Below are 72089 nucleotides of genomic sequence, written 5' to 3'. Positions count from 1 at the left end.
AGCCCTTAAGATATGGCAGCGTCAACACAATGCTGACCAAGGCATTGTACGTCCCATCGTTTCCCCAAGACATCTTCTCAGTCAAGGCAGCGACCGCCCGAGGAGTAACTGTCATCTTCAAGGAGGGACAGGATGAGCTCATTCATAAAGACGGTACGAAATTTGACATTCAGGTATATGATAGACTGTACTATTTAAGCACCGTAACAGATGAAAGTAATGATGTTGATGAATGTCATGGGTGTTACGATCTTCAAACATGGCACGAGATTCTAGGTCACTGCAACTATGATGATGTGTTAAAGTTGGAAAGTGTCACAGAGGGGATGAAAATTAAAGGTAAAACTGATGTGTCTAATCTGAAATGTGAAGTCTGCATGAAAGGTAAATTTGCCCAGAGCAGAAACCGAGAACCAGATGAAAGGGCAAAGGTAGCACTTGCACTTGTACATACAGATTTGTCAGGACCTATAGAGCCAGCAGCAAAATATGGCTTCAGGTACACATTGGCATTTACTGATGACTATTCAGGAGCAGTTTTTGTGTATTTCTTAAAAGTAAAGAGTGACACAGTTAAAGCTACAGAGAAATTCATTGCTGATGTTGCACCTCATGGGAAAATCAGATGTGTGAGATCTGATAATGGTACAGAATTTACATCTAAAGAGTTTCAGTCCTTATTGAGTAAAAACGCCATTCGGCATGAGACTTCAGCTCCTTATTGTCCCCATCAAAATGGGACAGCTGAAAGAAATTGGAGAACACTCTTTGAGATGGCAAGATGCATGTTAATTGAGAGTAATCTTCCAAAAGAGTTGTGGACATATGCAGTTCAGACTGCTGCAGCTATTCGCAACAGGTGTTATACCAGACGAACAGGACAGACTCCGTATTACATGTTGACGGGGAAAAAGCCTGATCTTTCAAGGATGACAACATTTGGGTCAGTGTGCTATGCATACAAACAAAACAAGAAAAAGCTAGACTTACGATGTGAAGAAGGGATTTTTGTGGGGTATGACAAAAATAGCCCTGCATATCTAGTCTTTTACAGAGACACTGGGAGAGCACTCAAACACAGGTTGGTGAAGTTCATCTCAAAAAGTGTGAAGGAAGGTGAGACTCAGACAGATTCTGACATGAGTGAAGATATTCTTTACAGGGAGAGGGCTAAAACCAACCTGCCAAAGGTAGAAATAACAAAACAGTTCAAACAGGAGCCTAATGCAGAGATCTGTGACTCTAATGCCACTACAGATGAGGATGAGAGTAGTCACAATTCACGCTATCCAAGAAGGCAGAGGAGAGCTCCTAAGTACTATCAAGACTGTGACTATAGAGTAAAATGTGATGATGATCATGAAATACCCAGTATTGATTATTGTTACAGAGTTATATCTGATGTACCTCAAACTCTGAAGGAAGCTATGAGCTCACCAAGTTCAGATTTATGGGCTAAAGCTATGAACGAGGAAATGGATTCTCTGAGTGAGAATGATACCTTTACTCTGACCACATTGCCAAAAGGTAAACATGCAGTGGGGGGCAGATGGGTTTACACAGTAAAATAAAATCTAGATGAAACAGGAAATGAGACAAAAACATGCAAAGCCAGATATGTGGCAAAAGGTTTTAGTCAAGTTGCAGGCATTGATTATAATGAAACCTTTTCTCCAACTGCTAATTTGACATCTGTGCGTAGTCTAATGCAGCTTGCAGCACAACATGATTTAGACTTGCATCAGATGGATGTTAAAACTGCATATCTACATGCACCTATTGACTGTGAGGTGTATATGGAACAGCCTGAAGGATTTAAAGTTAAGTCAGAGACAGGTGAGGAACTAGTCTGTAAACTTAACAAATCCCTGTATGGTCTGAAACAGTCAGGACGGAATTGGAATAAAATGTTGCATGATTTTCTAACTGAAAATGGTTTTATTCAAAATCCAGCCGACCACTGTGTGTACAGTAAACAAATTGAAAGTGAGAGGGTAATATTACTAATCTGGGTCGATGATCTTATCATTGCAGCAAGTGACAATCAAACAGTCAAAAATGTGAAAGAGATGTTGGGAGCTAAGTTTAAAATGAAAGATCTTGGTAAACTTAAACACTTCCTAGGCATTGACTTCACACAGAGAGAAGGTGAAGTAAAGATGAGTCAGAAAAGGTACATTACAAAGATATTGGAGAGGTTTGATATGACCGACTGCAAACCAAGATCAACCCCATGTGAAAACAAACTGAAATTTGACAATGAAGGTGAACCTGTCAATCCAAAGATGTATTGAGAAGTTGTTGGCAGTTTGATTTATCTCATGACATGTACTCGACCAGATCTGAGTTGGGTGGTCAGTAAGTTATCACAACACTTATCTGAACCAAAAGAACCACACTGGATAACAGCAAAACACGTGTTGAGGTATTTAAAGGGAACTGTAAACCAGGAATTGTGTTACAAAAGAAGTGACGTAAATCTCAAACTTGTAGGATATAGTGATGCTGACTGGGCAGCGGATCATATTGATAGGAGAAGTACTACTGGATACTGTTTTAGTTTGTCTGAGACAGGGCCTGTTATTTCCTGGAAATCTAAGAAACAACGTACAGTTGCTTTATCCACATGTGAAGCAGAGTATATGGCACTGTCAGCTACAGTCCAGGAAAGCATGTATCTTGTACAGTTATTGAGTGCAATGGACAATGGATGTGACTATGTACCAGTGATGATTTTTGAGGACAATCAAAGCGCTATTGTATTGTCAAAGAATCCTGTATGTCGACAAAGATGCAAACATATTGATATCAAGTATCATTTTCTTCGATCGGCAATCAGTGATGGGAAAGTCTCCATTGAATATTGTTCAACAGTAGACATGGTGGCAGATATTCTAACTAAGCCTGTAACTAAAGCCAGGATTGAGAAATTTCTGTGTTTTATGTTTGGTGCAATCACATCAAGAGTATAAGAGAAAGTGGGGGTGTTATACTGTTGCATAACATTTGTGTTCTCGAATGTGCCCTGTTACAGTTAGGCTAGTTATAGTAGCTTATTATGCATGTAAATATTGCACAAAGGCTTTAAAATTGTCTAAAACATTGCATTGATTCTGTCACTGCCCATTATTTTCTAGGCTAATCAGAAGGAGACAGAAGATCCCCAGCCAAGTAGTTCAACCTCAGACCCAACAGAATCAGGAATACAGGTACATTTGACAGAATTGAATGTTATTAATGTAGGCTATATTTGACTGTTAATGCATATGGCGAATACATCATAGGCTAGGCCTAGGCTTACATGTTATTTCAAAGCCAGACACCATGTGTTATTTCAATAGGATGAAACTACAGCAGGTCGGATGAGCGGTAGTTCAGGGAGAGACCAGCTGGAATCACAGGTGAGACAGTCTGCTCCGGTTGAAATGAGGGAATGATGAAACTTTGCACGGCTGTGATTACACAAAATAAAGAAATCCTGAATTGGAATGCCCACATCATGTGTGGATAAATGGCATCATTGGACAGGGGATCCAGTCTGTTATATATTATATATTTCTGATAGGCTATGCTTATGTTATGCCACAACTATGACTATATACTGTACTTGAGAATCATTTGTTGTAAGAAATATCTTGGTAGTTCACCTGTGTTATAACCCAATCTGATACAAATACTTTGCCATGTGTTTTATTTCTGTTTTGAATGGAGTGATATTTTTGTTCAATAAACTAATTGTAATTGCAACCAAGAGATTAAACATGAGTATTTATGAGTAATTATGTACAATATAATAAGTGTTGAGAATAAAATCTCTCATTGGAGACTTTAACAAGCATCCCAGGGTCTCAGACTTTTCTCTTTTGTCTATTCCTTTTCAACCTCTGGTTGGCATAAGTCAAAGGAGCCCTTTCAAGTCAACCGACCCATTTCCTACCATAGGGTAACACAACCTGTTGGTAAGTGAACTCAAAGTCAAAGTCTGCTTTGTGGTCAATTGTTCACATGTACTAGCCTGGAAATCCAGACCCTGATATCTTGAACGATAGAAGGTCTGGCCACGATCAATAGTAATTTCCAACTCAAGGGGCGGCTCCTACTCGTGCATTTCAAATGCCACTGCACACAGTTGGATAGCACTACAACCAATCAGAGCGATGCACAAGGTGACGTATCAAGCCCCGTTCGTTTAGCGAACAGCTGTTAAACTGTTAAATTAAACTTTTGCGTGGTCGGTCGGCAAAACAGAACATTCCACTTACTGGCTAATGAAAGATTTGAGTGCCGTCTTCCAAATCGTAAAGGGTCGAGGCCAAAGCAGTCTCAAACTCACACAACAAATCCGCAGCCATCTTTGATGTTTACTATCACGGCTTCGACGTCGCATGCACGTCACTGTCGTCATCCGGTTACATATTTGAAATTACGTTTCTCGCTATCCCATGCATAGACTGGACAAGACCAACACAACACACAATTAGTAAAGTACTGGTAAGACACAAATGGTAAGTAACACAACATAAATGATCTAACTACCATTAGTAACAACAAAACAATACAATAGCAACAAATAATAATAAAAGTGCAGATGGTGGCATAATACTCAGGTCTTGAAAGAATAATATAATGTAAACAATTGATGTTTCAACAAAAAAGTAGGCTAGTGTCTGTGAAATAGGGCTGCCCCCTGAAAGTCGATGATTCGAATCATCGGTCGAGAACCCCCGCAGTCGACACAGATTCTTCAAGTCGAACCATAGGTTTTTTTAGTTTTTTTTTCAGTCATTGTACATTATGATAAAAGAGAAAATAAGAGCAAAACACTGACGTTATCATGCCAGGGCAATAGGTGGCGGTAATGTGTCACGTCACGTCAAACGCCATAGAAGAAGAGTGGTCAAAACTAAAGAGGAAATGGCAAAAGAAAAAACCAAAGCAGATGTACATTTGCGCTGTGCAAATTGCGCACGATATATGCCTATTGATTCTGCTCTGCTATGTGCTGACAGGTCGCCTTGGAAACAATTAAGCCCCCGTAGGCAGCGAGCATCTTGTCTTTTTTACTCGCGCGAATCACCATTCTCTGCAGCCGTCACCGGCTCGCCACGCTCGCGCTTCAGCTGCGCTCCAACTCCCCGGTTCACTCGCAAACTGAAATTCCGAATCGGGGACAGCCCTACTGTGAAACATAAGCAGCCAAGGATGTATGAATATAATAAGTTTTTTAGTGCAAAACGATTGATAGCCGCTCAACTCGACTAAACTGTACATAGATACATGATAAAACTGGTTTGGTTAATAAACTAGTGAGCGGTTGGATGCTGGGTCTGGGGCGAGGGAGTTTCGCCAAATTGTGTGACGTTTCGCCAAAATGTGTCCCCACCAATATGAACATCAAAGTTACGCCACTGAGTCTTTCCATACCAATATTGCTCGACAGTTCCTTAGTCCCCACAATGGCTCTCCTTGCCTGTAGAAGGCCAAAGTCCAGCAGTCTGGTCTTTTTTGAATAGCTGTTAAGTTTTTCGGATACACTCCAAGCACACACAGTTTGGGTCCAAGGGGACCCCGTTTTAAACATCAACGACAAACACTTTATAACTTCCTTCCAGAAATCTTGTATCCTTGAACACTCCCACAAGCAATGGAACAGAGTTCCCTTTTCATCTATACATTTAGAACACACATCTGGGATATTAGCAGACATATAGTATAGCTTGACAGGAGTAATGTTCTCATCAGCCATTTATATCGAAGAAGCTTAAATCGAGTATTTATAGTTTGTTTTTGTGCCTTTAAACAAGCATTATCCCATTCTATCTCATCTATCCTCGGAGCACCTTTAAGTAATGGAGACACAGGTGCATAATGTAACTGAATGGCTTGGCTTGTTTTTGTATCCTACAACACCTATACTCCTTGTCCTACACATACACAAACATCTTTGTTTCATGCTACAAATGAGTAAAGGCAAAGACCATTAACATTTCTTGGGGTCTTTTTTCAGATTTTTCTGAGCTCCCGCACCAGTGTCAGGGGGTGACCCCAGTTTATACATGTTGTTTACTGACATGCCTTCTTTTTAATCCAAAAATAAAACAACATATCTAGGTATATAACCTGCGTACATACAGGGGCATAGGTTTTGTTTAAAAAAGTTGGGGGGCAAATTATAGGTGGGGGGTATGGGGGTGTTCCCCCAAAACATTTTGAGCGTCAAACACTTAATTTCCTGCATTCTGGTGGATTTTTAACATTAAGGTTCCTGGTCAAACAATTATAAGGAATATAATGCAGTAGGGCTCTCAGGCATTCTGGATTGAGTCACAATATCTCCTGGATTTTTCAAAAACGTTCTGCACAATGAAAACACATCACGTTTTGGGTATTTTTTTTTATAGGAATCATGACCCAGCACCAGTGTTAAAGGTGAAGTAAGCGATTTATTTATGTTAATATAAGTGTTAAATGGCTCTTTATTCATACAGTGATCACTTACTGTACACAGTGTGCGCATTTAATAAAGCCGATCTCTCAGTCAGCTGCTCTGCATGTAATCGGCAAATAAACTTTTCGGGGATCCCAAAATTAATATCCAATCACAAGAGAGAACGCTACAAACCGACACCCGTCTCACTGCCGGTGCACGTGCAGAGCAACAGACGGGTGAACATGTATGCGCCTACAATGGCGGAGCAGGTAAAAATCCTTCCCAATGTCTGTTTTGATGGTTTTTAGCATGTTTTATCACACTTACTTATCTGAGATGGTGCTAGATAACTCACTGTTTGAAGACCGCAGTGAATTAATGTGGTGACGTGGGGACGAGGGAGGGGACTGCTAACTGCAGTCAGTGACAGGAAGTTAGCTAAACTGACCATTCCGCTTACTGAACTTAACTATTTATGACACTTTACGAAATGCCAAGCCACCATTGGAAACGAAAGGGGTGGGCTATAGTGTTGTTTTTGTCAACGAAATGTATGACAAAATATCGTCGTCAATGAACCTTTATCACGTGACAGAAACGAGACGTGACGCAACGGAAATGGTGGTCATGTGACGAAGACTATAATCAAATATATAATGCTTTATTGTTGACGAATAAAAACGGGACTAAATGTAGTTTACAAAAACGAAAACTCTGCTAAAATATCTTTTCATGTTCATTGACAAAAACGAGAGGACACGAAATGTTATAAGGCTATTTTGTCTCGCCATTATTATTTTGGAATATTTCTGTTTCCTGAGTCTCGGGGCTGCAAACAGGCTACGGCTTCAGATTAAAAGCATTTCACTGGTTTAACATGAGCATTTAACTAGACAAATGTGAGTTGGCTTTTATTTTGAAATAGCAGGAAGTTAGCAGGTGACGTTACTTCCTCAATCCCCACTCGCGGCAATATAGAAGCTAACAAAGCATTATCCCCCAAAATCAATAACACGGAGAAAATGACTGCTGAACATTTACATTGCGGGCTGCAGCCTGAAGTTAGGCTAACTGTCAATATGCGGCCAAACGTACTCACGTCGTTTTGACTGGATTCCTGTCGGACATTAACCATGACTCCTGTGTTCCCTGCTCTCCTGATACATGCAAAGTCATGTTGAAAAAGTATTCCATTGTTTTCTGAAGGAGTAGTAGCCCTGTTTGTGGACGTCTATCCATCAAAACTATGACGTAGGTCCTTAGCAACGGTCATTATACCCTTGACAGCGGTCTTGCTGGAGATAACAGACCTGTAGAATGCCGTGATTTACATAGGATTTTCAAAGTGCCATGTATTAAGTTCTGTCAACAAATTCCACTGTATGCCGTCTGTGCTACCAATCGCATGGTTCAAACCATTTGTGTTATATCTTGTAATACAAAATCTGACTTCAGTTTACAAGCAATACAAGTCATACACAAACATTTTATTTGCACTTTGTTATTATGTTATTGTATCTCTAGCATTCAAGCACCTCGTTTCTCTTAATTAAACTTGAATGTAATGTAAATTTTTTGCTGGCATTGTCATTTGAAGCTATTTTATTTAGGCCTATTTATTTTATATAAATGTACGTCATTAGACAGGAGATTTTGAAACACAAAGAGAAGCTGTCCGAGCTCCACCAGACTGCTGTTCAGGTTGAGGAATCCGGCATTTTTTCATGTTTGGTAGCTCAAATAAATATGATGTAAATTAAATCAGAGCGTCTTCCGTGTCTGGAATAGCATGTATTCTTGAGTCTATAAGGTAAAAATAATATAATAAGATAAGATAACCTTGTTTGACTTGTGAAATGGGGGACTTAAAGAACATTTTGATTTTGTCTGTACTATACTAGGTCATTGTACTATATTAACTGGGTATAATTGCATTACTAAAAAGACTAAAATACAAATGTCATTGACTAAGACTAGACTTAAATGTCATCAGCTTTTGTTGACTAAGACTAGACGAAAATAGTCCCAGATAATTCTGACTAAGAGAAGACTAAAATGCTCAGACTTTTAGTCAATTGAAACTTGACTAGACTAAAAAGAGTTTAAACGTGACTAAGACTAATAAAAACTAAAATGACAATTTGACACAAAGACTGGACTAAAACTAAACTTAAAACAGGCCGCCAAAAACAACACTAGTGGGCTATCAGCGGTGTACAATTCATATTCATTATTTTAACTACAATAATATGTAAATGCCTTTAATTACACGTGAAAATAATTACAAGAAATTTGAGTGAAACCTCAACCAAGATTAAATAAATTTAAACAGTGATTAACCAGCTCTTTAAAAGATAGGAAGCTTTAGTTATTATAAGAGTTATAGAGTTATTGTTAGTCACATTTCTAGATAAGAAGGGTTTAATATCTCTGGGTTCTAGAAAAAAATGGTTATTGATAGTCTTTCAGTTGGCTGTTTGAAAAGCTTTTTTCTTTTCTTTTCAATGTTTTACTGAATAAGAAGACCGAAGTAATGTTTTGGTGTGATTTATTCACAGATATGCTTTGCTGCGTGATAATACCTTAAGGTTTCTGTTGGCAGTGTGGAAAAGTTATTTTTCTACGTGAACTAGTTCAAAGTTCATAATTCAAAATTATTAACTAAATTCACAGTTCAAAATTGAACTAGTTCATAGTTATTTTTTTTTATATATGTTGCTGCAGGCTATTATTTTTCTAAATAATTGCCACATACCATATAGAACCACAGACAGAAATTATTTCAATAACATTCAGTCCACCACTAGAAACCAGCTGCAGCTTTTCCCCTACAGTATATATTCTCAAAAACATGAGGAAAAAGTTGCTGTTTGAATGAAGAATTATTCTAACAAAAATGGTTAGGGTGCAAATGTTTTTCCATTTTTATAATTTTCCAAACCTGGAAACAATTCACATGGAATTTCATTCAAATAAAGCAATACTGAAAAATATACCAGGCAGGTTCTACAAACAAATTAGCCTACAACTTAAAGTAGTAAAACCCTCAAGACCATTCTAAACTGCAGAGTAGGGCCTACTATTAACAACAAAGTCCAGAAGATGTGTTGACATAATTATTAACACAAACACAATCAGAGGTAGGTAACAATCATACGAAGGAGAGGTAGAGCCTGAGGCTAGGTCCATGGTCTGAGTAAGTGCTGCTGCATTCATTAGGGGGCCAAGCCCGAGCAGGAGCTTGGACCGCGTTTTGCAGAGCAACACGGTTCCCAAGCCCTGCTGGGCAGGGAACCCTATTGTTTTTATAAGGATTATTAGGGGGCCAAGCCCGAGCAGGAGCTGGGACCGCATTTTGCAGAGCAACGCGGTTCCCAAGCCCTGCTGGGCAGGGAACCCTATTGTTTTTGTAAGGATTATTATTAGGGGGCCAAGCCCGAGCAGGAGCTGGGACCGCGTTTTGCAGAGCAACGCGGTTCCCAAGCCCTGCTGGGCAGGGAACCCTATTGTTTTTGTTCCGATTATTATTAGGGGGCCAAGCCCTGCAGGGAACCCTATTGTCTTTGTAAGGATTATTATTATTTGTACCCCCCCTAAAAGTGTGTTCACAGCCCAAACCGTAAAGGGTGCAGACATGCCAATTGAATGACTAGATCCAGGTCCATCCAGTGTACGCAGACAATAAAATTCAGACATGCCGGCCACTAGGTGGCGCTACAACAAACCGTACGCGTTTTGGGCCATAACTCCCAAACCGAACATCCCACAGTCAAAAACTTTATATTCACAGATTCACTGGAGTCAGCTGCATCTTTTGATATAGGCATATGGAACGATTTTTCGCAAAAATCGCAAAAACTGCAAAACTGACTTTTCGCTACTCCTCCCACAATTTTTGCACAATTGACACCAAACTTTGCACAGAACATCTACCAACCCACACGGAAAAAAAATATTCGAAAGAATTTTGATATGACCTTCGATGACGAAACGGTAGCACTTTGAATATTTGTTGATTAGCTAACTTGTACTTCCTTGTACGTAAATATTCATAAATCCAAAACTATACATCGTATCGAGTCGAAATTGTAGACATATGTTGATGCTACCCTTAGTGGCTTTCAAAAAAAGAATCGGAAAATGTTCCCATAAGGGGGGCGCCATAAACGGGAAAAGTTGTTCTCCTGTAACTAGCCGCTTAAAACTCAAGGGAGATTTTCATGGGGCATACCTGAATCTATATAAAAAATATGGCCAAGAAATATTAATGTGGGCGGTACTTATTAATAAAATTATATATTTATTTTTCCATCAAAGTGTTTTGGCGGCAATGCTAATCGCAGCTAGCATGTCCATTGACATTACATTGTGTAGTTAGCTCCGGCCGTCAAGGCTGACAATCTGCTTTTGCTCATAACTCGCCAACCAAACATCGCACATTAAAAAACTTGAGATCCACTTGTTCTGTAAATTCAGCTGCATCGTTCTACCGTGGCAGTTTCGCGAAATTCATCCATAAGGGGGCGCCAAAAGCACACAAAATTTATATCTTGTAAACAGCAATTCATATACAACTCCCACACCGAACATCCCACAGTCAAAAACTTTACATCCACATATTCACCGGAGTGAGCTGCATCTTTTGGCATAGGCCACGCCCATTTGCCTATGGAATTATTTTTCGCAAAATTGCAAAAACTGAAAAACTGACTTTTCGCTACTCCTCCCACATTTTTGCACAATTGACACTAAACTTTGCACAGAACATCTACCCACCCACACGGAAAAAAATTATTCGAAAGAATTTTGATACGACCTTCGATGACGAAACGGTAGCACTTTGAATATTTGAAAATTAGCTAACTTGTACTACCTTGTTCGTAAATATTCATAAATCCAAAACTGTACATCATATCAAGTCCAAATTTTAGATGTACGTTGGTGCTATCCTTATTAGCGTTCATAAAACAAATTGGAAAATGTCGCCATAAGGGGGTGCCAAAAACACAAGTATATCTCCTCATCCACTATAGCCTATTTCTATGCTATTTCTTTGCTTTTTGGTCTATAACTCCCAAATCAAACATCCCACATTCAAAAACTTTACATCCCCGGATTCTGTGAAGTGAGCGGCCGGCGCCGCGGTCTGCGACACCCGGGTCCCGAGTTGCGCCGGAAGGCTTGGCCCCCTAATAACTGCTTGCAGTTCTAGTTTGTTTTTTTCCGCGGTGTTTCGCATTTTGTTGACGCAGCGGCGGTGTGACGCTGTGGTGGCATGTGTTGCCAGATTGGGTGTTTTTCAGCTACATATTAAGGGCTGTTTACGCTGTCTTTTAGCGGGGGGTTTCTAAGGAAATCTGGCACTCGATGAACGATTGAACGACTGTAAGAGCGCCGTTCACAAACGCCAGAATGAGCGCGTTCGCAAAAACGTTCATGAGGCAGAAATACATACGTTCAGTTCACGTTCGCCCCCAATATGAACGAGTTCAGGCACAACACTGTCTGTTGGTGTGTATGGTGTTAAAGTCTGGCTAACCCATATCCCAAAAAGGAACTGTAATTATTCCAAAGAGTTCTTGGAAAAAAGTGATCATAAACCAATTATGATTAATATAAAATGACAACAACATTTTTATGTTAGTGCAAACTGTCATGTAAGTATTGAATAAGTTCTAATAGTAGTTCATAAAGGTGTTTTCTGGAAAATGTGAATGATACAGAAAGTAGACGTCATAGGTCAAATGTAGATAAAGTGTCTTTGAGTGACCTCCAAAAAAGCACTATATAAATTCTATCAATATTATTATGACTAAATAATCACCATTCTGCTACAGATTGTGTTCTTGCATTTTTATTTTCCCCTGCACAATTCAGTGCATCATTCATACAAATATAAATATATAAGTTAGAGAATAAATAGCATGTTCTATTTACAATGATTGTCATCATTCAGCATTTAACAGTAAACTTGTAATTATCCATTGTATCCAGCATTGAGATATCCGAGGTTGAGTATATTCAAAGCTTTCCATGAGTTGGCTCCTATTAAACAGGGCAATGACACATTTCAGTTCACAGATTAATTACTTTCTAAGTGCATAACACAAGTCAAGAGTCATAATGTCTAATTATTTGTCAGGGGGAGAAAACAATTGCTTTTTTTGGCAAGCTACAAGTCATTGAAACCTTCTGGCTTATCTTCAATCAAAACATTAACAGGAGCTTTGCATAAACACCAGAGCTAACACAAAAGACCTGCTGTATGCTTGCTGTGAGTAAACTGTATATGTGTGTGTGGAGGAGCCGACAATGGACCTTGAAAAAAGCTTATTATTTGTAAGCTAAATCCCAAGGAGATGACCTTCATTTCACTGAGGCAATGTGGGCCAAAAGTGAACAAGCTGCCATATTCAAGTACTGCCTGATCATTAAAAAGCTATCTGGTAATTTGCCCGTAACAATATAGGGCAGGACAGCAGATTCCAGCTCTGATACAGAGAAATAATTAAGTCAGACAAAAGGACAGCAACAACAGAATATCTTCTAGGACATTCAGATTGACAAGCAATTCCCGACATATATCGACAGAAAAACGTCCATTCAGTTGTGTCCGAACGAGTGCTTTGTCCAAAAAGTGATGGATCAGTGACTAATTAGTCATTGTTGATGTGGTAGGCCAAAAAGCCGTACATAACTTTCCATGTCCTTAGCTTTGATGGATCCTTCCTTGAATTGTGTAGACTGTTGAGTTCAGAGTGAATCTCTCTTAACATCTCCGTCCAATATTGCTCTTTCCATGGGGCTACTGTCTGTCTTGGGGAAGACCTCTGAGGCTCTGTTTTGTTGATCAAATGCTTGATCTTCTGCCTTCTATCTCCACCATGCACCTCCAAATCTCCAGAGTTCACGCGTTTCACCACCCTGAAGATGGCATTGAAGGCAGCCCGAGGAGTCTCCTGTCCATGGAGGTTGAATCCACAGAGTTGGATAGAGTCCTATGTTTGCTCAGTCCTCTACCCCCTCGTTCTGCTTCTCATCCTGTTAACTCCACCCGGGTTCTCATTTGATGAAAGAATCCCTTTTGCTATTGCCGTGTTGGTCTTGACCACAGATCTGTAGAAGAATCAAAAGAAAACTTGTAAGAGATGTTTCATCAATTATCATTAGATACAATACAAAAGGGATTTTAAGGTCACCTATTATGCAAAATTCACTTTTTCATGGGTTTTCAACTTTCAATATGGGTTGACTATGAGAAAAAACAACCCTCTCTTTTTCTCTGACTCCACCTTTCTGATAAGCTATGTTCAAAAACCCCCGTCAGGTGGCGTCTTAAAGGTCCCATATTATGCAAAATGAACTTTTTCAATGTTTATATACATATACATTTATTTGATTATTTATAACATAAATATGGGTCTACGGTGTGCCTAGAGACTGCCAAAGTATATTAAAAAAAACTCTCTCCTTTTCTCCCCCTCCCCCTTTCTGAAAACCTCCCCAATATACTCCAGTCAGAATTCTCGCAATTTCTGACGTAACAGACAGAAAGGCCACATTAATAACCAGGAACTTCCACGTGCAATAGTCTATGATAACCCCCCCTATTGGTCTTATTGGTCCACGGCCCCCAGATCCTCTGGTAAAATGTGCCTTCAACCGCCATATTGTTTTTCCCTCTAAGTGATAAGATGCCCGTAGTATCCTACTGAATGTTGCATAGACCAACACAGAAGCCTTTTGCTCATAATACACCAATTTATCTTACAAACAGCAGTCTAATAATGCTACGTTTATAACAAGACAAAGGATAGGAAGCTACTTGTGTAGTTATTCTATTGGTGAAACTAAAGGAATGTCCTCAATGTTATTTACCTAGTGTAGCATGTAGCTTCGGGAGTGAGTAGCATCCAGCTTTTGCTCAAAATCCTCTATTTATCTTAACCACAGCAGTCTAATAATGCCTTGTCGTTAATAAGACAAAGGATAGGAAGATACTTGTGCAGTTATTCAAACGGTGAAACTAAAATTAATGTTTTTATTGGTTATTTTCCTGACTGTGTATAGCGATTAGCTTCGGGACTAGCATCCAGCTTTAGCTCATAATCACATATTTATATTACCCACAGCTGTTTAATAATGCCTCGGTTTTAACAAGACAAAGGATAGGAAGCTACTAGTGTAGAAATAAAACTTTGAAGCTATTGTTTTCACTGGTTTTAAATCGGCTGAGTCAACTGCATATGCAGAAAATATACTGAGTCAACTGCATAGTTTTTAATATACTGAGTCAACTGCATATGCAGAAAATAATAAACACTGCCTATACACCACACCGCAAACACTGATTAAGCACTGTTCATAAGACTGCCCAAAATTCTACCTTTTAAGGTCAAAATCATGAATAAAGCAATCTTTAAACTACTCCCATTTGAGTAACTGGCCTACTCCTTCCAAATACTTTCAGTTGCAGGCTTCACATTCAATATGTACCTAGTTTTATATTATGTGTAGGCTATGCACAATTTATAGCAACATTTGATATCATTAACTAAAAGAAAACAACCAAATCCCTGTCAGGGTAGGCTACAAGATGTGACACACACACACACACACACACACACACACACGCATTGTAGAGTACTGCTTTAGTAAGTTCAAGAAGCCTATTCAGTGACATTTTAAACTGTACATTTAATTATTTTATAATTTCATATATAATCCGCCACATATTTGATCAGAAACTTTAAATTATACAACCACACATGCTATAAAAACACATTTTTCTTACAGAAATAGTGTCCCTAGAATAGTGGGTAGGCTACATTTTATTTATTTTTTGGTAATGCAGCATGTTTCTGTAAGTGGTTCCATTATTCCTTAGTGCCCTTATGATGTTTCTGTGTGGAAACGGGGACATTTCGGTGGAGGGGAATAATGTAACCTACTTCCTGTTAAGTGCTTTTATTATTGTAAGAGCCATTTACCCCGCCATTTACGTTTGTTTGTATTGTATTGTACTATGCCCAATTCGACCGCCTGGTGGCGGGGCTGAACCGGATGCAAGGCTATTAATCAGGTGCACTCACACCAGCCAGGTGCTTGCATGGCGGAAGGCAAATTGTTTTCGACCGTGCAAAACAAGCTCAGACTAACAGAGAATAGTTGTTGTATGTTCAAGTCGCACCTTTGTGTAATGAATAAAAGCAAGCATTCAAAACCCGAGGAACGAGTGGACATTCGAAAGTTTTCAACTGTTAACTGTCGCTATATGGCACGCGTCATAACACCAAAACGACATGCAGCCTAGTGGCTAATGGTAAGCCGTTACAATTATGATGGGGCAGAACGGAAGTGTCAGCCGTGTGAATGTGTCTGACTTGGTTTTACGGCGGAGAGCCTGAATTGTAAATGGAATGCGCCCTGAATTCACGGCAGACACTCTGATAGGAGTCGAACGGGTCCACCCAGCCCTAAAGGATGATGGGAAATGTAGGATTACATAGCAACGGTGGTAAATACGTCGGCAAACCACCATAATAACTAACCAAATAGAGATCAGATACTTCCAATGATCGAATATAATGATATTCTGATGTATTTTTCGCTAGAAATTTTTTCAAAACATATGTTTATGCCCTTACTAGCTGAAGTGTGACGTATTTGTGTCACCATGGTAACCCTTGAAAAATTTGCTCTGGGAAAAAAACTCGGTGGAGGGAGGGAGGGAGCGCTCTTGTCAGCTGTGTGTGTGGTATCTTTGATTTTGCCCAGTTGATCAACAGCTTGGCACGTAGCCTATTTGTGTACCGAACATTTCTTGAGAATTAGCCTATCAGATTTCAGACAGATCATATGAATTCGCAATATAAAGATTATGAAAATAAAGTACATAGGTCTCGCTAGAAATCTTATAATTGTTTTAGCTCAGGGCTGACGATAGGCTTGTTTCACATTCCTCGATATTGATTGGTTTGTAGAGGGGCGTGCGTCTGACGTCACCAGTTTGAATACACGAGAATATATTTTTTTCCTGCAGCCCTGTGTAGTTCTGTAGGCTAGTTTAACGTTATCTAGCTGGCAGAGTTTTTGTAAAGGAACGTGACATTGTGTCTGTTTGTCAAATTTTAACTTATTTACTTCTGATCGTTTTCGTTGTGCTGTTTTGGACCGCAGGGGGCGGGGCCATCATGTCAGAACGTCGATTGCCGACTTCCGGTTGAGCATGAACGTGGAGTAGGCAGGCGAATCGTGGCTCCAGAACAATTTATTTTAATTTTATTTTTTTGGAGCTACAGCTTACTTGGGGGTTACCCCTTTTAAAACAAATACTTTTTGTCCTCAAAAAATTTCGGGGAAGTCAAAGAAGATCGACAAAGCACAGATTCCGGCCACTGCTAGCAACCTAGCTAACACGGGCCCGACCAGCAAGCTAGCCAACACTCCGACTAAATGCCCTGTTACTGTTACGGAGACACGCTCCTCGGCCAGCGTTACAAAACTACTACCAGCGGACTTGGAAAATCTGCGCTCGGTTTTACTCACCGACCTCACTGAAACCGTCTCATCCCTGCTCGTCAAAGCTCTGGCCCCAGTCAACGCATCCCTCGGCGTCATTCAATCCACAATGGACCTTCATGCCCGGCGCATTACCGATGTGGAAGCAGGACTATCCGACTACAGTGACAGAATTGTTGTGCTGGAGAGCGACTATGCCATGCTGAAAACGGAGTACAATGCGCTCGTTGACAAGGTGGATGATTTGGAGAATCGTTCACGTATCCAACCTAAGGGTGGTGGGTATTCCGGAGAAAATGGAAGGCTCAGACCCGGCCAAGTTCATGACGGAGCTCTTTACAGAGATTCTCGGGCCCGAGTTCTTCCCCACACCGCTGAAGCTGGACCGCGCACACAGGCTGGGGAGAGCGAATGCCGCTGGAGGGGATAACAACAGAGCTTGGGCTTTTATTGTGCTTTTCCACAACTACCAGGATAAGGAGCGTGTCTTTGGGAAGAGAAGGGACAACTTGTGTTTTCGTGGGCACAAGATCTTTTTCTACCCCGACTTCAGCGCATCCCTGGCCCGGAGACGCGCAGCCTTCAACGACATCAAAGCCAGACTGTACAGGAAAAATATCCGCTTCGGTCTTCTTCACCCTGCTCGCCTCCGCGTGGATTATGAGGGACAAACTTTGTATTTTGACTCTCCCGCTGCTGCCCAAGCGTTCTACGATTCCCACTGGCAGGACTGATGGTATGTAACTCAAAAGTGATATAGAGGACTGAGTGGCGATGCCTGTAATGTTTAATTTAAAGCTCCCATATTATACACTTTTCGGTACTATTATATACCATATTATATGGTCTTAGTGGTCCCTAATACGTTTTTCTTTAATTGTTTGCTGAAAAGGGGGAGAGTGAGAACAGGAGAGATTGTTATTTTTTAAAATATTTTGGCAGTCTCTAGGCACACCGTGGACCCATGGATGTGTTGGAACACATTTAAAAGTGCATTTAGCATAATATGTGACCTTTAAGGCCAATTGTTTCGGGGTTCAAAGTGTGCTATTATTGCCAATGTGGAAAACGTTTTCTTTTTGGTTTAAATCGCCAATTTAATCTAAACCACTACCTTTTTTATTTTAGTTTTTATATACAAATATTTTGGTTACTTCATTTTGTAGCTTCATTTACACTGTTGCATTGGAAGTTGATTCGAAATCGCAAAGTGAATGACTATGTGCCGAACACCATGTGAGGTTCTCACTGTGTTTCTGGGGCTCCTTTTGAATTTTTTTGTATTCCCCGATTGTTTTTTCTTTTTATAGTTCTTGAACTGGCCTCACTTAGACGCCCTTAAGTTGCCTCTCACTCGTCAATGGTGACACGTTTGTGACCTTGTTGTCGCAGTGTTAAATATGCTATGTTAAATATGCTGTAGCTCGTGTTAATATGTTAAATAATGTGTTTTGTTTACACACACACACCTCATATGGAGCCAGGCTCTTGGAGGATAGTATAGCTAGTTAGTTAGACTAACCAAGTAATAGAAGGTGGATGCACTGGTGGTTCTTCTATGTTTGCCTGCAGTTCTCTTTGTTTGGGAAAGAGGGCCTAGGATTGGGTCGTTTTGGGTTTTTGCTGTTGTGTTGTGTTTTTATTTTTATATATACATTTGTTGCTACTCTCATGGTTGTTTGCCCACACTTATCTTTTTATTTGTTTGCCACACTCCTTCCATGCCAGCCCACTCAGCGACCTAAATTATGACCACCATTAACTCTGGTAGTGTAAGGCAGTGGTTCTCAACCTTTTTGAGCCGCGACCCCCAATTTAACATGCACTGCTGTCCGCGACCCCACTCCGTCCGCCGCCCTCCCCCGCCCCCCCCGCCCCCCTTCCCGCCCGCATAATGGATAATGGATAAAGCACTGTCCGTGGTGCTGGAACAACGCCGATCAATACACCGCTACGTCGCAATTTACAAATCAGATAAACACTTATGATCACACTTCAGCTATGACTTTCTTTATCATTTTTATTTTTAAACACTTTTGGATTTTTTCAAAAACATAAAGCAGCATCAAGAGGCTAACTTTTTACGTCAGTAACATACCGACAATGCTCGCTACATCCCATCATATTGCTGGTAGTTGAGCCGGTTAAAATGTAAACAAATAGGCCTAACGCAAACTTTCTTTTTTCTTTTTAACGAAATAAAACGATAACCAGAGTGTGCTATTTAGGAAGCCTCAACAAAACACACTAGAAAAACAGCCCGTGTTTCATTTTAAACATATATGTTGCTGAGAGCTTAAACATGAAAAAGAACGTCATAACATTTTGTAATAACAACTAAAGACTCTCAATCACTACCACTATTTAATGTGATGGATGGGCCTGCTTGTTTGAACAGATCAGCTGCATTCTTGGCTTTATGTTAGAAACAGCCACTCGGAGATCAGAATCAACAATAAGGAGTCGCGATCTGTATTTGTTTTTCATGTATGTCAGCGCAGAAAAGGTCTTTTCACACAGATATGTGGATGCAAATGGAAACAGTACATCGGTTGCTGCTTTTGACAGTGCTGCGTACTCTGTTGAAACTGACAACCAGAACTCTTCCAGTGCGCATGCCGAGAAAGCAGTCTGTAATGTGCGGTCAGAGGAGAGATCGAGCAGGGCGTCCTGCAGCTCTGATGGCAGGTGATGCGCGGTGGAGGTGGTGAAAGGCTGGCGTATCCAGTCGTACTTTTCCGGCGTGTCATCATTTGGGAAGTACTTACTGAAACTTTCAATCAGGCTTCTGAGGTGAGAGGCAATCATTCCTTTCATAGTTTGAATGGATATATCGTAACTATCCATAAAGTCCTCCAGCTCTGGGAACATTTCAACACTCCCCCCGTCCACTCGCGCAGCCCATCGCTCCAGCTTTCTCTTAAATGCCGTGACTTTATCAGAGAGAATAAGGACATTTGTGTTTGGGCCTTGTAGGGACAAGTTTAAGCTGTTTAGTTTGTCAAAAATGCTGGCTATATATGCGAGGCTCGCGACCCACTTTGGGTCAGTCAGATAGTCAGCAAGGGGAGAACTACAGCCTGATAAAAATATGCGGACCTCCTCACGCAGTTCAAATAGCCTCGTTAAAACTTTGCCATGAGAAAGCCACCTGACATCTGTGTGAAAGAGAAGTGCTTCGTGGTCTGATCCCATTTCCTGACAGAGTGTGGCAAATAGTCTGCTTTGCAGTGGCCGTGATTTAATGAAATTAACCATCTTAACTGATGTTTGGAGAACATCACGAAGCTCTGGCTCGAGGCACCGGCCAGCAAGCGCTTCCCTGTGGATCATACAGTGCAGAAATTTCACATGGGGGGCTACCTCCAACACGCAGGCCCTCAAACCTTTTCTTGCCCCCTGCATAGCTCCAGCTCCATCTGTGCACACAGATACACAGCTCTCCCATCTCAGTCCTTCTTTTTGTATGTTACTGTTGAGCTTGTTGAAAATGTCCCGTCCAGTGCATGTTCCCTCCATTGATGAGCAAAACAACATATCCTCGTGCATTTTCCCTTCGAAGCTGTACCTCACAAAGGCCAGCAGCTGCGCATCTCCTGACACATCTGTGCACTCATCAATTTGCAGGGAAAATCTTCCACTCTTACTCAATCTGTCAATGAGTTGATCTTTAATGTCATTTGCTATGTCCTGAATGCGGCGCCGAAGGGTGTCGTTTGACAGGGGAATAGTTAAAAGAGCGTTAGATATTTTCTCCCCATGCATTGCTCTTGTCATTGCTACAGCTGCGGGACGGATGAGACTTTCTGCGATCGTGTGAGCCTTTTTCGATTGAGCCACCAGATACGCGACTTCATATGAAGCTGCCAGGGCCTTAGCAGGGACTGTAAAATATTCACTCACCGCTGTTTTTTGCATTTTTAGTTCTTGCTCCTTGCGCTGGAAAAAATCAATTGGCTTATCAATTAAGCTGCGGTGTTTTGTCTCTAAATGTCTTAAGTTTTACTGGCTTCAAGCTCTCTTGTGCAAGCACCTCAGAGCAAATGACACACTGTGGGTAGTCAATGCTGTTTTTTGTTGTGCAGGAAAAGCCATATTTCAAAAAGTCGCGCTGATATTTACGGACCCTGAAACGATTATCAGCCCCCGGTGTCGGCTCCAGTGCCATATGTTTCTCAGGTGGTGGTTCTGGTGGCTGATCTTGGGATCCCTGCTGCTGACAGTCTTGTGCGGGAATACTTTTTCTTTTAAGCCATCGCTCCATTTTTTCAGCTAGCTAGCAAACTTTCTGCATCTGTGGCTAAAACAACAACGCGCCTTTTTTCACCTTTCCCCCGACTGTGCTTCACTGACCAGAATCTCACGCGGACACATCAAAATCATACAAACGCCGCGTTGATACAATTAATTTTAGAAATGAATTTCAATGAAGCAGAACACAACTAAAACAACTGTTTGAAATTATGTAATTTAGTATTAATGTAACAACTCTTAGGCGACTGTTATAATGTTTAAGTAGCCTAATGTTCAAGTTTAAGTTCTGCAATTTCAGACTGTCTGTGAACGCGTGTGGCCGTTTGTTGTGATGAGGTGAGGAGCGGGGAGGACTGGAGAGAGAGCTGTGTCTTTTTATGTGTGAACAAGAAGGGCAGACATGAGACTAGTGGACAGGTTCTTTGTTATTGTTTTGGTGTAGTTACGGCCGACAGTCACTGGTTTTGAGTGATAAAATGCCTGTTTAAGACCAACCGCTCGTCGTCCTTAACGTCCGGTCGGACACTACATTAATTTTGCGCATATATACAGTATATATTTCCAAAATGATTTGGCGACCCCCAGAAATAATCTCGCGACCCCAATTGGGACAATGTAAATTTCATGGATACACTCTTCTCCTCCCTCCCAAACTTGAATACGCATCGTCTTATTTTCGGGGGTGACCTAAACTTTGTTTTGAACCCTGCTCTAGACCGCTCTAGCCCCAAATCTTTAACTCTTTCTAAAAAGTCCACTTCCGTATCAACCTTCATGAATGAGAACGGGTGTGTGGACCCTTGGAGAACCTTAAACCCAGTTTCTAAATCATTCTCTTTTTTCTCGGGGGTCCACCACTCCTTCTCCCGTATAGATTATTTTTTTATTGACAGAACTATTATGAGCTCCGTCCATTCAGTTGAGTATTTGGCCATAGTGATCTCAGACCATGCTCCCTTACAGTTAGATATTTCTTTCAGTCTACATAAAAAGGTGTGCCCTCTCTGGAAATGTGACGTGTTACTACTCTCCGACAAGGATTTCTGTGCTAAAATATCTCAATCTATTGACACTTTCATACTCACTAATAAATCTGATGAAATTTCACATTCGTTATTTTGGGAGACATTAAAAGTGGTTTTGCACGGAGAAATTATTTCTTACACTTCTCACAAGAATAGTGAACAGAAAAAACAGCTGCAAGTTCTGACTGATTCTATTCTCAAACTTGATGAACAATATGCTAGAGACCCTTCCGATGAGCTGTATAAAAAAAGACTAAACCTACAATCTGAATTCAATCTATTATCTACAAAGACAGCGGAACGCTTGATCTTACATTCTCGCGGTTTATCATATGAATTTGGTGAAAAAAATAGTCGGCTATTGGCACATCAGCTCAAGCGCCAGACAGCCTCTCGGCTATTACCTCAAATTAGAGACGGGTCAAATAATCTTGTTTCTGACCCCCAAGACATAAACAAAGTTTTTGAGACCTTTTACACCTCCCTTTATAAATCTGAACCGCCTTCTGACACAAGTTGTATGGACAATTTTCTTAACAATTTGGAGTTCCCCACTATTGATCCAGAGTTGACCATTGATTTAGACAGACCTTTGCAAATTAATGAGATTAAAGAGGCTATTAGATCCATGCAAAGTGGCAAGGCGCCAGGTGCAGATGGCTATAGACTTAGACTTTATTGTCCCCAAGGGGAAATTCTTTTTCACTTCACATTACATTTAAGGGCTGCACGCCAACAGACAAGACAGATGGACAACAGACACAACAAAATAAACATGCATACAGAATATATAGACAGAGTGGGACTGGGGTGATTTTATCTTGGCCTTTTGTTTAGTGCTGCTATGACTGCAGGCACCAGGCTTTTGCCGTAGCGGGCCTTCCTACACAGCAGGGACCTGTACCTGCGTCCTGAGGGCATAATGGTGAAGTGACAGTTGAGTGTGTGTGTGTTGTCCTGTGCTATTGTAAATGCGATGCGTAAACTATGGGACTGAGTTTTATAAAACATTTTCTGACAAGCTTGCTCCAATCCTATTAGATATGTTTAACAAGTCATTGGCGAATGGTTCCCTGCCCCAAACACTTAGTCAAGCAGTAATTTCACTCTTACTTAAGAAAGACAAAGACCCCACAGAATGTGGATCTTACCGTCCAATTTCACTGCTTAATATAGAGAGCAAAATCATTGCCAAAGTTTTAGCAAAACGTCTTGAAAGCACACTTCCTCTGATTATCTCTGAGGATCAAACTGGCTTTATCAAGGGTCGGCACTCTTTCTTTAACATCCGAAGGCTCTTAAATATTATCAATATCTCTGGCCATTCTCTGTTCCCGGAGGTCATTGTCTCCTTAGATGCGGAGAAGGCCTTTGACCGTGTAGAGTGGGGGTATTTATTTGCTATTTTACACAAATTTGGGTTTGGTGACACACTTATTTCATGGATTAAGCTGCTCTACTCCTCCCCCTTGGCCTGCGTCACCACCAACTCTATACGCTCCCCATATTTCCCACTTTCCAGGGGGACGCGACAAGGGTGCCCACTATCTCCACTACTTTTTGCCATAGCAATTGAGCCCCTTTCTATTGCGCTTAAGGCCTTACCCCATTATCAAGGTATCTCACGGCATGGTGTCTCTTTATGCAGACGATCTTCTGCTTTATATAACCAACCCAGTATCCTCTATTCCTTTGATTCAGTCCGTCCTTAGAAATTTCGGCTCATTTTCGGTCTACAAACTAAATTTTCATAAAAGTGAATGCTTTCCAATTAACACTCTGGCTCAGATTATCCCACAGTCATCAATACCTTTTAATTTGTCTCAGCAGGGTTTTAAATATTTAGGTATCAAGATTACTCACAAACTACATTCCATGTTGGAGGCCAATTTCACTCCTTTAGTAGCCAAAATGAAATCAGATTTTCAACGTTGGAGTAGTCTGCCCCTATCACTTTCAGGCAAAGTGCAATGCGTTAAGATTAATATCCTGCCTAAATTTTTGTATGTTTTTCTATGCCTTCCTGTATTTTTACCAAAGAGTTTCTTTCGCACACTAGATCAGGAAATCACTACATTTATATGGGGAGGAAAGGACCCTAGGATCAGTAAAACAGTTTTGCAGAAGCCAAGGAATAGTGGTGGCCTTGCGCTCCCTAATTTCATGCACTATTATTGGGCTGCCAACATACATAAACTTGTTTACTGGCTAAAAAATCCTGATGTGGACTGGTGTAACCTAGAAGCCCAGTCATGTCATTCGTCTTCCTTGGCTGTGTCTTGATTCAGAGACCACGCACTTGGTAGGACGCAGTCTCGCGGTCTATGAAGGCTATAGCCTATGAAGGCCGATTTTAAGGCCGGTTTTAAGGCCAACGAGCCTTGTTAAACGAGACGGTCTCCGCAGGTCTCCGTTTACGAGCATTTCCGGTTTACGTAACAAGCCGTTACCTTGCGTGACGACTCGCCGCTCCTGTGCTGCCTAGCAACCCTGATTGCTGCCAACGGAGACAGCCCTGTCAGGGGAGGAAAAAAGAAAAATAAGTTGTCTACCAGACGAAAAGAAAAAAAAGTACAAGAAAAAAAGAAAGGAAGATAAAAGTTAAGAAGATGGAGCAACACGTTGCTGTTTTGTTATTTTTTATTTTATTTTATGCAATCTCTGAAAAAAACGCAATGAATCTTGGGATATGTTGGGCCACGAAGGATACATCTGATGCAGCCTTCAAAACTGCTTCAAAACCGTGAAACGAAGGCTGCATTTCACGACCGCATATGAGGAGCCTTGCAAGGAGCCTTGCAAATGGGACAGCCTTTGCGCGCCGCTATGACGCAATCGGTCTTCAAATGCAGCCTACGAGGCCGGTTCCAAGACCGCAACCCCTGAATCAAGACACAGCCCTTATCTGCACTGGGGCCTGTTTCAGGTAGCTGGTTTTGAGGCAACCCGGAGTTTGTTCGCTCTGAGTTGGTGGAAACTCTGGGTTTTCCGTTTCAGGTAGCAGGTTCAGTGCAACCGAGAGTCAGTTACTGCGGCAACATACGCCGTGGGTCTAACCTGCTCGGTAGGTGGTTAGACCTACCCGAGTTTGTTTTCACTTTACGCTGCAGCTCCGACTGAAGAAAGAGTGTCACTGTCACACGCGTCCCTGTACAGTTTGAAGCAAAATCACTCTATAGAAATCTCCATCGGGATGTTTTTATCATTTCCTGATGATTTTACGTTTGACCAATCATTTATCTGATCAGTAGCCTTGTTCTCAGCCCTCGGTCCGTTCATATAGGCGGCCACCTTACACATCGTGACATGCTCTACATTCAGATTAATAAACCTATTTGTATTGTATGTTTTTTAACGTCTGTGTCACTGAACAGATTTATGTCAGGTGGATTCATGTAACGCTGCGGCTGCACGCGATCGTTACAGTTCACTTCTGCGATCCTAAAGTCACAGACGAGCCTCGTTAAATAGCCTAATATGAATATAAAAATTATATAATAATGTAAACTGTGATCACTTGAGGAAAATGGATCTGGTAATAAATCAATCAGGCTCTTCAATGGAAACTGTCACCTAATGTGTCTTGACGTTAATGTCTTTCACTCCCCATTTAAAAGAAGCGACAGTCTGTTCTGTTTGCTGCACAGTAGGCTATTAGACTATAGCTTGCCAACATATTATACAGCAAATATAAAACACTGTCAGCAGCAATGCTGTGCCGCGCCAGCTTTATTACTTTACAGCTGATATGCGTAACTTTTTAAAATAGGCTTCTCATACGGAAGCGAAATGATTCTCTTGACAAAAAATGTTTGCTCTGTTTTTTTTTTCTGAATTGCCGAGGAGATTAGATCAGAGTTATGAGACAATATCCCGTTAATTCTTCTCCATAGGCTACCATAAGCTCATTCGTTAATATTTCTAACTCTAGTGGGAGGAGCGGAGATTTCTGTTTTTCTTTTTTGAGAAGTGGAGAAGTGGGAGGATCAATCATTTGTTTCTTCTGTTTCCATGGTGAATCATGTTATCAGCGATCCATTGACGATGGCTTTTATGCACACGCTCCACCCAGAGTGAACACGCTCAGAGTTGATAAACCCAACGCTGATCCACTGTTCTGAAACCGAAAACCCAGAGTTGCTTATCAACCCTGCGCTCTGAGTTTACCAACTCAGAGCGCAGGGTTAAACCCAGAGTATGTAAAACCAGCTACCTGAAACAGGCCCCTGGTCTTTTCCTCTCTCCCTCTTTCCCCATCCCGTCATTCCTCCAACCTTCTGGTGCAGTCCACTTTAAAAATATGGATACAATTCCGCCGACATTTTAAGTTTTCCTCAGCCTCTTTTCTTGGGCCTATTGGCAACAACCATCTATTCGCTCCCTCCATTTTGGATTCAACCTTTACTCTTTGGTCCAGGCTAGGCCTCAATAGCTTCAAAGACCTCTTTGTTGATGGTATTTTCCCTAGTTTCAACACTTCATGTCTTAAATTTAATCTGCCACGCACAAATTTTTTCCATTACCGTCAGGTCCGTAATTTTGTGCGCACAAAATCCGATTCCTTCCCCGGCTCCCCAAGGAGAAACAATGGGAGAGCCTTTTTGAGCTTTCTCCTACCCAGAAGGGACTTATATCTGTAATTTATCAAGGCACAATGTCACTTAATAATGAGACACTCCTCAAGTTAAAGTCCAAATGGGAGGGAGAACTGGGAATGATATTGGCAGCTGATTGGTGGACATTGGCTTTGGCTAGGGTGAATTCCACCTCATCCTGTGCTCGACTCAGTCTGATCCAGTTAAAAGTATTGCATAGAGCCCACCTTAGCAAATCCAAACTTCATGAAATTCACCCCGATTCTGATCCACAATGTGATCGCTGTCACACGGCAGAGGCAGACCTGTCATGATCCCGCTTGGGCCCCTTGGCCTTGTGTGTATTTTCCCTTTCACCCTTGTCTTTGTGCTGAGCTAATTATAGGGGTGGAGCCAGGTGTGCTGGAGTCAATTAACAACATTCACAGCTGCCTTCAATCCTCATCAACTGCTCTACATATACCCGGGCCTACCTTCCAGACACTGCCAGATTGTAGCTTCTGTTTTCATACAGTCAGTTCACTCTCTTGCTCACCTGTTTACAGCTCAGTTTTTTTGCATTTTTTCCTGGTTAACCCCTGTTTCTCTGCCACAGTTCTCCCGGCCTGACTCCAGCCAACTGCTCCAGCCCTAGCTCTCCAGCACTACTCCTCGGATCCCTCCTGTCTGCCTGCTCTAGCCTGCTTCCACTCAGCCCCCTGGACTTGCCCCGTTGCTCTCTCCCTGGACCCCCATGCCAGCCAGTTCCCCTCCCTGGATCACAGTCCTAACACCCTGCTGGTCTCTCCTGAAATAAATCATCTTTTACTTATACTGTCTCCGCGCCTGTGTCCTCCAGACCCAACCGTTACAAGACCTTTCACATATGTTTTGGTTATGGCCAAAGCTTACAACATATTGGTCTTTAATTTTTGATCTATTTTCAAAGCTGTTAAAGCGCAGCATAAAGCCATGCCCGTGTCTTGCCATTTTTGGAACACCTGCAGAGCCCCTCCCTTGTACTACTAATGAGGTTGACATGATTGCTTTTGCAACGCTTTCAGCCAGGAGAAGGATACTTCTGTCTTGGAAGTCACCTACTCCCCCTGCTTTCTCAGCCTGGCAGAAGGACATGATGTCATTTCTCAACTAATTTTGTAATGATTGTAATTTTTTGTATTTTTTGTATTTTTTTGTCTATTAATGTACTGTCTTTTGATGTTTGTTGTTTCCGGTTTTTCTGAGGGTACGTTCTAGGGGTGGGGGGCTACGAAAAATTTGAAAAAACGGTGACCTCTGGTATTGAACTCTGTTTGTTTATTCATGCTTCTCACCAATAAAAATTGTTAAAAAAAAACAAAAAAAACAACGTCGATTGCCGACCTGATAATGGGACCTGATATATAGCCCCTTAACCAGTGAACGAATGAAGTAAAATATGAACAGATTCATATACTGAAGTGCTGTGTAGTCCAGGCAGCCGCTCAGACATTGCACACCTCCAGCTTTGACTACAGTTGCATATAAAAATATAAATAAATCGCCCGTCTCCCCGCTCCTACACTCGTCAGCAGCTGATTTATCCTCTTTTGACTGAAATAGCCTGTGTTTTATATAAAACTTAGGACTATTAACATACAATCAAAAGTTCCCCGAGAGGTAAATATGCCTTAATGACAATAATGCTGACATTGAAATTTCAACCAAACATAATCAGATAGGTAAATAAATTACAAAAAGTAGGTTGTTATAATATGTTCATTAAAACGTAATCACGGACAAAATACGTTTGTTAGCCAAACGTAATTGAGATTGCCGAATAGTTCTCTGGGAACATAATTTTGATGAGACAGGGTTGCTTATCCACCACCATACCCCAAAGATGCAACAAGTATTTGTTTGAGCTTAAGCAGATATCTAAACTATCCAAAAATAGCAGCAATGCTAATACTCCTTTGTGAATTCTTTCAAACCCTACAAAGGAATGCGGGCCACTCTGTCTGCTACTACCCCTATACTGTAGTAACATTATCATTGACTGAATAATTTTGCTTCCTCTTAGACTGGTCCTCTACATCAACATGCTGTTCAAGCTGGTTACATGTATCAGATAGAATCTCCTTTGATACTATCATCCACAGGAGCGTACGTGATGTGTAGCATCTTTGTTTGTAGTAGGTTCGGGTAGATCGACGTAAGAAGAGGTAAGAACCTAGATGTAAGAAGGGGGGCGCTCACCTTTTTTGGCAGAATCCGGAGCAGGCTTTATCGGCTGAGTTGAGGCATTCGCAGCGGTCAGCTGAGCGGCGGCGGCGGGACAGGGGACTTCCAAGGCCATATGGGAGGAGTTTACTGTAAAGGAAAAGGAAAGGTCTGAGATCTTGTTGGTGAAAGGTGGAATGGACTGCCACTGCAGTTTCAGGGGAAGGGGATTTGTTCACATTTGCAGAGACTACAGTTAGTCTACATCAGGGGTGCCCACACTTTTTCAGCTTTTGAGCTACTTTTACCAAGACAAGATCTACCTACTATACAAATGGAAAACATATATTTATTTAAACATATATTGATCATTATTTATATGTACAATATAAGTTTGTGTACCTTGCATAACCCATATTGCCAGGCCCGCCTCAACCTGCAATTAGGCCCTGGGGCTGAGAGGTTGCGTACACTCAAAAAAAAAAATCATTGGATCAACGTAATTTTATCATGACACCTAAGGTGCACGTAAACAAATCATGTTATATCAGCTGACCTTTATCATGTTATTTGAACACATCAAACATGTGTGGGTTGAACATAATATTATTTAATATGTTCATTCAACTCATTTGCATCTCATTGAATTTAAATGTTTGTACTTCATTGGACCAACATGATTTTATCATGACACCTATATTGCACGTAAACAAATCATGTTATATCAACTAACCTTTATCATGTTATTAGAACATAATGATAATACATGCATTCAACTCATTTGCTTCTTTTTGAATTTAAATGTTTGTTCTTAGTTCCTATGGTTCAATCATTTTTAATGACCCTACATGCATAAAGAATGACAACATGCAATTTAATTTTACATTTTATTCAAGCTTTATAAAAACATTTCCCTACATTACCCACAATGCAACTTTGCTACCGAGTAACATTACAAGAAACAATTTACCAGATTACATTAACACAATGTTTTCACATAAGCAGTGGCGTTTCCCCATTTAAGGTTAAAGCTCAATACCCATTTCCCCCCCAAATGCATCCAAAACATATTCTCACCAAAACATTTGCAACTAGTAAAGGTAAATTAAAATTATCATACAATCTTACAGTATTTGCAAGTTCTTATGGTCTAAGTGCAAAATATAATAAAAATATATATATAAATAAAGAAATTAAATAAGAGACACTGTAACCTACAAAATATTCTTGGCCCATAAGAAAAACAGGTAAGATATCACCCAGCAAGATCTGTACATGACTGGAATATGCATTTAATCACAGTTTTAACAGAGAGGTATGGAAGAGTATTAGGTCCATGGGAGATAGAGAGAAAACTAGCACCTCAAGTCGATAAAAGTCGAAATTTTGACTAAAGAAAATACAATGACGATAAAAAAGACGAAATACAATGGTCTGAACTTCTGGTATCAATAACTCTTTAGTAAAACGTTATTTAAACCCAAACGTTTTCATCTTTGCTATGGTCATAAGGCAGACAATTCATTTTTATTTCGACTGTGTGCATAATGAAAGAAAAAATAATCCTTATGCAAATGTTTTCCCCCCTCTTGGCCCAAATACTACCGTAGAGATGCCAGTCTGCCCAACAAAGAAATGTCAACCTGACCAACATTCTCGGTCCTTCGGAACATTTGTATGAATTAGCATTTTAAACTTAAAAGCACAAACTAATAAAACCATACATTGTAGAGCAAATTTACTTGATGAGCTTATTTTTTTAGGATGACAACCTCTGCCCATCCAGATTCAGAAGAATCTTCTGTATCCCTCCAAAAGTTAATTTGCGCTCTGGTGGATAGCTCATGTTAAAGCCCAATATTGCCCAAATGAATGAGGACTCACACATTCAAACAGGACACCGCTGTCCTCTGGTCTGGGTCATCTCCAGGCTACACACCCTCCTTCTGTAAGACACTCCCAGCAGTTTGCACCATGGAAGCACTGGCCTCTGTGTCTGTGTCCTGTGGGATAAAATACATACAATTTTCATTTATATGTGCTTGAATTCATGACTTCTGCCCAGCACTGAACAAAATATATTCAAATAGTCAATATTATTAAGGATGTTTAAAACTGAACACTAAATAGATCAACCCTTTTCAATACACACCTTGTAAATATGCACCATTTCTCCAGCTGCTCCACCTTTACATCGAGATATCTCCATCAGGCGCGGGGAGATCTGGTCGAGAGCAGCAAAGAATGTAGAAACTAGAGGACCGGTTGATATGTGGTGGAACTCCTTATCAATCTGGAACACATTAATGCACATGTCACTATCCCTATCAGAACATCAAAGTATAAGAAGAATGAACAATTAATTATAAAGTTGTTAAATAACTATCAATTGAGAGAAAGGAACAACATCTTGTTCTTCTGTATGTGCACTCAGTAAACAGAACTGGCCATCTGTTTAGAAGTCTGAAACCAAAGGCTCTCCTGTCTAAGCACTTGACTGTAACACATCCTCAAAGCTATACGTTTACATGGGCACTGGGACAATCAGGTGTGACATCTCAAATCATGTTCAGAACTGTAGGGATAACAGGTGCATCTACAAATATTAGAAAAGCACGGAAAAGTCCATTCAAAAGTGAGTTCCAGATTCTACTCAAACTCCAAATTACTCAAAGTGAAATACAGTATGTCAGACCTTTCTTTTGTTTTAATTTTGATTATTATGGCTTAAACCTCATGGAATAAGGATTTTGGTAGATGCACCTGTATGTCCATTGACTTGCTAAAGCACTTTTAATGGTATTATGAAAAAGGTGATGATGAGTGGTGTGTATAAACAGTACAATGCAACATCAAACATTAAGCAGAGAAAATTGGTGGAAATCAGCTAACAAGGCTTCATATTGAAAAAAATTACCACATAAGGACTAGTATCCTCTGGAATATAAGTGAATTCAGTCTGCAAAAATACAGCAGTTGAAACTAAAACATTTTAATACTGCATTCAAGCTAAATAACTAATCCTCACATGATGTAACGGGTGTGCAACAGTTCTTATCATATATATTTAAGTGCACATCCGTTAACGGTATAATGTCTGCGTTGTGTTTCTGGGGGGGTGTGAATGGATGGAAGGATGGGAGACGGGAGACTTGACCACAATGGAGTCTGGCTGTTCACATTTATTCGGATCTGCATGAGCCAAAAGAAAATAATGTGTCACTGCATAAACTGTCGTAGTCGGGACCAACATTCCCTCCTCCACTCAGACAGATAGCAGCAGTCACGGTCCAGGTTCTATTCCACAATCATTAACAATAGCCCGGGTAACTCCAAACAACTCTTTTCAACAATAAATCACCTTCTTAAACCCCCTTCACCATCCCAATCTGAGGCCACTGAGGAGAGGTGCAACATGCACATCAACTTTTTTAAACAAAAAGTAAATAACATCCGCTCAAAACTCTCCTCCACTGCTGTCCTGCCCCTTCCAACTGCTGACCCACCGATTGACTCTGTCCAGACCCTTTGCTCCTTCTCCAGCATCACACAGGAAGAGGTGGAGGACGTCATCAGGAAAATGAAGCCATCCACCTGTGCACTAGACCCCTTCCCTACAGCTCTGCTGAAGGCCAACATCTCTGCCGTCTCTCCGCTCATCACCAAAATGATAAACCACTCCCTCCTCGCCGGCCATATCCCATCTGCGTTAAAAACTGCTGTCATCAGACCAACATTAAAAAAACCTACCCTTGATCCAGAAGTCCTCTCCAACTACAGGCCCATCTCAAATCTCCCATTTCTGTCAAAAGTTCTGGAAAAAACAGTTGCAGCACAACTTCAGGATCACCTCATACAACATCACCTGTTTGAAAAATTCCAGTCTGGTTTCCGCCATGGCCACAGTACAGAAACAGCCTTGGTAAGGGTCACAAATGACCTCCTGATGGCAGCAGACACCGGCTCCCCATCTCTCCTCATCCTCCTGGACTTAACAGCTGCTTTTGATACGGTTGACCACAATATTCTCCTCCACCGCTTGCAATACACCATTGGACTATCAGGAAACGTACAAAACTGGTTCACCTCGTACCTCACTGACAGAACTGAGCACGTCGCCCTGGGCAAAGCAAAATCTCACACCAACAACGTCACCTGCGGTGTCCCCCAGGGCTCGGTGTTGGGCCCCACCCTTTTCTCACTGTACATGCTCCCCCTGGGCAGTGTCATTAGCAGGCATGGGTTATCATACCACTGCTATGCTGATGACACACAGCTCTACATCAGGACAACCCCCACTTCTTCTGCCCCTCTGCCAACATCCACACTGACCACCTGCCTGGAGGAGATAGAGGCGTGGATGAAGCTCAACTTCCTACAACTAAACAGCTCCAAAACAGAAGCCATCCTTGTTGGCACGCCACATCAGCTCCGCTCCCCAACCATCACCAATATCACCTTCTCTGGCCAAAACATCCCCCTTTCCACATCTGTCACCAACCTTGGTGTTAAAATGGACCCTCAACTCAATTTTGACACCCACATCAAACACCTCTGTAAGACAGCATTCTACCACCTCAAGAACATCGCCAAACTCCGTCAAACACTCACCCTGGCAGATGCAGAAAAGCTCGTCCATGCCTTTGTTTCCTCAAGGTTGGACTACTGCAATGCACTCCTCATCGGGATCCCTGGCAAGAGCATCCAGAGGCTCCAGTACATTCAGAACAGTGCTGCCAGGATCCTGATGAGGGTGCGCAAGCACGACCACATCACCCCCATCCTGAAATCACTGCACTGGCTCCCTGTCTCACTCAGAATTGAGTACAAGGTCTCCCTCCTCACGCACCAGTGCCTTCACGGACATGCCCCCCTTTACCTTCAGGAACTCCTCACCCCCCCCGACAACCTCACGTACACTCCGTTCAGGATCCACTCACACCCTCCAAACCCGACATACAAAGCTGTGCACCATGGGTGATCGGGCCTTTTCTGCTGCAGCCCCTAGACTATGGAACGCTCTCCCTGACCAACTGAGGGCCCCACAGACTACAGCTCTTTTTAAACGGAACCTCAAAACTCATCTCTTTAAAAGAGCATTTGGCTAAACTTTCTTTGAGGTTCCCCCCTTTTTAAGCACTTTGAGATTCTTGAATATAAAGTGCATTATAAATAAAATTTATTATTATTATTATTATTATTATGTGTCTGTGTGTACTTTTGACACTAGATCAACCAAATTAAATTAACTTACCATATATTGCAGGGACACATGTCATCTCAGAGGATGGGGACTGCAGCTAGAGTTCAGTTGTATTTCTGGTTCAATAAAAGAAGATAAGCAGTTTTAAAATGTTAAAAACATAAGCAATATTTATATTTTAAGTAAGCATAGTCACACACACACCCCCCCCCCCCCCCCTCCCCCCCTCTTACCAACCTACCTACCTACCTCTCATAGTCCCAGACAGGCCCTTAGTTCCTCCATGGTTAGCCCCCTGTCTCCGTCCCGGTCAAAGTACTGGCTGAACTTCTTGGCACATCGTCGCAGGCTCAAACCTCCGTAGCGGCCGCGCCTCTCGCTCACTCAGCTGCCCACTGAGGTCCACGTCCAGCTTGGGTGAAGTGCCACCGCAGCACCTGCTCCGGGCACAGAGTTACTCAACTTAATGTAGATGAGCATGTGTTTGATAAATTCAACAACAAAAAATAAAAATAAAAAAATAAGAAACTGCTTTAAATATTACATGATATGAACCTAAATACGGATAGTAAATTCATCATTTATAGAGGCAGATAAATCACATGCTATATTTTAAGCTATGCATCTATCTTCAACTTGCTTGCTTGTAATTACCTTGCCAGAACATGCTGCGACAGACCTGCTGTTTGATTAACCCACTTCTCATTGGATTAACATGCACGTGTATAGTTGATCTGAATTTTCTTCTAATCACGTATTATGGACAAGAATGAATCATGTAATGAAGAAAAACACGATTGAATCATGTCAACTACAGTAAACCTTATTTAGCCAGGACCCTAACTGAAAATCTCGAAGCTCACATCACACAGCTAGAGAAGCACGATAGTCTTCTACACCCATGAACACTAAAAAACACTATACGTGTGTTAGCTAACTAACGTTTGGGCTTCTCCTTACATTTAAATAATGTTAACGTGGACCGTTTGTACCGCATTTGAAACAGGGCTGCGACTAAGTGCTGGCACTCTCCCTCCGACACACACGCGCGCGCGTCTCTCTTATCGCAGACAAATTTAAGATTTGTTTAATGTTAATCTCTTGGCATCCATTTTCATGTGCCGCAGGAAAACAATCATTAATGAGAAATGATGTACTGTGGTGTAAATTATTGAAACCTAGCGAAGGCAAAGTTAAGCTAGCTAGTGCTAGTGACACTCAAAAACTTTGTTTAACTGAAAAATGTCTCAGAGGGGCTAGTAACTATTATTCATCACTTACAACATTGTTGAATTGAACAAATTCACGAATTACTTACATGTAAGATGAAGGTTGGCAAACATTCAGTGGCATGTGCTGGTCATTGTCGGCAGTGTCCGTTAAATAACTGCATCCAGTCAAGAGCATGGAGCATGCGCAGTAGCTGACAGTACAACAGTTGTTGGTTTGATTAACCCACTTCTCATTGGATTAACATGCACGTTTATAGTTGATCTGAATTGTCTTCTAATCACGTATTATGGACAAGAATTAATCATGTAATGAAGACAAACACGATTGATTCATGTCATCTAAACATATTCCTAGTTAGCTAATCAAACACATGCCCTAGTTCATTTTTTTGAGTGTAGGCTCCCTGAGTGGCCGTCTTACAACACAAAATGTGCAATATTTGTTTTGATTAATAAACAAATCATTTTAAGGTAATACAGTATTTCTCATGGGAATTTGGGAGACTGTGGTCGGGACTCAGGACCTTCTAGGGGGGTCCGGGGTCACGCCCCCCGGAAGAAAAATTTGAACCTTTTAAAAAAATCTCTCTGTGGAGTCTTTTTTTTCTAATACAGTATAGCTCAATATAGGCCCCTGATCTTCGTAGCCACAAACAATGTAATTTAAAGAATAACAAAAATGCACTTGCGCATGATAGGCCACTGATCTCTGTATGCCCCCCTACAAAGGTTAGTGGCCTATAATGAGCCAGTCATGTGTTTATTTTTTTAAATAACGTTATTCGGGGCCTTCAAAGATTAGGAGCCTATATTGAGCCAATAACATTTTTAAGAATACCATGCGATCTACCCACAATGCCTTCGCGATCGACCGGTAGATCGCGATCAACGTAATGGGCCCATTACGTCTACATCATAAATCAAAACTTAATTATTTTGAGGCAAGAGTGTTTGTTTGTAAAGGCAGCTTTCTAAATTCATTCCAGAGATCCCATTTTCCTGTGAGGAAAGTTTATTTATTCAGGTATGAGAATATACTTTAGAAAATGTTCACTTCTCCGATACACCAAAAATGACAAATTTAAGATTAGGTGTTGAGAGGTTTACTCAATTCTCCAAAAAAAGAAGCTTTGTGGTGTGTAAAGTATTTCGCAGCCTCACCTTGGTGTGTTGACCCAGATAATATCCAGGTGGCAGAAGTAGATGCATTCTTTATCCTCCCAGCTGTTACAGGAGCAGCGTTTGGTCCTGACGCGGTGTGGCTGTGGAGACTGAGCCGGCTGCTCTGCCAGCTCTGATAAGGGCAGTACACAACCTATAAACACACAGAGGATCCAGAGATTAAAAAGTGCTAACTAACGCTTTCCACTGTGACTGTGCAGTTCAGTGACTGATTATCTCATGTAAACATATAGAAATCCACACCCACTTGTGCAGTTAAACAAATGTGATTGTGATTAATAGCTTATCATGTCTATCGTATAATAGGGCAAGGGACCTAATCCAAATCAAACAAGAAGTGTAAACTTATCAGAGAAAATATTTTCCAGAAGGCTGGACCCAGCTTACTTTCTGTGGCGACTGGTAGGGTCAAAGGCTGCAGCATTAAATAATTCAGTCGGCATCATAATTATTTTGCTCAACTCATTTGCATTGCATTCATTGCTTGCCAAGAATTGATCAAAGTAGTGCTTTACAATAATAATGTTATTATGTCAAAGAATGAATTAAATGTATAATTTTGAATAAAACTATATTTAACCCCCCTCCCTCCCAAACAATCCTGTACAAATTAGTTTAAGAACACACTGAAATCCATTTAAACCAAAGACATGTTACTCACCCTCTTGCAGAGCCATGCAGATGATGAAAAAAGTCAGTGTCTTGCACACAAAGGTAGCCATCTGGATAATGATGTGTGATGCTCTGATGTGTAGAAGTAGCAGCAGTTACTTTGCTCTCTCCAAGAGGTTTGAATGAGTAACATAGGAGCAACAGGTGCTTTGTGTCCAGGCTCCTTCCAGCACCTCATCTTATATGGCTGATATCCAGCTGGCTCCTCCCAACTATGTGTGCTCGCCTGTCTGTTGTTACACAACACCACACACATACTCCACCCGCCCTCCTCGCATTCCAGCAATGACCTGAATACACAGGCCTGTCAGCGCCCCCAACAGGCCAAGAACGGCAGGGAGAATGTGATACTGAGATTTGTACAGGTCACATTTTGGTTTTTGGATCAAAGAGCCAGAAGCTGATATTTTCTGGCGGTATTCAGTGTATTTCAGTTGGAATTAAATTTGATTTTTCATACAACAATTATAAGAAGAAAAAAATTCCCAGAAACAAATTCAGTGTTTTGGTTTAAAGGTTACATTTATCAGAGTGCAAACGTGGTTAAAAAGCACTAATAGGACATGGAAATCTATGGCGATATAAATAACAAAACTTTTACCAATGTTGAAAAATGTATGAATTGCATGTGTGGAGGACTTTGGGTTAGGTTTAAAGTTTATAGTGTGTGACAAAAGCAAGCAAACATATCAGGCAAAAAAGGGAAATTACAGTAATTGTGAGAGCAGGGGGAGGTGATGAGTTTACAGTCCAAATGGCAAATGCCATGCTGAACAGATTACTTTTTCAGGGTTGACAAAAATTTACATTGAAACTTGATTCCCAGAAAATGTACAGTTTGATATGAATACAGTTTGAATGTATGAGATATAAATGAGGAATTATGGTATTATGATTAAGGGTTTTCATCTGCCAGTACGTGGGTATATGTAAGGGTAAATCAACTTTGAGAATAGCAAAGGAATGTGAAACCAACCATGGCAGTGCTAAAACCAATTTAAACAAGGTAAAAAGAAACTCATCTAATGTCATTTTGTCTGAAACTTCCATCTTGGTCCGTTTGCCTTGCTTCCAGGTGTGTTTGGAATTTAATTAGCTCCTCCATCACTTCTTGCACTGATTACACCCTCTCCTCCGTGTTTGAAATATGCTCCTCCACCTCGCCCAGTCTCTGTTTAGTTTTGCTGATCTCTTCTGTGATTTCCCGGAGTTGGTGTTTGTTGTCTATTCTGGAACGTGTTACCTTAGGTTTCATTTTTGTTAAAATAAACTTGCTTATATTGTAACCAGAAGTGTTTTGTGATTTATTTGTGTGGATGTTATTGGAAAATCAACCTCTGACAGGTCAAGAATTATTTTAACCTTCAGTATTGTGGTCATATTATCAGATTTATAAGTAGGGGAGAATGGGGTGAGTTGTGCTGGTGGGGAAGTTGTGCCACCCCTTGTTTCTAGAAAACCATAGCAGAAATTGGAAATGTGACCATGTAAATCAAATCAAATCAGTTTTATTTGTATAGCCCAAAATCACAAATACATTTGTCTCAGTGGGCTTTACATTTCATACAATATGATATATGATACAATATGATACAATATGACACCCTGCCCTTACACCCTTAGCTCGGCTGAGAAAAAACTCCCAGTAAAAACCATTTACCGGGAATAAAAAAAAATTTAAGAAATCTCAGGGGTAAGGGATCCCTCTCCCAGGACAGACATACTGCAATAGATGTCATAAGTAGAGAAAATCACGAAGGAATTTGATCATTGACCAGGTGATTTACATGGTAATACTAAGTAAAGTGTGAATAGTGTGGATGCAGGAAGACTTCAGATGCTGCCAGAGGATCCACACCGTCTCGTCTCCACCAGGGAAAACTAAGGTTTCCATCGCCGGGATTACATCCCACGTCTCCAGGTGGCGTCCTTAACCACTGCAACATCTTTCGCGTTGATGGTCCATTCTCAGATGTTACCGGAGGGGGGACCAGATCCACACCGTCTCGTCACGACCAGGGAAAACTGGAAGAGGACAGACAGGCAACCAGTGAGCAAAGCAAAAATTAATTTAAAGATTGAACAAGCAAGCGAGTAGAAAGAGTACTATCCTGATGGACGGTGAATCAGTGATGATGTGAGGCAATAGCAGGCGGGGAGCATCCGTTCCTAGGACAGCTGATTCCGCACAGAACTCGGAGTCAGTCGAGGAGCATGGAGAGTGCTTGGTAGACAGAGGGAGAGAACCCCCGGGGCAACGCTCAGCCAATCATGGAAGATAGACAGAGGAGAACAAATGTCAGAGAAATGGTATCAGTTATGCAATTAGCGTCGGCAGGACAATTTTTCAGTGGGAGGACAACCGGTACTCAGGCCCAGACAAACCGAGACCAAGGCAGCTCCTCAGGCTGTTAATAATAACGCTATAACAATGTTAAACAATATGAACACAATTAACATTAAATTACATTGATTTACACTCTACCGTTCCCCACCGACACACAATCGACGCCAGCCCCCCAGACCCAGAGCCTGCCCCCAGAGAGCACGCCCCAGTGCCGCACTAGTCCCGAGGAGGACCGGGGCCATAGATAGAGAATAGAGTATAGAATAGGGAAATAGCCAAATGCACCGCTGCCACGAGGAGCAACCACAGCCGAAACCCCCGGAGGGGCGTCCCGTACAGCAAACTCGGGCCCGCCGGACCGGCCATGCCCAGCCCATGAGGCAAGGCCAGATGTATTTAAGAAGAGCCATCCATTTGACTCATCCTGTAAAGAAGGGAGAAACATGGCATAAGACAAAAGCACATTTAAGCTCAAAAAACATTTATTTTGCCTTTCAAAGTAAAATTTCCATGATCAAGGTTTTTTGATTATTGTGTCTGAACAATTATAGACACGTTTGAAAACATTTGACACATGTTTTAGTATGCTACACTTTGTGTCTATATAGTTAGCACGTTGTCAGTCCTAAACTGCTGCATCATGATTATTATCCAAAATTCTGGAGTTGGGGTGATTTGTGCCAGAGGGCCTGGGGTGAGTTATAAGTAAGAAAGTAAGTAAAATGTATTTATAAAAGCACATTTTGCACTGTCCTAAGTGCTGAACATAGTGCATTCAGTAGGTAAAAATGAAGGTAAAATAACAATAACAAAAATAAAAGACATAAAGCCCAGACATCCACATATAAACACAGATAGAGGTAAGACAGTTAATGGGGAGGAAAAAACAGGGTGTACAGATGGGTTTTGAGCCTTGATTTAAAGGCAGAAATGGAGGGGGAATCGCATATGCCAGGTGGTTCTATAAGGGCGGAGCAGCTAGTGCAAAGTAAACTTCTGAGAGTTGTGCCCAGGGCCGCCGCTCCCTATACGCAGAGTACGCAGACTGCGTAGGGCACCAAGTTCCTGGGGGGTCACCCCAAAAATAAAAAATAAAACAAAAAATATATATAATTTTTTTTTTTTTTTTATTAAAAAGGAAAAAGAGATGTTCCGGGGGCCCCTCAAAATAGTTTTTTTTTTTAAAGTTCATGATAATCATTACATTACAAAAAATATATAAATTAGTTATGAACAGGCCCATCGTTGTTTTTTCTTAATTGTGTAACCTATCCAGGGGTGGATTACTGCACAGGCACACCGGGCACAGGCCCAGGGGCCCAAGGGCTCAGGGGGGCCCTCAGCCAGAGATACTGATAGTAACTTTTCATGTTCCATAGTCAAAGGACTGATGCATTTTACTTTAAAAAGGTAAAAAAAAATCTGGGGGGGCATACCCCCGGACCTGGGTGGTCCGGGGGTATGCCCCCGGGTATTGTTGGGTCCCTCCAACAATACCCCAAAATCCTGTGGGAAACACTGACTTCCTTAATATGTTTTTGCCATTAATTGTATGTATCTGTGTAGAAAATTCAGTGTACCTGACTGGATAGGGTCAAGTGGGGGGCCCTTTAAGAGTGTGTGCCCAGGGGCCCATTATCTCATAATCTGTCTATGAACCTATCACTCAATTCCTTTGCAAAGGCAGTTAGTAGGATACAAGGCAACTTTTTTCTTTTTTCACAAGTTAAGCTGTTCTTTCTGTTAGTAAATGCTGTTCGCAAAAACTCATCACTACAGCAAATGTGCCAAAAAGCAGTCGCAGAGATCTTGCAAGGGCAAAAAAATTTCGCTCACGCCCTACGGACGCGAGCTTCTTGGTGTTTTTTTTTTTTTTGGGGGGAGGGGGGGGCATCACTGACAATTTCAGCTTAGGGCACCCAAAAGCTTAGCAGCGGCCCTGGTTGTGCCATTGGCATGGCTGTATACGCTGGTCCCCAAAAGAAAGTGATTGTCTACAGTAGCTCAGAAGAGACTGACATCTCCATTCCACTTAACGACACCACTGATGAGAGTTCAGATGGCCAGAAAGATGATGATGGTGACTTTGTCATTGGGAGCTTTGCAGGTAAAAACATTAGATCTGCTTATCCTTGGGCGGCAGTGGCGAAGTGGGTAGGGAGATCGCCTCTGGAGTGCAGGGTCGGAGGTTCGATCCCCCGTCTCCCCGCCACATGTCGAAGTGTCCCTGAGCAAGACACTGAACCCCAAATTGCTCCCGATGGTTCAGAGAGCGCCTTGCATGGCAGCTCCTACCATCGGTGTATGAGTGTGTGTATGAATGGGTGAATGTGGTAAGATATGTAAAGCGCTTTGGGGCTGAGAAAATCGGCTAGAAAGCGCTATATAAGTCAAGTCCATTTACCATTTATCCTTGTTTAAGAAAATTGTCCTTCAATCTTTGTAAAATATTTACTTAAAATAAATAAGTGATTGTCTAATGGATTTGTCTTGCATTACAGTTTATGAGATATATATCAATGGCTCACTGTACCCCATGGTATTCTCTCTTGTGACACAACTTACACCACACCGGGGGCAAGTTGTGCCACAAGACAACTTTTTTTCCCGAAAGCTATATTTCTTAAACAGTTTATTTCAGATCCAAAGTTATTGTTGCCGGGGATGCACAACACCCTGAAATATATGTATTTGAGTTGGAGACTTTACTGTCAAGGCCTCACTTTAAAGATCTGCTTGCATGCTAATGTTGCTGGAGGCTACCTGTGCCTTCGGTGTGGTATCTTTCTTAGTCTGCTTTGCAGGTTTAGTCGACATGTCTGAAAAAATGTTGTTAGCTCTGCAGTAGTTTGCTTAACTTGCTGCCAAAGATGGAGAAGGGAATGTAGGAGGAGACTTCTACAGGAACAGGAAAAAACAGGTGCATTTGTGTGTGGTCATAGTTTATGGTATTATTGACTGGCATTTGACCAACTATTTGTTACAGTGAAGAAAAAAAATACTTATCTAGAGCAAATATTTGTCCAGTGGCACAGATTGGAGGAATGGGCTCAATGTAAAAAGCCTAATTTCCCCTTCCCTGCCTGCTCTCTCCAGACAAGGAACACAGTGACTGTGCAGTCACAGTGTAGAACATTGGCCCTTATCTATTTCCACTTCCAGCTGCAGCTGAGGGCGACAGAGGAATGTGAGGCAGCGCGATGACAAACAAATAGTGGAGCACTGATTGTAGAAAGCTTTGGAATTCCTTTAGGATGAGGACAAGCATAACCTATGGACTGTGGCACAATAACACACAAGCTTACACGTTTAAGTCCTTAATGAAGTAAGAAAGTCAAAAATCAAGACATTAAAAATAATGTTTATGAAAGAACTGTGTTTTTTATTGGTTCTAAAGTTATCTACACATGTCGGACATGCTACTAGGTTAATACAATGGATCTACTGGATAATATTGCAAAAAACTACCATCCTTATCAGTGCATTGGACAGAGACGGTTGTCATATTGACACTCACAGACTAGAAATGACAAGCCTCTTTTGTCATCCTATGTCTCTTATTTTAGTAATTCTATATTCCATAGATATCAGCAATTTCTCAGTGACAATTTCTCTTACATGGTGAAAAAAATAGCCTACGACTGGCAAATTGGCAGCAAAGCCAATATAGTTAAGTTAAATAAAACAAACAATCAATTCAGTTCATTTAAACAGAGCTGTAGACATTCACTGTGTATGTGGTTTTGTTTAAAAATGAACTGATCCAAAAACAGGTCATTTTGTTACTTCATGCTGCTTTTATATGGCCAGCCTGCTAGCTTGTTTATGTGATAGTGCAGCGTTAATGGGAAAGGATGATTTAGGGAACAGTCATTTCAACTTCAATATAATTTCAATATGAGCTCAGAAGGAATATCCCCTTGGATTTCATCTAACTCGTTTCCACTGTCAGGAATGTGACCCCACATCTGAAAAAAAAGCCCACGTCATAGGTTCTTCACTGTTAAAATGTGCCGAAAACAGGAAGCTAACCTGGAAACGAGTACAATGTAACAGAGGAGCATAGGAGGGTGACTCATGTACACACACAAACACTCTCTCACACACTCACACACACACACACACACACACACACACACACACACACACACACACACACACACACACACACACACTCTCTTGGTGGTCCATCAATTTCGATGATGACGTCCACTTTTAACCTTTTTGTAGACATTTTAAATAAACAAAAACATACTTTCTCATTTACTTACTTGTTCCTTGTCCATGGCTACCACAGCCTAAAACAGCAACGCCACCTTCAACAGACCCAGGCTCCGTACAAGCAAGCTCCAGGTAGTGACAATGCCCATACTACCCATCCCCTTGATTCCACATCTATCTATGAGATTTAATGTGGCTATGTAACCCAATTCTAGACCTACATGACCTCTGACAAGTAGGACATGTAAATGTGTCAGTAGACACTGTGGGCTCCACAGGGGCTTTCCTCCTGTCCTTCTTCTGCTGTCTCCTGGCTGTCCTGTCCTCCTCCAGCCTACGGGTCCCCTCCTTACACAGCTGCCGTCATGTGGTGCGGTCAGCAGCAGTAACTTCCAGGTCCTCAGGGCTGATGTTACATTTCTTCAATGTGGTCTTCATCTGGTCCTTGCAGCGCTTTTTCTGCCCCCCAGCCGAGCGTTGGCCATGACTTAACTGGCCGTACAACATTCTGCGGGGCAGTCGCCTCTGGGGCATTCTCACCACATGTCCAAGCCATCTCAGCTGGTGCTGGGTGACCAGAGCCTCAATACTTCTACAGTTGGTCTTTGCAAAAATTTCAGAATGAGGAATATGATCACGCCAAGTGATGCCAAGGATACACTGTAGACAGCGCATGTGAAAGTTTTCCAGGGACCTGAGGTGGCGGCTGTAAGTGACCCAAGCCCCACAGCCATACAGCAGAGTGCTGATACAGACAGCATGGTATTTTATTTAACCTGGTCTGAGTATTTCAGAAACTGCTGATCTACTGGGATTTTCACGCAGAACCATCTCTAGGGTTTACAGAGAATGCCCCGAAAAAGAAAAATACCCAGTGAGCGGCATTTGTGTGGACGTAAAATGCCTTGTTGAAGTCAGAGGTCAGTGGAGGATGGGCATACTGGTTTCGAGATGATAGATAGGCAACAGTAACTCAAATAACCACTCGTTACAACCTATGCAGAATACCATCTCTGAACGCAAAACACGACCAACCTTGAAGCAGATGGGCTACAGCAACAGAAGACCCCACCAGGTGCCACTCCTGTCAGCTAAAAACAGGAAAATGAGGCTACAATTTACACAGGATCACCAATATTGGACAATAGAAGGTTGAAAAATCATGCCTGGTTTGATGAGTCTCGATTTCAGTTGCGACATTCAGATGGCAGGTTCAGAATTTGGCGTAAACAACATGAAAGTATGGATCCATCCTGCCGTGCACCATCAACCATGCCACGTTCAAAGTCACTTAAATCCCCTTTCTTCCCCATTCTGATGCTCGTTTTGACTTCAGTACATTGTCTTGACCACGTCTAAATGTCTAAATGCATTAAATTGCTGCCATGTGATTTGCTGATTAGCTTTTTGTTTGTATGAGCCATTGAACAGGTGCACCTACTAAAGTGGCCGTTGAGTGTATATTGACATAATACTGAATTTCTTCAGCCCACCCCTTTTTTACCCACCACTCGTTCTTTGCGATCCGAGTGGTCCTCTGAACTTCCTGCCTCGCTTTCTTCCATTTCTCCCTTGCAATACTGCAACTGGATTTCTGATGGCTTTACGATGCAATCTATGCATATTCTAAAGCATGTCATGAATGGTGTCAGTTTTCATCAAACCAATCTTGGTGATTCTTACTCTTAAAGCCGATTGTTTGGGCTGCTGCGTCAGAGAGCAGAGCTAATGGAGGTCCACCTCTGCTCCAAAGTGTCTGACTTTACTGACAACTCCATGTCCTCCAGCTTCCCAGAAAAGCTTAACATTGGCCAAAAACTTGACGATGGTCTTTAAAATAATAACTATAAGAAACAAAACCATATGCAAAAATGAAATGAAACAGAGCACACCTTCAGAAGAGGACACTTATCTCCATCCAGCCCGACTGTCAAGCTGTGATTTCCCCGTGGTGAACTAAGGCTGACTCACATCATGCTGGAAATTTACATTTTAATATTGCCACAGCAAAAAGGAAAATTAAAGCTATGAATCATTTAGTCAAGTTTTTTTTTTAAACATTTCAGGAGAAAATAAGTAGAAACAAACACTTTTTGTCAATGCTGAATGAATGTAGGAACTCCAGTTTGAAAATGTATTAATCAATTTTTTTTTGCATTCGAGACTAGAGAGAAAACATGTCACACCAAATCTTCCATGTTTATCCTCCTTAAAGTTTAGCCATTTTAACTGTAATACAATTGGATTTATATAATGTTGTCTTTGAGTCTGTTATATTGTTATGTCAATAACAACAAAAAGTAGTATTCTGCTGTTCTCTGTTAGCCTTGTAAAGTGATCAGGATCTCCTTTTCAATGCTGATTGTACTTCCCTTTTCCTTTGGGCACAGTGTTGGATCTCCTCTTCTAGTGAACCTTATCGCAGAGTCACTCCTTCTCTGGAAATAAGTCATAATAATCAGTTAATAATTGACTGATCACATGATCATTGTGTTGAAGACTGTTTTGTTTGGCTCTTGTTTTTTCTCTGTTGCCCAGGCAAGTCATGGACAGATAACAGCGCAAGAACAAGGGCATCACTGGCCAAGATATTAAAAATAAATACCTTTATCCTTTTTTTCCTCACTTGTCTGTTGACAGTGCTTTCTATCGCTGCAGACTTTCAGAACAACAGCCTCCTCTTCTATCTGATTATGCCTGCTATGTATGTGGGTGTTCGGCAGGGTGATTTATGGCAGCAGTGTTTATGTTGTGGCTTCAGTATTTGGGCCAATACCTTCAGTGTGTGATGTCATCTCTCTCAATACAAAGGCCATCTTGAGCCTAAATGGGCTTAAAGTGGCTTTGTACTGCCACCCAGTGGTTACATGGGACTGCTTCAGTGTTTTGGGAAACAAAGACGAGCAGCCTCCACGACTATCAGCACAATGGAGAAAAAAGAAGATCAAGGTCAACTATAAAAAAAAATTAAAATAACCAGTGAATAAAGGCCAGGAAGCAGATTTTCAATAAAATTGGTGTAGTTGTTTTCCTCTCAGAGAAGTGGAATTTCAACATGAAGCACAATCTCAGCATAGCCACAGGATGGTGCCACATACATCAGCATAGGAATAAAGTTGAGGTGTAATGGTTATTAATAGGTGCTTTTCTGGAAAGCTTTAAAAAATGCAGAAAAATTTGGTTTTCATTAATGCAGTAAATAAGTAGAAAATCCTGAATGCTTTTAAATGCAAAAACGGACTTTGCACTGATTATCTGTTATCCATTGCTCTGCCCTTTTCAGATAGAATGGGATGCCAGTGAAATATGTTTTGTTTATTCCTATGTTTAGCTTGGGATCCATTATTTATTTATTTACTACAACACTTTTCATAAATGCTAAATTAGATTAGTTGTTGCAGTGTTTCTTTATTTGAGTTTTATCTGTAGATGCTCTGAGTTCGATTACTTTAGTTTTGCCTCGTTTACAGGCCTCGTTCAGCCTGTAAAAATACTTCCGAGATGTTTATTTTTTGAGTTAATAGCTATGGAAAAATATGGTTAGTTTGCATGGTGTAGAAGCTGAACATTTAGTATTTTGCACTCAAACAATGCACACTTATTATTCTGTTTAGCTACATTTTATTTTGAAAGTTGGTTAAAGGAAAATCTGCTATGTGTATTGAGTTAAACATATTGTGGAAACACCATTTTATGAAAACTGTAAAAATAATTTGTGAATATACTGTTTGAGTTTTGTATATTGTGATATTTGAAATTGCATAAAATAATTCACTGAGTATTGAATTTTGAACATTACAACTTTGGACTTCAACTACGTCCTCGTTGTTTTTCTATACCCCCCCTTACAGGGGCGTCACAGAGGCTTCTCTGTATCCACCTGCAACTGCCTGAAAACTAGCCTGAACAAGAACCTGTGTTAGTGTGTTAGGGTCCGTTCCTATGGTAACTCACAGTTAAAACCTGCTTTATTGAACAGACTTTGCTGAAAATAAGCCCAGAGCTAAAGGCAGGGTTAAACCCAAAGTTAGGCTTGCCGTGCTTTGGAACAGCAAGGACGGTTGTTTCTGGAAAAACACATTGCACTTTTTTAAGGCACAGTTTGTAGCATCTAGTGGTGAGATTCTAGATTGCAACACTCCTTTGGGAGAAATGACAGAAGCTGCAGTGGCCCTTTAAGGACCTGAAGCTAGTTACTAAAGATGGCATCATCCACTATTGCCTCAAGTCGCTCCATAATATTAAGTGATGAGGTTTATTTGTATTTAGTTATTTATGTATTTAGTTATTTATTCTATAGTACTTATTTTTTTTTGGTCTTCCAACAGGTGCATTTTCCCAGGACGGCCATATATACAAAAAAATGTGGAGCCGTTAAGTTTGTCTGCTCTGTGCTACTGTATGGTATACAGTAGCACATATACATGGTGGCTCTCCCTGTGCCTATGTAGATATAGATTCTATGCATAGATGATAAAACACTTATTCTAAGATAATACTTTTTATTTAGTTATTATTAAGCGATTATACACTATTTAAAACATTCCTTATCTATTAGTGGCTGGTATTACATCTACGGTGCCCACCATCATTGTGTCCTTGAGCAAGACACCTCTCCCCAAAACTGCTCCAGGGGCGCTGTTCTACGGCTGACCCTGCGCTCTGAACACCTCCGAAGTGTGGTAACTTGAGAGGGGATATGCAAAAAGACAAATTTCAATGTAACCATTGACTAATAAAGTAACTTAACTGTCCTGAAAATGTTCAATAACTTCTAAACACTGTACCTTTAAGTGTAAATTTGCAGTGCTCGTTAAGCTTTATTGTGTTTTGTTTTTGGAGACTTACATTTCGTCAAGCATGACACATAAGACCAAAACTGCTCCTGTGGCCAGATACCGCCATGGGTATTTGCAAGTCACAAACTTTACATTCCTAATCACAGCTTTTAGCACACAGTTGGGTTGCACATGTTTAAACTAGGGATGTCCTACCATCCAAGCAGCCATTGATTCCCATTGATTTCTATAGATCAATCACTAACAAAGCATTGAAAACCCTAATGTTCCACTAAAGACCAATAACAAAAAACACACGTGTGCCAGTGTTTTTAATATAAATCTGTAAAAACAAGAAGTTTAATGGTATACATGAAAATGACAAAGTGATTGTATCATTTATAAAAGCAACAACACAAAAATACATGTGTATCTGTATATGAAAAAAACGGCACTTTAGCTACCATGTAGGTGAAACAAGGTTTTTCCTCTGGATATCAAATTATTTGTCAGTGCACTCCAAATGTCTTGCTGAAACTTATTTTCCTAAAGACAATAGAAAAGGAGGTGATCATAACCCTGCTTCTTTCAACACAAACAAGGACAACAATAAAAAAAATTAAATTGAAATTAACGAAACAGACAAATAATAATAATCACAGCCTTTAAGAGTGACGTTTCAAACAAAAATCTCAACATATTTTTTTACATTATTACTGGGCTGCCAATACTAGAGTGATGGTGTATTGGCAATTTACATATGAAAAAGGCATTAGACCTGATCTGCCCCCCTGGTTGGCAATTGAAAAAAGCTTGTCCCTTAAAACTTCTCTCACTACCCTCCTTTTCTCTTCTCCCAGACTCCTTTAGAGGAGACCACTTTACCTTGTCCAACGGTCAGAGAATTTGGAACCAAATTAGGAAGGCCTGTGAACTATCGAGCACGACCATACATGCCCCAATCTGGCATAACCATGCCTTCCCCCCATCGTTCACAGATTCAGCATTCAGAGATTGGAGTCGGAAGGGAATAGTAACAGTTGAGGACCTTTACTTCATTTGATCAGCTAGTATCAAAGTTTTCACTGTCGAAAGCTCAATTCTTCAGGTATCTACAGTTAAGGAATTATGTCAGACAGAATATACCATCCTTTGAATCCCTGCCCGCAGATGATTCATTGTCCAACATTTTACTGGGCTCACCAGAAGCTAAAAACCTGATTTCATCTTTTGTTGGAATATTTTTAGACCGGCAGGACAAATCTACTTTAAAAATAAAGCAAGCCTGGGAAAAAGACTTAAACATTGGAATAGCTGACGATGTCTGGGAGGGAGCGCTAAAAAGCATAAAATCCTGCTCTATAAACTCGAGGCTTCAGGTAATTCAATTTAAGGTCACACTTAGATTGCACTATTCTAAGGTTAAACTGCATAACATTTTCCCAGATCTTTCGCCTTCATGTAACAGATGTAAGATTGCCGAGGGTACACTTGCTCTCCACTTTTGGGAATGTCCAAATCTTTACAACTTTTGGTGTCTTGTATTTCAATGGTATTCTAATGTTTTAAATGTGTCTTTAACTCCTGATCCGGAAACCGCCCTGTTCGGACATTCCACAGCCCTGGAAAAATTGGACCACAATGCACGCATAATCATGGTTTATGGCATGGTTATTGCCAAAAGATGTATCCTGAGGCTGAGGAAGTCCGACTTGGCCCCCCAATTCAAAACCTGGCTGAGGGAAATGGTGGGCATTCATTCTACATGTGGAAAGGCTACGACATGAGCTGTCAGGTCACCCCCATAAATTCCCCGCTATATGGGGCCCAGTGCTGCGGCACTTAGGGAACCAAAAGGTGTGAGGTTTGCCCCAGTTTCGTTTTTGTTTTTGTTTTAGATTTGTTTTGTTTCTTGTGTACTTATAGCTTATTTTCTTAATCATTTTGTCTTAGTTATTTATTTCACTTTTTTCTGTATTCGTTGTCTGTTGGGAGGGAGGGGAGAGGGGGTTGGGTGTTGTGTATGTATTGTATGTGTTTACTTATTCTGTTTGTTTTTTTGTCCATATGTTAAAAAAACATAAAACCACAAAAAAAAAGTAAAAAAAAAAAAAGAAATCTCAACATAAAATTGCACTTCAAAATACTGGTCGGGGTGAATAAATAATCATAGTAGCTTTCTATATCCATTTTGGTAATACAGTACATTAACACAGCAATCGTATATTAGAGCTGTCAGGGGGTTAAAAGGGAAACTGATTAAAACTTTGTCTATTTTCATTCCAGCTGCTTTTGCATATCCCGTATTGGTCCGAATATAAGACGACACTGATTATAAGGCGACCCCCGTTTTTTTCAAAACTCAGATCTTTAAATCTTCAAATCTATTAAAATAATATACGAAATAAAAACGTGTTGAATAAAATACTTTTCTTCATTGCAAATAAACAGTAGAGCAAATAGGCCAAACTCTGATGTGTTTACCAGAGACTTTATTCCTCTGCCCCGCTTTGATCGCTCTCGCTGTCATCTCTCCTATGCTCGGGTTCGGCCGTGGCATAGCGGGTCATCCTCGCTGCTGCCCTATGCATTTGAGACGCAGCATTTATTTAATGCTCATAGTTAATCACATAGCCTAGTGCTGAAACGAAAGCTATCAACGGCGTGGTTTAAGGCTGAAATGATAACCGGGGTACGTTAACGTTGTCGAGGGGAAGGCTTCTGCGATATCCGTTAGTTTTAGTCTACATCCGACAAAGTTACAATCACCACCACGATATGGACAGCATTTAAATGAAGCCTCTCATTCTTATTATCATTAGGGCTTTGATGCAAATGATGAAATCTGAACATTACGGCGGCCCTGGTGGTGGACAGCGCAACTGCTGCTGCAGCAAAAAAGCCACTGTTAAAGTCTGCCGATTCATGCCTCTGACACGTTGACTCGCAACATAATGAGTCGAGGCTTTGAATTGGCTTTGGCGATTTCCCTCTCACCCATTCCACACGGGGTCATCCCTATGTTCCCTGGGTCCTATGTTCCCCGCTTTGTATGTGACCGGGGAACATAGGACAATTTTTTTTCAAAAAGGGTCCTATGTTCTACGGTTTCAATACATAGGCCTAGGCTACATGGTTCATGCGCCGGAGCCGCTCCAGCTCTGCCCGACTTACTGGCTCTCCCCGCGGGGAGAAGCTCCAGTGATGCCCGGCGCAGTCGCCCTCTCGACCGCTCTCGTGCCTCGACTGAGCGAATCTACGAGCGGCCGCCCCCCTCCAGATCTGCCTTTTCAGTCCAGAGATTCGACTATTCGGCGGCCGTGCGGGGGAATTGTAGCAAACTTATTCCTGTCGGGTTTTAATTAGAACACAGCGCTGTGTCGCCTGACTGACTGCGTGCCTATAGAGAAAATGTAGCCATAATGTGAGGGGAGACAGCCGCTTCCTTCTGTGAGATTCTGCTCGGTCGAGAGCGGTCCAGAGGGCGACTGCGCCGGGCATCAAATTCGCTGGAGCTTCTCCCCACTGGGAGAGCCAGCAAGTCGGGCAGGGCTGGAGCGGCTCTGCCCCCAGCTACGGCTCATGAACCATGTAGCCTAGGCTGTATTGCGACCGGGGAACATAGGACCCTTTTTTGGAAAAACGGGGAACATAGGACCCTTTTAAATAAAAAGGGTCCTATGTTCCCCGGTCACATACAAAGCGGGGAACATAGGACCCGGGGAACATAGGTACGCTCCCTTGCACATATGCATGCCCCGGCCGCTTTCGAGAGCACAGCCAGTGTTCCACCCGATAAAAAAAGGAAATAAACACAACTTGGAAACAGGCCTGTAAAGGTGAAGTAAGCGGTTTATTTATGTTAATATAAGTGTAAAATCACTCTTTATTCATACAGTGATCACTTACATAATGTGCGCGTTTCATAAAGCCGATCTCTCAGTCAGCTGCTTTGCATGTAATCGGCAAATAAACTTATTGGAGTATCCCGAAATATTTATCCAATCAGAAGAGAACGCTACACACCGACAGTCGTCTCACTCATACACAGGGTTTTTCCTGGCTCAGAATGGGCATTTGGGGGGTCAGTAGGCGACCAACTTTTTTTTGGGGTCGCGACTATGTGCAACAGTAAAGGCAAACGGTTTGTGTATTTTAAGAGGGTGTGGGGTTGGGAGAGGGCAGTTTCTGTCCAGATAAAGAGCATTTCAGTCAGCCTGTCAATCACTGCGTTACCATGGAGCTCACTGACGCTTATGAAATCACAATAAACAACCTGTAGATATGAAGTCAAAATACTAATAATGACTAGGCCTACTACCTATTTAATAATTTAATTGTTTCTAATTGATCTAAACCAGGGGTGGCCAACCCGCGGCTCGCGAGCCGCATGCGGCTCTTTGCCCAGCTTCGTGCGGCTCTTCAGTTCATATCAAATTATGTGATAATATTTTTTTATTTTAATTTTTTTTATACTTTTTTTTTTGTGTGGGCCTATGTGTGTGCATGTTCGCAAACGTTTCATGCGGCTCTTACGTTCGTTTTACATGTTGTCTATTATTTCATGTTTTATTTTATTAATGTGTAGGCCCTATGTGTAGCCTATGCCTGTTCGCAAATGTTTGATTGAGGACGCAACATAACGTTCGCAAACGTTTGGTGCGGACGCAACATAAAACTGCCCGCTCAGCTTGGAGGGAGGTTTTCCGTGAGTAAACTATTTGTGTCAAGTTCGCTCCGAAACAGAGTGGGAGAGTTCATATTTTTTGTTGAACGTTATGCCAAGCCATTCTGCCTTATATGCCAGGTGTCATTTGCGCATTTCAAGGCTTCAAATCTTCAGCGCCACTTCAGCTCTCTCCATGCTAAAAGTAAGTCCCACAAAGCAACATGCATAGTAAGAGAAAAACGCTATTTTAAATTGTTACATTTTTGTTTGTGGACTTGGTTGAACTGAGAGTTTGTGTGTGAGGCAGTGCACACAATGTTCATTGTTGAAAATGACTGCCCTGTCGTCTTTAGTCCAGTCCTGTCATTATCACAGGGGCGGCCTTAACGATCTGGGGGCCCGTTTCAAGTCCTAGTGTGGGGCCCCTTTTTTTTTTTTTTTTAATTATTAATAAATAATGCTGGTGCATGCATGTGCAAGCTCCCCGCGAAAATAAAAAAGCCCCCCCACCCCCTGAAATCTTACTGGCCACTCCAGTGCCCCCCCCCCCTCCCCCAGTTCAAATGTTATTTTTTATTTTCATTTTATTTTTTTAATTACATTTTTTTCCTGATATGTATCCTAGTTCAGAGATGATATGTATTATTTTTTCTTTCTTAACTTTTTTTGATAGGTAGTTGCCAAGTTCATCACACAAACACTCCAATCCACTGATATGAGATCAGTTTGCAATTTTCAATTACTAAATTAATGGTAGGACTGTGGCCACTAGAACTGGTCTCTGGTCAGCAAAGGTCTTGAAAACAGCATAAGTGTGCTTGTGACATGCGTGCCACCCATGCACGTGTATAGGTACGTGTCCCCGCAGATTTTTGAAATCTGAATAAAAAAATTAAAGTTTGTAGTTAGCAAGTGTAACATGTTCTTAGGGCAGACTTTGATAAATAAAGGTTTATTTTTTTAGCAAGATATTTGGTCAAAAGCTAGTGGTCATCCGTCCCTCTGTCCAGTTGTTAGGCATCTGGCTGCTAGCAAGTTATGTTGTCTTGCTAATTTTACTATTCATCTGAGCTGAAATAAATATTGACTTTTTCCTGTATTATCTTCGCGAGAATGCACCAGAATGCTTAGATTACATGTTAAAAACACAAAAAAATCTTCTGGGGGGGATGCCCCCAGACCCCCCTTCAGGGGTTTAGTTTTCTGACAAACATTATGGATACTAACATGATTTGGGCATTTGGGATTATAGATCATCTTTGAATTGGTTGTACAGCATATCACATGCTATTCATTCAGGTGTGTGATGGCCACCCCACTCTAACTCTGTGGCCCACCTTTGCCACTGTGTGTACCCGTGTGTACGATGTGGCTCTTTGCAGTAACACAGTAAAAAATGTGGCTCTTTGTCTCTGACTGGTTGGCCACCCCTGATCTAAACCATGGAAATTGCAAGAAGGTAGGGCTCGATTATGAAAAAATCATAATCATGATTATTTTGAGTAATCACATTGTGTTATCACGATTATTAAAGACAGTTAAAGCCACTACGAGTAACATGGCACGTTGGCGTCCCCTTTGGACAAAAGCGGTAGTATTTTTACAACGCCCGCTGTCGCAAAGCTGTTTTCTAGCTCGTGCCAGGCGCGCAAGTGTGAACTGAGAAGGGAGCAATATAGTGCATGTCCGTGTGTTGAAAGTGTGAGGACTCTTTTCGGCTCCGTGAGAGTGGTTTTGACACTGCATCAACTAATGCCAGTCACTGCCACACACACCTGATTGCAATGAGTTGATGCAGCAGTGTCACCTAACTATCTCTCTCACGGAGCTGAAAGATTACGTGTCCGACTCCTCACAGAAAGCGAATGAACGAGAGAAGGCAGTTAGTATGGATCACGATGAGGTAATGTGTTTATGTTGTTGTAAATAATGACTATTTCAGATAATGGTTATCTGATGATGGTGAAGCAAAGCAAACTTTGTGTTAGTACTAACCGCTCATTCATTTAGGACTAAACACTGCAGTCTAGTTTTGCTCCCGTGAAATTGTATACACGTTGCTTGGCAACGCCCTCGTCCCGCCCGTAGCCTATATCACTCTCCCTTTTAGCTTTTCTTCATTGCATTTTCTTTTTTTTCTTAGATGATTCAGCCCCGTCATCAGTCAATATGACGACAAATAACTGTCTCAAACAAGGCTCCCGCTCCCCTTCCCTCACCTGGAGGGATAGGCTTCTCAATTTACTTTGCTGCGCTGAAATCTGCGACCAATATGGATATGTGACCATAGAGCCTGCACGAGCGAACCGAAAATCGGACTGGGTGTGCAACCAGACCAAAAGCAGTAATAAAAACTATTTAAAAACGTCTTTCTTTGCACTGATGGTCTCGTTTGCTGTTAAAGGTAATTTATGATTATGAGAGGAAACATGAGGCTGTTTAAAAGATATTTAAATGTTACTCGTAGCCGCTTTAATGAATGATTTGAGAACATTATGCATTTATTTTACTTTTAACAAGTTTTTTTTCTAATAACACCATGACTTTGGACTTTAAACAAAGGCCTAATTAAAATGAAAACAGGGAGAATAGAAATAGGCTAAATAAGTTAAACATATTTTTAATAGCCTAATTGAATAAAATAAATATGTCAAAATAAAAATAACCAGTTGTAAATGGTGTTGATAGGGCACGTCTTTTGATAGCATTAAATGTAAGGGCATGATTTATTTATGTCAAGGAGCAGGGTGGATAGGCAGTTGCATTGTAGGCAGTTGTGGTGGCAGGAGTCAAGGAGCTTTAAACCTCCTGTGTTTTTTATTCAGTGATTGCTTGGTCATAGACCACTATGATTTGACTTAAAGTGAATAAACAAATTGGTCGGGATGTTTAGAGGTGCATATCAGGTCGTATATGCCTTGTTCTCTCTCTCTCTGTCTCTCTATCTCTCTCTTTGTCTCTCTCTCTCGCTCGCTGTCGCGTATGTCACGTGACTCGCGTGTCCGCGCGTGACATATCTTGCACATTATTTTAGTTTGTTGTGAGTCTGAAGTGTTTTCAGACAACACAATTAGTTTTACCTTTATTCTCGTCATCTAGAAGTTTTTCAAAACAACCGGCAATGCCCAACATCTCCCTCCTTCTCTCTGGACCAGCCGATAGCTAAACTATCAGGTGAGGGAGGGGCCGAGCGGAGCGCATAGCAGAAGGGTTCGCTGCATTTACAAGCCTGCATGCCCCGGCGTGCGGAACAATGATAGTTTAATAACGATTATTTTGTTTTCATGATTGAGGGAAGCCGTAATAGTTATCGAAAATGAAATTCAAGTTATTGCCCAGCCCCTCAAGAAGGATGACTTAAATTGGGCTGAATTTGGAGAGGTTTTAAATAGCTATATTTATTCTCAATCTTTATCATTTTGGCGCTCCTGATTTTCCTTTGTTGTTTTATCACACTTATGGATCTGAGATGATGCTAGATAACTTGCTGCTTGAAGACCGCAGTGCATTAATGTGGTGAAGTAGGGACAAGCGAGGGGACCGCTAACTGCAGTAACTGACAGGAAGTTAGCTAAAAGAACCATTCCGCTTACAGCACCTTTAAGCTGAATGACCGCTCTGGTAACGTGCAGTCCATTACTGGACGCCGAATGTTAGACCCCGAATATAAGACGACCCGACTTTTTACGACCTATTTCCGGGGAAAAACCCTGTCTTATATTCGGACCAATACGGTAGTACATCATTTTTGCATAATAGCACATAAATAAATTAACAACGATGACATCAAACAGAGGGTAAAAAAAGATTTACAAAACATACTGCATATCTAACACAGTGTGTCTATATATATTATTCATATATTACATGATACCGTCATTCAGAAGCGGTGCTGAAGTGCTCTTCTTGCCTTTTGTACTCAGGTCTCCAAACCAGCGCTGGGTTTTTACACCAGACTCAGTTTTTCTAAAGCTATAGTGCGTAACTTTTTCATATGAATGAATATCCTTACATTCAAGTCGTCGCCAAATGAATTGACAGTTGATTAAGCCTATCAGCTCTCTCTGAATTTCACAGTATGGCAACGTTTACAAATTGGTGTCGCCCCTCGAAAAATCGAAGAAAAAAAAAGAAGTGCCCAACTATTGTTTCAGTTGTTGATTCTACTGCTAGGAAAAAACCCTGGACGAACAGCAGAAGGTATAAAATCCATGCGTGATCCAGTGGCGTCATTAGGCCTATTTTAGGGGGGCTTTAGCCCCCCTAAAATATTCTTAAGCCCCCCTAAATAATTTTATGTTTATTTATTAAAAAAAAGAAAAAAAGAAATCAATATAATGTGTCCAGACTATGAGTTTAAATAAACAAACCAGCTATTATTAACTTAAATGTGATCATGAATCTTAGTTTCCCTTCACTTCATAGTGGAAGCGGTAGAGAGTCAGAGTCAGTGCGTCGTTATCCAGTCCATTCCACTTGTTCATATAGAGCACGCCTACACTGAAATCCAGTCCACGTTTTCCCTGCAACCTAGGTTGCACTCGGTACCTGGGTACCTGCAGTGTGTGTACCGGGAGCGGAGCTGTGGATTTTTTTCTTTTGTTGTTGTTGTTAATGCTGCCAGGGGGGCCCCCTCCAAAAAAAAAAATATATATATATATATATATATATATTTTTTTTTGTTTGTTTGTGTGTTTGATATTAACATCATATTATGCAAATGTAAGTTATCATACAAAATAAGGGATAAAAATTTTTGGTCTAGATATTTAATAGCCTAAAAATGTAATCAGTTCATCTGGGAGGTAATCCGAAATTATCTGATCATGTCACGTTCACATCCATGCACAGTGTGTATTGAGTTTATTTAAAAACAATTGGAAATGGGGCTGCCTCAGTTGCCCATGCACTGTGTATAGTCTATAGCCTTCAGACTCGTCTGTGGAAAAAAAGATAGCTGGACAAGAGTTCTTATGCTTCGTTCCTCTCACTGCATTTAAATGCATTCATTATATTACAGAGAAATATGTTCCGTAAAAGAAAAAGAGCTCCAAGCCCATCCCAGAGGACCCTGCATAATATTTAATTTTATATTAATATTTTATGGAAAATCCATGTGTCCTTCTTCAATAGCTTCTAATTCATCTGACCCAGTGTCTCCAAATGATTTGTTCACACTAAATTCCTCAGATTTAGCCTCTTAATTTTCCTCTCAAAGTGCACCAGATTCATGCATTTCACTCTAAAAAAGTTAAAAAAAATCTCCCGGGGGGGCAAACCCCCGGACCTCCCTAGGAGGGTAAGGATCTCAGCTGGCTATTATTTTCGCACAGCTGCACAGTGGAGGCACTAGCAGAAAACACTGGGTGTGTGAATGATATTTAACAAAGATATATAGTTTCAGCAGCGCTACAATTGGAGAGGGGCCCTCTAATCATATTTCGCTTAGGGCCCCCTGAAGGCTTGGGCCGGCTCTGGTGAAATTAAACGTTCACTCACATTCTGTGCATCTCCTTGGGGCTAAGCCCCCCCTGTCCTTAAAACCTAGTGACGACCCTGGCGTGATCACTGAAGGCTTACCTCATGTACTGTAGATGCGCCCACAGTGTTGTTGTTATTACCCTGACCTCCTAATGGGGTTGACAGGAGTTACACACTATAGCTTTAGGAATTTCACTCTGTTGCACTGTCCCCTTCAGACTCTCCCTCCTATCAGAGTTGTGTCCGGGAGAAAGGGAGCCTATTTTTGGCCTTGGGTGAACTTTGGGTAAACACACCTCTCTGTAACATGTTCGTCTGTGTTTCCCTCATGGTGCCTGGTCATCCGCACCAGGTTGCTGTTGGATGGTAAAGCACCCCTGACTCTGTGTTTGTAACGGAGCGTCTGATTGGCTGCTGGGCGACGTGGCTTTGAAGGTATCCAGCAGATAAAACCTCTCCTTTGGAGGGTCGCTCAGTCTCCATGATGTCCCCGTCCCCACTGTGGGGTTAGCTGCAGTAGGGTTAGCTGCTGAAGGGCTGCTCACCAGGCTGTACATGGGGAGGGGGGACCTGGGCTGGACCATGTGGATCCCCCCGATGGGGATGAGGAGGCTGGGGGCCTTGCTGGGCTGCTGGGAGTGCAGAGGGAGATGACTCAGGAGGTTCTGGGCTCCCCGAGGCAGAGTGCGGTTGGGAAGTGCGGTGATATGGGTCGGACCTACCTCATCCGAAGACTGCAACAAAACAAAATGTGTGAGAAAAAGTGAGATTTAATGGCTCTGTTGGAGAAACTAGCCCTCCAACAATAATGAACAGGATACAATAAAGTAAAGACAGAACACATAATTTGTAAGTAGTTATGAAGTATGTTTACATAATCCGTTAACAGAACCTAGGCTGCTTGTTAACACAAATTTACTTTAAAGTGCACACAGTAAGGACAGGTAGTGGATCATGTTGAGAAATTAACTGATTTTGACAATAATGCCTCGTTACCACCGAGTAGAGCGGGTCGGGTCGGAGCGGCTCAGAGCGGGACAGCTCACTTTTAAGAATCTCAGTGGTGTTTCCAACGTCGACCCTACCTCTACTTGTAGGGCGGGGTTTAGGCTGGACTGCGATAGTCGCCGCCAGAATATGGGTCAAACTATTGGGCTATGGAACAGCTGTGCTCAAGCCAGCGGTCTCTCGTTTTTGCTTGGTAAAACCAGGCACTTCTTTATTTATTCCCCCAGTGTTGTTGTGAGCACAGAGACTGCTCGGTGCAACTGATAAACAGTGAGCGAACAGCGCTGGCTACGTGACATCGTAGCAGTGGGACACAGTGTAGCCAACTGATTATTTTAATGACGAGGAAAAACACCACACAATAAACAGTGCCGCGCTCACATTTTCGCCAAAACAAGACTCTCTTCACTCTAGCCGAGGTGACTACACACGGCGGAAATGATTCTTTCGACCAACTGTGGTCAAGCCAGCGGTCTCTCGTTTTTGCTTGGTCAAACCAGCCGCTTCTTTATTTATTCCCCCCGTGTTGTGAGCGTGTATTTAGCCTAAAACTATCTAGGCTATGGCATAAACACACAGAGACGGCTCGGTGCAACTCAGTGAGCAAACAGTGCTGGCTGCGGCAGCTACGTAGCAGTGGGACACGTAACTAAACCAACTGATTATTAATGATGAGGAAAAACACCAAACAATAAACAGTGCTGTGCTCACATTTTCACCAAAACACAGACTCTCTTCACTCTTGCCGAGATGAATACACGGCGGAAATGATTCTTTCGACCAACCAATCAAATGACGGCAGCGTGTAGCTCCGCATTTTCGGTCCGCTTTCAGGCGGCTAGTACCCCTACGGAGGAGTACTGAGATCTGGAGCGGCTCAGAGCGGTTAGGTGCGCTTAAACCGTACCCTACCCAACTTTTTACAAATGAAAAGCCAAACTACCCGGACCGAACCGCTCCGATCCGACCCGCTCTACTCGGTGGAAACGAGGCATAACAGACTCACTGAATTAATAGGCCATTTATTAGGAAGTCTGTAAGTGTTGAGGGCTAAAAAGATTTATCATACTGCATAGTAATATGGCCTGACCGATATGAATTTTTTTTGGGCCGATGCCGATTATTGGAAAATGAGGAGTGTTTATAATGTATATCTACAGTAAATTAAATTGTTTGGCAATAGGGGAGAGTGGCCTAAGTTTGTGCCACTTTTCACTCAAAGTGATTTTAAAGTGAGGCCTTGACAGTTATGTCTCCAACTCAAATATGTACATATATTTCAGGATGTTGTGCATCCCTGGCAATACAAACTTTGGATCTGGAATAAACTGTTTAAGAAATATAGCTTTCGGAAGAAAAGTTGTCTTGTGGCACAACTAGCCCCCAGTGTGGTGTAAATTGTGCCACAAGAGAGAATATGTAGGGTTTTTTCATTTTGTGAGCATGTGTCTAAAGTGGGCTGATACATGACGTTTCGAACTATGTACTCTGGGATCGCCATGACCAGGAGTGACCAGGATTCCAGCAGTCAAGACACACTGCCATGCCCCAGCTGGGATAAACAAACAAGTTCCCAGAGACATTAGTCAATCATTAGTTGAAACCAGTGTTGGGCAAGTTACTTCAAAAGCGTAATGCGGTATTTATTACTTATTACTGGCATTTCAAAGTAGTTAGTTACATTACAATATTACTGTCTTTGAATTGTAAGGCATTACACTACTTTTACATTACTTTCACCAAAATAACATGAAATATGGATTTGGTGTTCTCAATAGATCTTCTTGTGTTCAATGCAGCTCATTACACAGCAGGAGGTGACATGGTATGGCATAATGACTGAGCTAGGCGGCTAACACAAGTAGGCCTATGCTATATAATATAATGGTCACAGTTATGGCTCATGGTGCAATACATTTTATAATAGAAATACTGTATCTTTAGGTATTTATTTAGCCTATATTAATATCAATAGAGCTAGAGCCTACTACTGTAGATTGAAAAAGTAAATTGAGCCTCAAAGATTTGTTTCTTGCGTTCTGGCGACTTAAAAGCACAAACAAGTTGTTCACATCATCATCAACTTTTGCCTTTTTTAGTTGTTCCAAAGAATCTGCCTTATCATCTTGCCATCTAATCTAAATGATAACAGCCCATTATGTTTGTTTATCGTCTCTCTTGCGTGACATTTTATAATAACAATAGTAGCCTAAATATATATCTCCTTTGCTAATTCAAAGCATCCATTCATTATGTTGGGAGTCGACGTGTGTGTCAGAGGCATGAATCGACAAAGCGATCAACTCTTATTGTGACTTTTTTGCTGCAGCACTTTTAGTGCTGAGGAGAGCTTGCCAACTGCGCTGTCCTTTACGCACCATCATTGCCGCCGTTATGTTAAGATTTCATAATTTGCATCAAAGCAAACCCTTTAGGTGCCGGGTTTTATTTTTAAAAATACTAGATTTTGACACTTAAATTTCAGAAGGCTCTGGATTGAAAGTGGTTTGAGATAGAGACAAAGTGTAAATGAGACAAATATTGAGAATGACCTAAAGTTTATCTGGGGAGTAAATTTTCCCATCTAATTAGCATATTATGACGTCATATGGTGGCGGCCATGTTGTAGGCTATTATGTAATTTCCATGAAATACCTGATATTTTGAAAGAGAGTTGAACTTATTTAATCAGATTCACCCCTCCATCCATTTGTAATGATGTCCACTTTGTTGTAAGCCAACAGTTGTAAACTAGAACTAGAACTACACCACAAAACTCATATAAACAGTAGGCGTTTATGATTTTTTTTTACCCACCACCATTTTTATTTCCTTTTTTCTTCTATTCTTCATTATTATTATTATCATCATTATTATCATCATAATATGATAATATTAATATATATATAATGCTGCGTTGCATGGCTGCACCACTGCTGCGCATGGACGCACCGTGACCGGGGCCGTAGAAAGAGTGAACACCAACTCCCTACTCGTCAACTTTTTGCTTGCCATATCTCTAAATAACTCCTAAATCCAGCAATACCGCTTCAGCAAAATAGCTTCGTGGCACACTATCTCCGATTTCGCACCTAACAACAGCGCGATTCATTTGCAGCCTGGACGCGGAGGTGTGTCACCTCTCTGCTCTGACAGCAGGCAGGGACTCGCTCCGAGGGGCTGCTCCGAGACTGACCGCCTCCGAGTGCTCTTAGACGGGGAGGGGCTCGCGGCAGCACCCGCTGCTCGTTGAGCACAGATTGATACGTGCTTTCACGTCAGAGTCTCCAAACACCACAAAAGTTTTCAATAACTTGGGCAGTGAGACGGAAGCCAGTAGGCTAGCGCATCTTTGGAATCAACTGTAGCAGCAAATCGAGTTTTCTTCTCCTCTAGCAGTAACATTAGCGTGGGTTTTTTTCTCCTCTGCGAAACTCGCGGTGTTGGCCAATTTGTATAAAAACAACAAACCAGTCAATTTCGGGTTTAAAATGCATTGTAACGCGCGTTTCTGAGCTATGTACCGCGTTACATATTACCATTTTTTTTGCTGTAATGCCTTACATTACCGCGTTACAGCAAAACGTAATGCATTACAGTAATGCATTACTTCCTGTAACGCGTTACTCCCAACACTGGTTGAAACGCACACACGAATCCATGCTCTGTATGCACCAGTTGATTGAATAAAAAGCCAGTATGGAGAGTGGAATAAGCAGAGTTGGTTCCAAGAGTTGACGACGTACTGTTGCCTAAACCACTCTCCTTGGCAAGTAAAATGAGCTCTTGGTCTCCGTGTATCTTTTGTGTCTGTGTCCCTCTGGTCTGTTTGAACTAACACTGGGTCTTTGTCTTACACACAAGGTAAAATATCCCTAACAGAATACCATGGGGTAAATTGTGCCATTGATATATATCTCATAAACTGTAATGCAAGACAAATCCATAAGACAATTACTCATTTAAGGTTTATTTAAAGTAAATATTTTACAAAGATTGAACGTCAATTTTCTTAAACAAGGCCTAGCAGATCTAGGTGGTTTGCCTGCAAAGCTCACAATGACAAAGTCACATCATCATCTTTCTGGCCATCTGAACTCTTGTCAGTGGTGTCGTTAAGTGGAAATGGAGATGTCAGTCTCTTCTGAGCTACTGTAGACAATCACTTCCTTTTTGGTGACCAGCGTATACAGCCATGCCACTGGCACAACTCTCAGAAATGTACTTTGCACTAGTTGCTCCGTGCTTGTGACTGCCACCTGACAAATGTGATTCCCCCTCCATTTCTGCCTTTAAATCAAGGCTCAAAACCCATCTGTACACCCTGGTTTTTCCTCCCCATTAACTATCTTACCTCTGCACTACTATCTTTGTTTATATGGATGTCTGGGCTTTATGTCTTTTATTTTTGTTATTGTTATTTTACCTTCACTGTTTACCTACTGAATGCACTATGTTCAGCACTTTGGACAGTGCAAACTGTCATAAATGTGCTTTGATAAATACATTTTACTTACTTACTTATAACTCACCTAGGCCCTTTGGCACAAATCACCCCAACCCCAGAATTTTGGATAATAGGCATGATGCAGCAGTTTAGGGCTGACATCATGCTAACTGTATAGACTCAAAGTGTAGCATACTAAAGCACTAAAACATGTGTCAAATGTTTTCAAACTTGTCTATAATTGTTCGGACACAATAATCAAAAAACCTTGATCATAGAAATTGTACTTTGAAAGGCAAAAAACGTTTTTTTTTTAGCTTAAATGTGCTTTTATCTTATTCCATGTTTCTCCCTTCTTTACAGGATGAGTCAAATGGATGGCTCTTCTTAAATATGTGGTCACATTTTCAATTTCTTCCACGGTTTTCTAGAAACAAGGGGTGGCACAACTTCCCCACCGGCACAACTTAGGCCACTCTCCCCTATATATTTTGGGGGGGAATTTAAAATTTGATCGGCCAATTAATCGGTCATCTGATTTTTTTTTGTTATTTGAATGAGCACATACAGTATCTCACAAAAGTGAGTACACCCCTCACCTTTCTTCAAATATTTCATTATATCTTTTCATGGGACAACACTGAAGAAATGACACTTTAATAAAATGTAAATTAGTCAGTGTACAGCTTGTTTAACTGTGTAAATTTACTGTCGCCTCAAAATTACTCGACACACAGCCAGTAATGTCTAAACTGATGGCAACAAAAGTGAGTACACCCCAAGTGAAAATGTCCAAATTGGGCCCAAAGTGTCAATATTTTTTGTTCCAGCACTGCCTTAACCCTCTTGGGCATGGAGATCAGCAGAGCTTCACAGGTTGCCACTGGAATCCTCTTCCACTCATTCATGACAACATCACGAAGCTAGTGGATATCAGAGACCTTGCGCTCCTCCACCTTTCATTTGAGGATGCCCCAAAGATGCTCAATAGGATTTAGGTCTGGAGACATGCTTGGCCAGTCCATAACCTTTACCTCAGCTTCTTTAGCAAGGCAGTGGTCGTCTTGGAGGTGTGTTTGGGGTCGTTATCATCTTGCAATATTGTCCTGCGGCCCAGTTCCCGAAGGGAGGGGATCATGCTCTGCTTCAGTATGGCAGAGTACATGTTGGCATTCAATGAACTATTGCTCTCCAGTGCTGGCAGCACTCATGCAGCCCCAGACCATGACACTCCCACCACCATGCTTGACTATAGGCAAGACAAACTTGTCTTTGTACTCCTCACCGGGTTGCCGCCACACACGCTTGACACCATCTGAACCAAATAGGTTTATCTTGGTCTCATCAGACCACAGGACATGGTTGCATCATCTTCAGAAGAGGTTCCTTCTGGGACGACAGCCATGCAGACCAGTATGATGCAGAGTGTGGCGTATGGTCTGAGCACTGACAGGCTGACCCTCCACCCCTTCAAGCCCTTCAGCAATGCTGGCAGCACTCATACTCTTTTTTCCAAAGCCAACCTCTGGATATGACGCTGAGCATGTGCACTCAGCCTTCGCAAACTGGGCCGCAGGGCAGTATTGCAACATGATAACGACCCCAAACAAAACTCCAAGACAACCACTGCCTTGCTACAGAAACTGAGGGTAAATGTTATGGACTAGCCAAGCATGCCTCCAGACCTAAACCCTATTGAGCATCTTTGGGGCATCCTCAAACTGAAGGTGGAGGAGCGCAAGGTCTCTAGTATCCACCAGCTCCGTGATGTCGTCATGAATGAGTTGAGGAGGATTCCAGTGGCAAACTGTGAAGCTCTGCTGATCTCCATGCCCAAGAGGGTTAAGGCAGTGCTGGAAAATAATGGTGGCCACACAAAATATTGACACTTTGGGCCCAATTTGGACATTTTAACTTAGGGGTTTACTTACTTTTGTTGCCAGCAGTTTAGACATTAATGGCTGTGTGTCGAGTTATTTTGAGGGAACAGTAAATTTACACAGTTATACAAGCTGTAGGCTACACAGACTACTTGATATTGTATCAGAGGGTCATTCCTTCATTGTTGTCCCATGAAAAGATATAATTAAATATTTGAACAAATGTGAGGGGTGTAGGGGAGAGTGGCCTAAGTTGTGCAACTTTTCACTCAAAGTGACTTTAAAGTAAGGCCTTGACAGTAAAGTCTCCAACTCAAATATGTACATATATTTCAGGGTGTTGTGCATCCCTGGCAATAAAAACTTTGGATCTGGAATAAACTGTTTAAGAAATATAGCTTTCGGAAAAAAAAGTTGTCTTGTGGCACAACTTGCCCCCGGTGTGGTGTAAGTTGTGCGGTTGGAGAGAATATCATGGGGTAAATTGTGCCATTGCTATATATCTCATAAACTGTAATGCAAGACAAATCCATTAGACAATCATCATCATCTTTCTGGCCATCTGAACTCTCATCAGTGGTGTCGTTAAGTGGAATTGAGATGTCAGTCTCTTCTGAGCTACTGTAGACAATCACTTTCTTTTGGTGACCAGCGTATACAGCCATGCCACTGGCACAACTCTCAGAAATGTACTTTGCACTAGTTGCTCCGTGCTTGTGGAACCAACTGCCACCTGTGATTCCCTCTACATTTCTGCCTTTAAATCAAGGCTCAAAACCCATATGTACACCCTGGTGTTTCCTCCCCATTAACTATCTTACCTCTGCACTACTATCTGTGTTTATTTGGATGTATGGGCTTTACGTCTTTTATTTTGGTTATTGTTATTTTACCTTCATTGTTTACCTACTGAATGCAATATGTACAGCACTTTGGACAGTGCAAACTGTCATAAATGTGCTTTTATAAATACATTTTACTTACTTACTTACTTACTTATAACTCACCTAGGCCCTTTGGCACAAATCACCCCAATCCCAGAAATTTGGATAATAAGCATGATGCAGCAATTTAGGGCTGACATCGTGCTAACTGTATAGACTCAAAATGTAGCATACCAAAGCACTAAAACATGTGTCAAATGTTTTCAAACTTGTCTATAAGTGTTCAGACACAATAATCAAAAAACCTTGATCATGGAAATTTTACTTTGAAAGGCAAAACACAGTTTTTTGAGCTTAAATGTGCTTATATCTTAATCCTTGTGTCTCCCTTCTTTACAGGATGAGTCAAATGGATGGCTCTTCTTAAATATGTGGTCACATTTCCAATTTCTTCCACGGTTTTCTAGAAACAAGGGGTGGCACAACTTCCAAAATGCACAACCTAGGCCACTCTCCCCTACTCACTTTTGTGAGATACTGTATGTATTTAATTTAACCTTTATTTATACAGCTTTGTTATTTGAACAGTGATAGGGCCAGGTTAATAATCAGTCCATAATTAAAAATGGAGCTGTTACGTTCTTTGTGTATTTTTTTTAAAATGTTGCAACAATGATATACACTTCAAGGAAGAGAGAGTAGAAAATATATTTTACATTTACCTGTTAAAAGAAAACTGCTGAGTCAGTGTGTCTTGTTTCACCATTGCTGTTAGTAATCCATTTTCTCCTCTTTGTTCCTTTCAGAGAAAATCATTAAACTGGATATAATTTGTTGAAGAAACTATTTTGGAGTTCTACGACGGTATTCATGTCAAATGTGAAAGCCGTGTTGCCAAATAAAACTAAAGATTCTAAATAAAATAACATTTTCTTTCTTTTTTAAATTGTGACTGCATTGTGTTGATAACAGATTGTTGTCATGAATTGATTTCCTGTTGGAAATATTTTAGTATGTTTAATATTGTTATTATAGAGAGAATTTACATGGGTCACAAAGAGCATTGTTGATTGATGGATTGTACACTCAAAAAAAATATAAACGCAACACTTTTGTTTTTGCTCCCATTTTTCACGAGATGGACTTAAAGATCTAAAATTCATTCCAGATACACAATATTACCATTTATCTCAAACATTGTTCACAAATCTGTCTAAATGTGTGATAGTGAGCACTTCTGCTTTGCTGAGATAATCCATCCCACCTCATAGGTGTGCCACATCAAGATGCTGATCTGACATCATGATTAGTGCACAGGTGTGCCTTAGACTTCCACAATAAAAGGCCACCCTGAAATGTGCAGTTTTGTCTCACAGCAAAATGCCACAGATGCCACAAGCATTGAGGGAGCGTGCAATTGGCATGCTAACAGCAGGAATGTCAACCAGATCTGTTGCTCGTGCATTGAATGTTCATTTCTCCACCATAAGCCGTCTCCAAAGGCGTTTTAGAGAATATGGCAGTACATCCAACCGGCCTCACAACCGCAGACCACGTGTAACCACACCAGCCCAGGACCTCCACATCCAGCAGGTTCACTTCCAAGATCGTCTGAGACCAGCCACTGAGAAAGCTGAAACAATTGGTTTGCATAACCAAACAATTTCTGCACAAACTGTCAGAAACCGTCTCAGGGAAGCTCAACTGCATGCTCGTCGTCCTCATCGGGGTCTTGACCTGACTCCAGCTCGTCGCCGTAACAGACTTGAGTGGGCAAATGCTCACATTCGATGGCGTCTGGCACGTTGGAGAGGTGTTCTCTTCACGGATGAATCTCGGTTTACATTGTTCAGGGCAGATGGCAGACAGCGTGTGTGGCGTCGTGTGGGTGAGCGCTTTGCTGATGTCAATGTTGTGGATCGAGTGGCCCATGGTGGTGGTGGGGTTATGGTATGGGCAGGCATCTGTTATGGACGAAGAACACAGGTGCATTTTATTGATGGCATTTTGAATGCACAGAGATACCGTGATGAGATCCTGAGGCCCATTGTTGTGCCATACATCCATGAACATCACCTCACGTTTCAGCAAGATAATGCACGGCCCCATGTTGCAAGGATCTGTACACAATTCTTGGAAGCTGAAAATGTCCCAGTTCTTGCATGGCCAGCATACTCACCGGACATGTCACCCATTGAGCATGTTTGGGATGTGCTTGACCGGCGTATACGACAGCGTGCACCACTTCCCACTAATATCCAGCAACTTCGCACAGCCATTGAAGAGGAGTGGACCAACATTCCACAGGCCACAATTGACAATCTGATAATCTCTATGCGAAGAAGATGTGTTGCACTGCATGAGGCAAATGGTGGTCACACCAGATACTGTCTGGTTCTGAGTCCCCAGACCCCCAATAAAGCAAAAAAATGCACATTTCAGAGTGGCCTTTTATTGTGGACAGTCTAAGGCACACCTGTGCACTAATCATGATGTCAGATCAGCATCTTGATGTGGCACACCTGTGAGGTGGGATGGATTATCTCAGCAAAGCAGAAGTGCCCACTATCAAACATTTAGACAGATTTGTGAACAATGTTTGAGAGAAATGGTAATATTGTGTATCTGGAATGAATTTTAGATCTTCAAGTCCATCTCATGAAAAATGGGAGCAAAAACAAAAGTGTTGCGTTTATATTTTTGTTGAGTGTACTTAGGTAATCCTTATTCAGCACTATTTTGCATTTATTAAGTGTAACAAGTGATAAATGGTTCCCACAATAAGGGTCACAAATAACATATTATTATATTATATTATATACAAAAAATTGTTAATTATGCTTAAAGCTGCAGTTGAGAGTTTTTTTACTGTAATATTTGGCAAAACTGTCATAATAGCCATTCAGCTATATGTAGGTGAAGTGGTCTGAAAATATTTTTTTATCACTTTGCTCCCCCCTGCCTCTGTGTGCTGCCCCCCAAAATTGCCACCGCTCATGTTAATTTTGACCAATCAGAGCGAGGTCAGATTCTCCGTTCTTATTGGCTGTGGGACCTTGGCAACGACGTTGATGCGTCAGTTGCGTGAGCGTTCACGACCCTAGCAGTCTGACACTAGCCTACTGTTTGGTACTAGGCTACTACGGCGGACAGCGAGTAGCAATGTCTTCACAAACGAACCCTCAATTTACCATTCCCAGGATACCAACAACTAACACCGCTAAGACAGCAAAAAACGAGGAAAGACGAATGTTGAAAAGTTAACTGCTGAAAGGGAGACGGAGAGAGCTCGAAAAAAAGTACACCGGCCATGTCTTCTTGCCCTATCACGTCAAGACCTCTCCGACCGCGACCTCGTCCCCTTCCTCTGCCCCTAGGCTGCCTGCCGCTAGCAGCAGGACGTCCGCTGGCCCTATATAGCCCTCGTCCTGTGCTCAGTTTTGCCATCTCAACTTTTCAGCCCCCCTGGCAACTTTTTTTTTTCAAAACAGCGACAAGCGACAAATCTAGCTTTTTCTTCTGGTGTTATTGGTGACTTTTTTCGCCAAAGCAAGTATCACCTCTTCTCAACGAGCAGCGGGAGCACTGACACGCAGCCCGCTCCTCGCACAGCAGCCCCGAGCAGCCCCTCCCAGCTGCGGTCAGAGCAGGAGCATAGATAGTAGGAGATACACACACACCTCTCCGCTCTGTTACAATTAGTTTGCTATCTTGCCTGGCTGTTACAGCTACTTTTCTTAGGCCTACCAGCACACTTACAATGATTTTAAGCTAACATACATGGTATGTCTGTGATTAAAATGTATGCTCAATATGTACGTATGTAGTTATCATTACTAATGTTTAATCACCTCGGAATCGGACATGGTGTTTGTCTCCTGTCAATGTAACTGAATTCACATGAACGCGCATAGCTGTCGTTCGGAGGGAGGAACTACAGCAGGTAGAGCGTTGGGAAAACAGCCGTTGGGATCCCAACGGCTGAAACTCTCAACTGCAGCTTTAAGTGAGGCCTAATCAGCACTAGTATGCCTTTATTAAGTGTTAATTCATGAGAAATGTTCCCACTTTACAATAAGGGTCACAAAGTCCATTAATACATGGCTAATTACACTTAAATAATGCCTATTACGGTTAATTATGCTTCAGTAATGCCTATTCAGCACTGGTGTGCATTTATTAAGTGTTACTTAATGGATAAATAGTTCCCACTTTACAATAAGGGTCACAAAGAGCATTAATAAATGGTTAATTATTCTCAAGTAATGTTACAAAAATTACATTTGTTAACAGTTAGCTAATGCTTATTATTATATTAATCAACTGTTGGTTCATGCTAATTAATGTATTAACTAAGGTTAACATAGGATATTTATAAACATTAAATAATATAGTAATTAATACCTTAGTTAACATGAACACCATTAGTAAATGCTTACTATACACATTAGTTAACAGTTAACTAATGGTTAGTTAACCCTTATTAAGCATTAACTAACCATTAATTAATGTACCCTTATTGTAAAGTGTTACCAAAAAAAATATTTAAAAGAATCAGCAATATCGTTGCCGATGGCGATTCTTCTGAGGTTATAAATGGCCAATTAAATTGGATTTATCGGTCGGGATCTACATAGTAATATGGATGTGACAACCTAATTGAAAGCAAAAAAGATAGGATATAGTCCAAATGTGTACGATATTTTTTTATCCTCTTTGTGGTAACTTCTGTTGATGATGTTTTTGTACTATTTTCAACGTAAAGCAGCAGACCCTGCACACATGAACACATCAAGTCAGAAGGTTAGACATTTGGATTTAGGGCAAGGTCGCAGTGACCTTGACCTTTGATCTCCAAAATGATCTCCAATATGTAATTTCAATGAAAAGTGTGGCTGTGCTCGGAAAGCCATACTAACGTCCTACTCATACTAATTTTGACTTAAATTTGAGTATGTGCCAGTTTGGGTATGCGAGTTTGGGTGTGCGAGAATTGCCCGGATGAGTACTAACTTCCGGGAAGATTTTGGGTATGGATTGATTGGGTACTTTTCCTACTCAACCGCCCCACAATGCACT

General features: G+C 41.4%; 1 protein-coding gene across 1 annotated transcript; it reads right to left on the bottom strand.

The window, feature by feature from the left end:
• Nucleotides 1-13099: 13099 nt before the first annotated feature.
• LOC307264576 (endothelin-1-like) lies at nt 13100-37401 on the bottom strand. The gene is made up of 4 exons (XM_080046010.1): nt 37285-37401; nt 36603-36756; nt 29043-29156; nt 13100-13546 (listed from the first exon to the last, which is right to left on the bottom strand). Exons 1-4 carry the CDS (start codon nt 37343-37345, stop codon nt 13447-13449), a joined length of 429 nt encoding a protein of 142 aa, XP_079902136.1. The 5' UTR covers nt 37346-37401; the 3' UTR covers nt 13100-13446.
• Nucleotides 37402-72089: the final 34688 nt, after the last annotated feature.

The sequence above is a fragment of the Ammodytes marinus genome (genome assembly GCF_949987685.1).
Source record: "Ammodytes marinus genome assembly, chromosome: 17".
Classification (NCBI taxonomy): Eukaryota; Metazoa; Chordata; class Actinopteri; order Uranoscopiformes; family Ammodytidae; genus Ammodytes; species Ammodytes marinus.
Note: the sequence above shows the minus strand (reverse complement) of the source record. Positions and strands in the feature narration are given on the sequence as shown.

Excerpts from the sequence above, each read along its gene's own strand:
- LOC307264576 (XM_080046010.1), bottom strand. The coding sequence starts at position 37,345 with ATGGCTACCTTTGTGTGCAAGACACTGACTTTTTTCATCATCTGCATG. Across the intron at positions 29,157-36,602 it reads ATCTGGGTCAACACACCAAG|TAAACTCCTCCCATATGGCC; the intron begins GTGAGGCTGCGA and ends TTTCCTTTACAG. Across the intron at positions 13,547-29,042 it reads TCCGGATTCTGCCAAAAAAG|ATCTGTGGTCAAGACCAACA; the intron begins GTGAGCGCCCCC and ends ATTCTTCTACAG.